Below are 56,152 nucleotides of genomic sequence, written 5' to 3'. Positions count from 1 at the left end.
AGATTGAGAACTGAATATTTTCTTCTGAAGTTGCCATTTAATTTAATGTTCTCAGTTAAGGTAATGATGTTTTTAATGATGTTGAGTTGTGAGTGTTGTAGGCCAAATGAGAATGACACATTCAGTGAATAAGCGTGCTCAGGAGTTTTCATCATATCATTTCATGGGAAGATTCTCACAGGGACTTACACTGACTGAGGAAAGAACAGGGTACTTAATGCTGACTGTGTCATTTGGTAGTGGGATTTACGTAGCCTTTTAGCAGGTAGGTTTACTGAAGGTTTTGCAAATTTTCCCCTCCCAGTTTTTTTTTTTTTTTTTTTTTGTTTTTTTTTTTTTTTTGCAACTTAGCATAAGGTATTGGTAAACATAAAAAGACTGTGGCTGAATGTACTGCTTGGCACCATAATTTAAATGCTGCTGTAATGTAATGCACTTGGAGAGAAGCAACTTTACACTCAGTTCCCTGAGGCTAAATTTCCTCAAATCTGAAAACTAGGTAGTTGCTTTTCATTTGAATTTTTGATTGTGACAGGTCTTACTCTCCTAGAAGGCGACCAAGCCCAAGACGACGACCGTCCCCAAGGAGGAGGAGTCCTCCAAGGCGATTGCCTCCCCCACCCAGACACAGAAGAAGCAGATCGCCTGTGAGGCGGTAAGGTTCCCTTTTTTTAAGGCACTTGAAAATTTTATACTCAGATTTAGAAAGTAACAGTCATTCCTGAAAACTCAATGTTATCAAAATCACCTTGTTCATCTTAACCTAATGCTGTTTGTAATAGATAATTTGAGTGATGTAAGAGCTGCGATGTCATATATCATAAGTATGGGGGGGGCATTCTAGTTGCTGTGGCATGATTTCTTTTGAAATGAAATTATTGCTGAGAATTCCAGTTCTTTGAAAAGTAGCAACTTCAAAACTTCCTTGAAATAGCTCTTGGTAGCTCCCAGCACAGACGGACATTGCATCTACTGTAACAGTTTTTTTTCCCCACTTGAGGGAAAATGTTGAATAATTTACTATGAATTTTACTTTTAGGGATTTTTTTTTTTTATTATGAGTCACTTTTCCATCACATAAACTTAAGGTCAAAATTAAACTTTTGACTTGAAATGTATTTCTTCATATTCTTTTGCATCAGTAAATAAAAATCTTTTCAGATTGGCTCTTTGGTGTTGGAGGTTATATTTTTGATGGCGTGAGCAATTTTTCTAGTAGGAAAGCTCAGAGTTGTACTGCAGAGAATTGTATACTTAGGGTGATGTCAAAATAGATGTTTGTCTTCATAGGCAGAGAATAGATTCCTGTTTTTGTCGTAGAAAGAGAACTAGCGATGCTTCCTGTGTACAATAGTTACTTCTTTTTAAGAAGGAACAATTCTTCCTTTTTTTTTTTTGTTTATGACAAGGTGATAAGTACTTCTTTGAGTTTGTAGAGATGCTCATTTTGCACAGTTACTGTGAGAACTGTGAAAAGAATCAAATATGTATGTTTCGAGATGTACAAGAGCTCCCTTTCAGCAAATGTTTATCTCACTCAAGGTAGGGTTTCTTTTTTCCAGGTTCTCAGGAATTCTGCAGCCAAAGGTGGATTCTGCAGGTACACAATTACAACAGAACTTGCCACAAATTTTGCCGCAGAATTCTAGAGGCCCTACCTTTTTAAAATTGCAAAGTAAAGTTGAAAGACTAAAACACAAGGAGGGATATACTGATTCAGAATTGTTAAGCTGTCTGAATTTTTTTTCTTCCTGGTGTAAAAACTTTTTAGCATACTTGCCCACTAAACTCTTAAATAGATCTGTTTTGAAGATCATTAAATCACATCTGCTAACATGGAGAATTCTCTTAACCATCCAAAAGTTAGAAAGCCCAAAGAAAACTAATTGTACGAAGGTGAAAAGCTTAGTTGTAGTCTGTAGATTGACAGAAAGCAAGCAAAGGTAACACTAACATTTTTTTTTTTTTTTTGCTCACTGTAGTTTAAAGATAACTGAAAGATTGGTTGTTAGTCTGTTCTACAAGCCACGTGTTGAAGGCTGTCCACCATGTTTTGGGAGTGCTGTTGTATGTGGCTCTCTATGTGCTTGAAAACAAATGCAACTCTGTGTTCATGCTCAAACATTTCCTAAGCTGACTAGTCATTGTCTAATGTTATACTTGATTTGCAGGAGAAGACGGTCATCAGCATCTTTATCTGGTAGTAGCTCCTCTTCCTCCTCGTCACGTTCCCGATCACCACCAAAGAAACCACCTAAAAGAACTGTATCCAGTCCTCCTCGTAAAACGCGTAGGATGTCTCCTTCTGCAAGCCCTCCTAGGCGGAGGCACAGACCATCTCCACCAGCAAGTCCACCTCCAAAACCACGTAGATCTCCAACGCCTCAGCAGTCAAATCGTTCAAGAAAAAGCCGTGGCTCTGTTTCACCTGGCAGAGCATCAGGTAACAATTTTTTTTCAGCATTTTAATCTTTTTGTGCTTTCATTTTCTCACAGATGGTATTTACTGTTTGTGAGAGCAGAGAAACATGCATGGATGTTTTTTAAAAAAATAAAAATAAAAAATTACAGCACAGTAACTTGACTTTTGTCCTTTAGCACCCAAACATAAGAGTACTGAAAAAAGAGAATCTCCTTCACCAGCGCCAAAACCAAGGAAAGCTGATCTGTCTGAATCGGGTATGGTTGTCACTTTTCAACACTGGTTTTGGGTGGGATTTTTAATCAGGTGTATGACAATAAAAGGTACTAGTAAAGTGCCAAACCCTGTTGATAAACTGGCATTGAAAGAAAGATTTTTTCAGAAACATAAAAATGCTCACTCATGCTGCGTAAGGTCTTTCATCTGAGCTTTCTTGGGAAAAGCTCAGCCAAAAAATACACCAGACTCAATACAACCTTAAGATGAGGAGAGTTAATTATAAAAAAAAAAAAAAAAAAATGCTTGATCTACTGTACTTAATTACTTCTGCCTCAATAAGACAAATTTGTATTTTTAATTTAATTTTTGTCTGTATGTACCTTTTCAGAAGAAGATAAAGGAGGTAAAATGGCTGCAGCAGATTCTGTGCAACAGAGGCGTCAATACAGAAGGCAAAATCAACAATCTTCATCTGGTATGGATAATGTACATTTCCTAAAATTGGGTTGTATGTATTTACCACTCATAATCAAGTACCTTTATTCTTTGTGAAAGTAGTGTGAGCAATAATTAACTTATTTTTTTTAAGGTTATGGTACATATCATTAAAAATTTGCATCTTTAAAAGTTGCACTTCTAAACTCTTACCCTCAGATACAAATATTGTTTACTATCATAGAATCATACTATGGTTTACTTAATCTATTGATGCATTAGGTTATTTTCTAATAATTTGGACTTTTGCTTGCTTGAGGTCAGTAAGGTAACTTTTTTTTTTTAAGTTACCTGGCTAGTTAAATGTTACGTGGATGGTTAGGTTGCTGCAAAGTTTATTACCCAACTCTGATGGATTTATTTATCACATCAGCTAATGTTTGTAGTTGAATTGATTGGAAACAGAGTCTTCTTGTTTTGCAAGAGTGGAAATTAGTGTAAACAGCAGTATAACCATATCAATAACTGCGTAATGAGAATCATATTCCAGAGAATAATTCTTCTACATTTATAGATTCTGGCTCCTCATCTTCATCTGAAGAGGAAAGACCTAAAAGATCCAATGTGAAGAATGGAGAAGTTGGTAGACGCCGACGCCATTCGCATTCACGCAGTCCATCCCCATCTCCACGAAAACGACAGAAGGAATCCTCCCCTCGGTAATTTCTTCTTAAGTTGGGCATAACTGATGTCTTCTTTTAATAACTGGTTAATGTTGTGTTTATCTGCTATGTGACTGTCGGCAACTACGCAAAAGAATTGTCGTGCCCATTTAGCCCCAAATCGTGCAAGCAGATAAACCTTTTTCTCCAAAGTAACTGTCAAAAGAAAATGAGGATCTCAATGCTGGTTCTAGCAAGCTTCCTCTATAGTGACATGATCGTGTTGTGGCCTACAATGCTTTATTAAAAGCCCCTACTATGAACTAAACTTGTGGAAAAGTTCATGGAATTCTCTTAAAATTGCTAGCCTTTGGAAATCACAAAGATAAATTTATTTTTTTTTAATACGGACTGCTTTTTATTCTATTTCCTTGAAGTATCTTCAGCTGCCTGTCAAAAACGGGATGCTGGATTAGATGGACCTTTTGCTCTGCTTCAAGATTGCACTCTTGTTTTGCTCATTTGTTGAGAATTACCCTGAACTTTATTTGAACTTGCTCATTTTTGCCTCAAATATATGGCAGTTAGATGTTTTGTTTTGTTTTTCCTCCACTGCTATCAGGATGCAGATGGAAAAGAGGTGGCAATCGCCAGTGATGAAAAGGTTGGTTAGAAATTAATCTGTTAAACAGGATTTGCATATCATTTAGGCTCTCACTTATTTTGTCATGGACAAGTACTTCTGCCCTTTGGATTTGTGCACTCAGAGCAGTAAGGTGAAGGAAATTCAGTCTTATCTGTTCCTTGTTGGTTTGTATTTGGGACCATTTCATCGGCAGGGAAAAAAGATCAAACAACAAAATTAACACCTGTATTATCTCACGATAGAGAGACTACTTGATAATTCTAATGGAGCCTGTAACAGCTAATAACACTAATGTTCTCACTGATGCCTGAAAATAACTGAATACTGGCCTTTCGTATTACCATTAAAACCCTTCCCTGGACTTGCAATAGGGGATAAAGATCTTGATGTTCTGGGTCACACTTAATTTGTGTTTTCAGTACTCTCATTCTTCCCATCCATAAGGTATTTGGAGCTAGTAGTTGTGTACTAATAGCTAATACCTACTTTTTCTTATGTAGGCAGTATTGTTAACTCTTCTATTTGTGGAATTGTTTGGTATGTGTTGATCTTGGAATGTTGGAACCTCAGTGTATGATGGGTTTATTAATCCGATATAATCATCCATGTGAGCAATCTGTGATTAAGACCTAGCTAGAATACGGTTGCAGCATACATAATGATGTGAGATTGTGTGACTGTTTCTACCACTGTAGTCAATTCTAATCATGTATCGTATCTTGTTGTTTATCAAACAATTCTATGTAAAACAGATTAGAATTCAAAGATCTTAAACTTGGCATAAAACTTGCAGCATACTAAATTCACCTACTGCTTATTGTGTAAATGCTTAAACACATTTAATTAGGGCAACTATGACATTTAGAGGCTGTTTTTTTCCAGATCATAAAAGAATGTGTTTTGGAGCAAACTCTTATGTATAAAAAGTGTAATTCATTGCCTTGGAGAACAACAGCCAGGGAAGAATATTTTTTTTCTTTACAAAACGCAAGTTTTCCTCCCTTTATAACTTCAGGAAAGTACAAGCTTTATTGAAACTTCCCTGGAAGTCTGTTTTAAAGTCTGTTTTCTGTCTGATGACTGAGAGTTTTTGTTGTTGAATCAGTAAGCTGGTCTGACTCATCACATTATCACTAGATTCAGCCCAAGGAAGGTGGCAGAAATGAACTTTTAGGAGAAGAAGATGGGAGAGAATGGGACTTCCTCTTTGGTTGCAGGGTGCAAATAGATCAGGTTAAGCAGAACGTGAAATTCTTGTGACTAGTGTTGTGGGGTCTGAAAATTACAATAAAAATCTATTACCTCACTCTGTAGAAATACTTGGATGTATATATATTTTCCCATTAGTGGTTCTACTAGAATTAGAAGTACATGAACAAGATGCTCTTGTATAGTGAAAGCATAATAATTAAAAATAATAATAATCTTGTAGCTCAGTTGCAATTTTTCTGAGTAATCCCTTTATCTCCTTAGTAGGAGGAGAAGAAGTCCATCACCCCCACCAGCCAGGCGACGGCGCTCTCCTTCGCCTGCCCCTCCTCCTAGGCGGCGACGGTCACCTTCATTGCCTCGCCGAAGGTACTGCATTGCATTTTTGTTGTGAAATAATTGCTTTTTAGTTTGTTGACTTCCAACTACGGTATGTAAAAGTAAATGCCATAATACAGGAAACCCATTCCTTGATTTACAGCTTTACTAAGGGGAATGTAGTTTTGCTGCCGAGATTTTCTGTGATAGGCATGTGGTCTGGATACAGTTTGATTGCTGTTATCAGGTACTGAATAACATCTATTCAGTTGATTTTTCCAAAAAGTTTTTATTTAATAAAGTTTTTCAGAATTTCAGAGGAATGATCATGTAATCATTTGAAATTGATTCACATGGCTGTGTGGCACCTGAACATCTGTTTTCTTTCTAGGTCTCCGTCACCACCCCCACGTAGACGCTCACCTTCTCCACGGAGATACTCTCCACCAATACAGAGACGATACTCTCCTTCTCCACCTCCAAAGAGAAGAACAGCTTCTCCTCCTCCCCCTAAACGACGAGCATCACCGTCTCCACAGTCAAAACGCAGAGTCTCCCATTCACCACCGCCAAAACAAAGGAGCTCTCCAGCTGCTAAAAGGCGTTCACCTTCAATATCTTCCAAGCACAGGAAGGGTTCTCCTCCCAGTAGGTCTAATCGCGAAGCACGTTCTCCACCACAAAACAAAAGGCATTCACCTTCACCAAGGCCTAGAGCTTCTCATACATCTGCAAGCCCACCACCACTGCGAAGGGGAGCTTCAGCTTCACCGCAGAGAAGACAGTCTCCATCTCCAAGCACTAGACCCATCAGGAGGGTGTCAAGAACGCCAGAACCTAAGAAGACAAAGTAAAAAAAAAATCTTGTCTTACTCAATGGTGGTGGTTTTATTATTATTATTTGATAATACAATGAGAATAGCTAGGGGATCACATGAAAATGGTTCTCGTATCTTGAGGTCACTCAAGTATTGGGGGCTCTCTTGGCTTTCATAGAACCAACCCCTAAGTGATTTTTTTGAGGTTTATTTTAATCAGTGTTTCCAACTGTAAGTGAGGTGTGGGGAGAGGCATTACAGAGGATCTAGAGTCTGAGGAGTCTTTTTAGTAGCCTAACAAATTACTGGGAATGAGCAGATAAAAAGAATTTAAAAACTTTTTTCCTAGCTATGCTTAAAGCAAAACAAACTTTGCAGTTAGCTTTTAAATAAAACAGAATAGAACCAATACTTTTAATTCATAAATCATTTCCCACGTGGTTATGGCAGATAAATACTTAAAATTTTATCAGTTTTCTTTAATGTGATGTCGCTGTTATGAGCAGATTGGTGCACAGCAATTTTGGTGCTGGATTATTCTTTCAGCAAGAAAATGAACAAAATGGTTTGCACTCTTCCTTCATTGGATGATAAAATAACGTTGCTATTCTCTTGAATTCTAATGAGGTTATAAATTAGTCATATCAGAAAAAGAAAGGGAGCAATCATTCCTGAACAACAATAGCATTATTGTTTAACAAGCTATCAAGTTGCAATATCCTTTTGCATTACGGATACACAATGGTATGAGATCGTTTTGCCCTTTGTAACATACGCCAGCACAGTAACTAATTTTTTTTTAAGTGGCTGCTTAACCAAGTTATAAATACAAATGTTCTTTTGACTTTCTGTAATTTTTACTTCCTTGTTTCATGTTGTATTTCTAACACTAGAATTTAAGTGTGGCATTTCTGTTTTCAAGGGCTTCCACGCCAAGTCCACGATCTGCAAGACGGGTGTCTTCATCGCGGTCCGCATCAGGATCACCTGAACCAGCTCCAAAAAAACATCAAGGACCTCCATCTCCTGCTCGATCTCGTTCCCCTTCTGGAAACTGGTCACCTGCAAAAAAGGCTAAAAGTCCAACTCAGAGCCCATCACCTGCAAGGGTATTTCATTGCTAATGAAAGCAATACTGTTTGGGGGTTATATGGCAAGTTATTTTCATAAAGACTTAATGATTGAACAGCTCTAAGCTTATTCACATGGCAAAATGAAAAATAGTCTTGGAGTGATTTTTTATAGTTAAAATTCTTAGATCACAACACAAACATTTCAACCTTAACATTTCTGAGTCTGAAAAAAAGTGCTGTTATAACTTCTGAAACAAAATACGTTCTCATTTCATGAAATCACTGGGATTACTTAAGTATTGCTTTACTTGTAATTAGTTTGATGGCCTACAAAGTGAGGTGGTCTGAATTATGCTTGGCAGTGTTATTTGCAAACTATATTCATAATAGGAAAGAGCAGATAATTTGGCATTCTTATCTGTTCTGTGAATGTTTCCTAGAGACATTGCATTTCTTTGGTAGAAGAGTGTTTTAGGGAGTTAGATTCCACCTGCAGTATTCATTTCTATGAAGAGGCTTGTGTGTTGTTGCTGTGACAAGCATATCAAGTTTGTGTGGTGTTACATTCTGTATTCAGACAGCACAACCATGCATTGTGTTATCTGTCTTCTGGGATTGCTACTGTCAGTGCATTGGCACATGACTTTCCCTAAGTTCTGAAGGCAGTCTGGACTTGACTGAGTTTCAGGAGTTGCACAGTCCATCTGAATTGCCCAGTGTTTGGGTGTGGGTTTGTTCTAACTGAATTTTTAAGTCTTGGAAATGAGTTGTAATGTCTGTTGAATGGTTTGTTACAGAATTCAGATCAAGAAGGGGGTGGAAAGAAGAAGAAGAAAAAGAAGGATAAGAAGCATAAAAAGGATAAGAAGCACAAGAAACACAAAAAACATAAGAAGGAAAAGGCGGCGGCAGCTACAGCAGCTGCTGCTGTGGCTGCAGCAGATACCACCTCAGCACAGGAAGAACAGGAAGCAGAGACAGAACCTAAAAAGGTAGGAATTTGGTAGATACGACTGTTTCAGAGTAGAGTGTAAGAAAATAGGTAGAGAATGTACACAGCACTCTGATAGCAAATAGCAGTCTTACTTCAGAAATGCAACTTACTGTATCATGACTTTAATTGATGATTTACAGTAGTGGGAGGGCTGCAGCCCAGCTTGGCTTTCAGTATTTGAAGAAATATTTTATCTTTGTTTCAAGGAGACAGAAAGTGAACCAGAAGACAACCTCGATGACCTAGAGAAACACCTGAGAGAGAAAGCACTGAGGTCAATGAGGAAGGCGCAAGTGTCACCACCATCTTAGGCTGAATCCTTTGATATAATGTACATTTTATTTGGTTTGTACTCAGAATTCAATTTCAAATTGCTAAATGTGTTTGACCTTTAGAATATAACATTTGTTGTAATAATTGCTAGGTTGAGGTTCACCATGTACAAAGGGCATGGATTTACATTACAAAAGGTGTCCACAGTGTACTAGTGACATTCTTTCATTGACAGTCAACATAATTTCATTTAGCGTGAGACTTCTTAGAAGCAGTAGGAATTTGTTTTGAAGGTTTCAAACATGACCGTCAATTCCCTAGTTTCTTTGAAATTCAACAAAGCCTTTAGAATAATTTGTGAGGGTCTCATTTGACTTCTTTTATATCCACTTACATTATGCTACTAACCTTTGTGGTTTGTAAGCTTGCCCAGAAATAAAACCACTGCAGAATTACCAAGGAAGTACATATATTTTAATGCTTTCTACTGTTGCCTGTACAGTCTCCATTAAAGCAAATCAAGAATAGCAATTTAGAGTGGTACATAAATGAAAGCATGTTGTTTACCAGGACACTGTGGGTTTATATTGATGTAACATGTTGATTTGGAACACTGGAATTTCATTTGTATTTTTATGTTCTTTTTTTAAAGGGCAGTTTCCATGATCAGCAGTCCCAGAAAAATTCCTTCAGTTACATAAATTTTGTTTGTGAGATGTCGTTGCCCCATTCATAAATCTTGTCTCGTTGCGGTTCTTCTGAATGGTATAAGCAACTTTCAGAGATGTGGTCTTTGAAAGTTTGAGGAACCTGAACTTTGGATATTGTCATGTTTTCACTGTTTTTTGTTTTTGTTTTTTTAACTAAAGCTATATAAAGCTTGTGGATTAAACAAAATAAATTTCTAAATTTAAACAGATGTTGGCTATTTTTATATGAACACTTAACGTTTGCTAATCAGCTTTCTTTTGTACAGGGTTAACAAATACACAGATAAAAATTATTTGATGCAGTATGTTGGCTTTTGAAAAATCAGGACCTTTGTTTTTAACTGTCCTATAGATAGCAGAAATAGCCCTTTGTTAATTCAGTGGTGCTCCTAATGTGTCTAGATTGTTTTACTCTTGTTTTGCAAGAACATCAGTCTTACCTGGTCAGCACTCTGTTAGGATAGTAACATCTAAAAATAAGCGCACAAAAAAAAATGTTTGCCAGTGAAAACTGCTTGTCATAGGAAGTAGAATGTTTCAAAGTATTGCAAAAAAAAAAAAAAAAAAAAAAAACATGACTCTTAAATGTCCAGTTTGCATAAATTTAGTTAATTAACTTCATGTAATCACTGGTTTGAATGATCATCTAAAGAATTCTGGTTGCTTGTCTTGTATAGTCATATTTGAAACTTGGTAGTTTGCTGCTGTCAAATTTCTTTAAAAATTCAAGCTCTGATTCTGTTATCAAGCCAATCCTGGAGTCGTAAGGCTCCTCTGGAAGGAGGACTGAAACATACAAGCTTTTGAAAATTTTGTTCTATGTCTGACATAGATATGGTGTGCACAATTAAGTGTAGATATTTGATTAGTCTTCTTTCTTGACATTGTGTAGGGTTTTAAAATAAAACTGGTATTATGTAGATACCAGATGCAAGGGTTATCTTTAAAAGTTGCTTCTTTCTTCATTTCCTTATATGCTGAATCTTTTTTGTTCCTTAGCCTAGTATACATTGAATGCTGAAGTGCTTGTAAACTTAGTACATCAACACTCCAGTGTTGAGTGTCATCTGTTATGTGTATAATAAATTCCAAGAACTTTCTGGACAAACACATTTTGAAAAATACATTGGAGTCAATTTGGTGCTACGAAACTACAGAACCTAGCAATGTATTGTGCTGATGTCATTGCTTTTTTTTTTTTTTTTCCTGTGGTGTTTCTTGGCAGCACAAACGATTCTGAAATTCAGTCTTAAGGGGCTGTATGTGTGCAGTTTTCACAAGGAGTTAACATTCTGTGCTTTACAACTTCCATGTTATTTTCATACGGATTTTTGACCTCTGCACCTTTTAATCTCTGGAATAATAGAAGCTCTTTAAAAATATTCTGTACCTGAGTCTCTGACAGCTTAACTTTCCTTATTCCCATTTTTCATGTCCTGCCTCCAGGACTGTACTTTTTGATAAAGGACTTCACTATTGATTTGGACAAACCGTGAAGGAATACCAGAACTTCCTGAGACTTGGGTGTTCCTCCCTTTTCCTCTGTGGAGTTTCAATTCTTAGGTGCCCCCTTTCTCACTTTTTTTGGTGTCTATCCATAAAGAATAATTTGTTTGAAAAGAGGAATTAACGCACTTTTCAAGAAGAATTTCACTTCTAAATAGAATTCAGCATAATACTTAGATTCCTTCCTACTTAGCTGTGTATCACATTACATTCAAATACTAGACAAGTGATAGCAAGCGCCCTTGTCATCTTTTGAGTTACTACACCATCTCTTGCTGTTCTAAATACCTGTTGTATAGATACTTTGTTTTAGTACAAAATCACTCAAGGATAATAACCTTTAGTGCTTGTGTCTGTACTGTGGAATTTTGTAGTGGTGAACTGTTGACTTATCATTGAATTCCTCTCTTGATTGTCTGCAATTGAGATCACATCATCCAAAGTCAAACTTGTCTGATCTATGTGCCACTGATCTTGGTTAATCTTCTGTCTCTGTTCCTAAATCCTTTCTGTAGTCATGCTGTTGTAGTTCATAAGTAACCATGTAGGATGCCTTGCACAATGTGGCAGAATCTCTAGTGCATGAATCATACTTGTTCTTTTTATTCTGAATCTGCTAATGCTGTATGTGTACTTGTTAATCAAGGCAACCTTCCTGAAATGACAGATGAGTGGGTTTATACAACTGACTTGCTGCAAAAACTATAACTATGCCAAAAAAAAAAAAAAAAATCAAGTTTAATTGGACTTCAATAATTTAGATGAAAATGATTCCACATAAGTAAACATAAGGATGAAATGAGTCACTGGCAGTTCGATATCTATAGTTCATAGTAAAGAAAGATGTATTTGTAGTGTCAACAGATGTGACAATAGCAAGGGTGTGTGCAATAGTTTATAGAAACTCACTGTTGAACTATTAAATTTTTCCACGTACGTGACTTTGGAATTTTGCCTAGTGAGTTCTTCATGGGCCAGCTCCCTGAGCTTTACCAGAAGTTTTACACTCACACTAATTTATGAATTCCCTTAATGTTCAGGGCAGAGGCAGTTCTACTGGTTTGTGGAATGTCTATTACTCTGAAAGCTGGTGTAGTCTGAATGATAAATAACATCACTAAAGCAGAGTTCAGTGCTTAGAGTCATAACTAAAATTTTGCATGTTAAAGCTTGCTCAGCTGCATGTTGTCTGATTAATTTGTCTCCCAAGCAGAGGCTCAGAGCTGGAGAACTGCCTAGTGTAGGCTATGACATAAGGTGCACTAACTTGTAGCAGCTTAAATATCACGTGTTTTTGCACACTGCTGATCTCATTCCACAAACACTAAACAAACTAATATGTGTGTTTTCATACAGAAAATGCTATTGAAAGAGTAGCTTTCAGCAGGGCATTGAACTGCATTTCTACAGAGTTTAAGTTCAGCTGTTGAGTGTGATAACATCATTTAGTATAGGATCATTTGCTTATAAAACCTTGACTCGTATCCAGCATTGACAGCAATACTTGGTTCACTTGTCAATCTCCATCCAAAACTGTTGTACAGACTTTGGCAGGCAAAGGGGGATCTGCCACTTTTTAGTGTTACCTTGCAGCTTCTTTTGCTTTACTGGAGGGCAGCTTGGTTTTACTGCTGTACCTTTTCAGCTTGCCTGTCATTCACAGAACTTTACAGTGGAATTATTTTTTTCCCTCTTGGTCAGGTCTCAGTCATTGTAATAAATTACAGTGAAAGTAGTGATTGTTTTAATTTGAAAAAGATTCTCAAATCTGAAAACCATAGGCAATTTCCAGATTCAATCAACAGTTTGACTTTGAACTTACTGCTTTGGCTCTCCTAGAACTAGTTTGAAGAGCTCCTATCTTTGAGTCCATTTTGCTACAGAACAAAGCAAAAAGATGCTGTTCCCTGCCCGGGTGGCTGGAGTAGTCCCATAACAGTGACTTTTGTCTGAGCTCCGCCTCAGAAATCAGACAGTCAGCTGCTTGAAGTACAGCACGTGTATTGCATAGTGCTCCTGTATTACATTCCTGAATGCATAAGGTACGTAAACTGTTTAACTTATAATGTAGTCTTTGTTTCAAGGTATATTCTGGTTCAAGTAAGCAGATCAACTTGTTTTTTCTTGTTCAGGTTTGGTTCTGACGTAGTAATATTGTTTTCCAGTAAAAGTGAAGCTGAGCTACCGTTCATCATGCTTAAAAACCTTATGGTGATGTTTTATTTAATTCCATTGTTGCTTAGATTACCTCTAGTAATCAACATGTAAATACGCGGACAAAGTTCCTTGTATGCCTAGTTCTGTGCATGGAAAATGTCTGAGAAGGGTGAGATCTTATTTCATTGGCCTTAAAATAGTAGAACCACCGCTGATCTTTGTTTAGAGAGGTGGTCCTCAGTCTATTCACTGCAGACATTAATAACACATTTGTATTACAGGCCTGGCTGGGGAAAGCTAATGCAAGCGGAGAGCTCTGTAGTAACTCAGGTGCTGTGTGTGTGCTGTGTCGTGCAGCAGCTGAAGATGCAAAAATGGGGATTCAGCTCGGGGAGCTGTGCGCTTGTACCTTCAAAGGATTTGTTTTGCTTAAATGCAAGCTGCAGTTATCGCAGGGCTACGCCTCTGCTCTCCTCCTTGGATGAACGGAGGGAACTGAAGCTGCTGCCACCGGCCAGGCTTTGCCGGGACAGGATGCACTTGCGGGTGCCTCGCAGCAGGTGGGGCTGGGAGCAGGAAGGCAGGGCTGTGCCGGGGATGGGCGAGAGAGAAAGGCGCCTCTGCGACTGGTGTCTTGCACTTAAAACAAAACTAGATTTCAACATTGTTCAAGAGGAGTCACCGATTAAAATCGTATCAGTTCAAGTCTAATTTAGTTATCTATTAAATTTACTCAGTGCAGAAACTTCCAGAAAAGGACCCCAGGAGAAAGGTGTGTAGCCTTACCTGGATGATCGTTGATGTGGAACTTTGTCTGACCCAAATACACAAAGACTTGGGTGTTTTGGTGCAAGAGAAGCTTTTTAATAAAATTATAAAGTAGTCTTTAGGGTCTCTTCACAATGTGAAAAGGGCTCGCTTTGTGTTGCTGGGCTCACTTGCCCTGTTCACTAAAATGTTGTCTGTTGATGACAATGAAAAACACTGATGCATGCATACGTGCAACAAAATAGGAAACATTTTTCTGAAAAAAATATAGAAAGTATACAGAGCCTTACTAGAGCTGTTTTAAGTACTGTTAAATGTATTCAATACGAGGCAGTGAAGCAGCATGCAGACTGTGCTTGTCCACAAACCTACCAAAGGAGCATGAGAATTGTTCAGTTTTTCAGCTTTTGAAGAGGAAAATGGCTGTGAAAATCACCAGACATAGCAAAACAACTGGGAAAAAAAAAAAAAGTTCACATTTTGTTCTAATTAACTTTCATCTCTGTGCAATTTGGCAAAATACTGGGGGGGGGGGGGAGGAGGTGGGAGGTATTTAACAAATTTAAAAGTATGTATGTACATTGTATGGTAACTGCTCACAAGCATACAGGGATGCTGTATCAAACTTACAAAAAACATCATCAAGCTTAGAGTAGGGACCCACAGAGCTGTAAACTGCATGCCTAGCATTTATATCAGTTACTTTCCTTAAAGAAAAATGAAACTAAAAATGCAAAATAGGGTAAAACTGATTCCTTGAAAAGATGCTTCCTGTCTAGTAATTTAAATCAGGATTTAAATTAGTGATTTCAATTAATTCAAGCATGTTAATAGGAAACACTGATTCCACCCATCCCTTCTTAAGAGAAAATGGGGAGCTCTCAGCCTCCTGCTGGAACAGAACGCGATGTCTTCCATGCCAGGGCTTTAGGAAATGTGGTGCTGGCTGCTCCTGGAGACAGGACAGTAGATTAGATGGAGACAGCCCGATCCATTAGGGTAATTTCTGTGTTGAGGCTAGCAGTGCCACCTCTAGCCCAGCATACAGCGGGCCACTTAATTAAATTTTATATCTTCTCTTATCTGCTAGAGGGTTTGTTGAACTGGAAGCTGTTGCTTAAGGGAGGATTATAACTACTTTGCAGAACTACAGAAGTACTGTTGGAAAGTACTATTTTTTTTTAATCTTTCACTTAAAATCATGAGCTGCAGTACGCTTCCTATCCATTTTGCTGATGTCTTATACAACTGAGAAGGGGCTGTGTCCGAACAGCAAACAGTTATCGCACAGGGCCAGCTAGTGTACCAAGTAGGGGAAATACTATGGAAAATCCAAATGCTTCCTTGGCTGCGAGTGTCGTATTTTATAATGGGCTGGTTCCTGGGGCAGGTGAGTCAGTCACTGCGCTCTCATATGGCCAGGTGAAACTGGGATTAGAGGGCACAGTGACGCACAGTGACCTCCTGCTGTATGTACCCACTTGTTCAGCAATGTTTTGCTTCTGTTTTTTGCTGAGATTGTTTTGGTTAACCCAAAAATCAGCACTGCAGGAAAGAGCTTGCTGGCTCCCAAACTGGGACCGGCATCGAGTGCTGGCAACGCCCCAGCAGCTTTGGGAGATTTGCTGCAGAGGGGTGGGCAACTCTGAGCCTTTCCCACAAGGTGCTCCAGTCACAAAGTTTTATCTCTGCAGTTCGTATCATGGTAGATTCCTTGGGAATTGTGTTTTCTCTCATCTGGGATCAATCCCTGGGGGTTTGCACACTGAAAGCCTGAGGCAGGCGGTTGTGCAGGACTTAACCTCTAGGCTGTGAGTGATCCCCAGGGACCGGGGAAGCCCGCTCAGGCCAGGCGGTGCAGGGGAACAGGAATTGCTTTTAATTCCCACATCTGTTTCCCCACCCAGGGCATGCTGCAATACACGATGTAATGAGTTAAGCAGCAGAAGGGATGTGGGTCTGGCTGAGGCCTTCCTTCTATACAAACGCAGGATGTGTTTGCCCCTCGGGCAGAGCGCTGTAGGTAGCCCTTGCTTGGGAAATCAATGCTGCCTTTGTGTGCACGGCCAGCCCAAGCAGCTGTACGTTTTGGGAACAACAATTCCTGCGCGGGAGAGGCTCGGCCAGGAGGCGAGATGGGAGCGGGGCCTCACCGAGTGGCCACAAGGGCTGTGAGGCCGGCGGGATACGGGCCCGTGACGCAACCGGCTTAAAGGAGGATCTTGCCACTGCATTAAGGTAATAAATCCAGGGCATAGGAGGTGCTTACAGAGAAACGAAGAAGGAGGTTGTCTAATAGATAGCTGACTGCTCAGGTTGCTCTATCCAGTTGCGGGAGAGGAGCAGGGCTGGTCTGGAGCATGTGAGCTGCATTCACAGCCCCTGGGCGCGGGGTGGGAGCTGCGTGGGGTGATGCTTGTGGCATGCCAGCCTGGATAGCTCTGAATCCTCCCGTTTTACTTAAAAGAAAACATGGAAAACAGTGCTATCTTGGGCAAGCGACGAAGGGGAAGGAATTGTTCAGTCCCTCTGCAAAAGCTTTGTGTTAAATCCAGGGGCAGAGCTTCAGCTCACATAAATTGTTGCGGCTTCGTTGCAATAAATGGCGTTGTTGCTGATATCAGACTGGGGGAGGCCCCTGGAGTGAGGTCTCACCTTGTGCAGCCAGACTGACAGAAGCTTGTGCATCACTTATCTGCTTGGCCAGACCTTCCCTCCAGTTTTCTCCCCACCCTTGAGCTGTGCTGATGCTGCATCCCACCCCAGGCCATCCCCAGCAGCGCCCGTCTCGGCTTCCTTCGTGGCACTGCCCACACCTCGGGCTGTGCTGGGAGAGATCAGGGCATCAGTGTCCCTGGTCCCTGGTGGGACAGACCCTGCCTGGGCTTGCAGCTCTATTCGTGAAGATCATGAAAGAGTTGGCTGGGGACAGCAGCTTTTTGTGATTCCTCATCCAGGTTTTAAATATAATTGTCTGTCTGCTTCAAATGAATGACTGAAGCTAGCAGAGTTGTTATGAAAAAGTCAGACCTCCTTTGTAAATAGCCCTCGCGTGTTTCCTCTCTCCAGAAGGGGTTTTCAGCTCCCATCAAAGATTGGTCTCTCTGTCAGCTGGACTTTAGCTCAGGGAGCAGATCTGACTACCGATGTGAAAAAATTACCTTTGTCATTGCGATGATATTTTTTTAATGAGATGGAAATTGTTTGGCTCCTTTCCAGCTTATTAAAACCTCTACAAGTCCACATGCACCGACACAAGGGGACAAGAAGAGAAAATTATATTAAGTGCATGATTGGCAAAACAGAATTGAGCTCTTTCTTATTTATTTTTAATCTATTACAAACATGTGAATGAATCCTTTTATTATTTATGCTCGAGGATAAAGCGAGCTGTTCTCACAGCTTCTGGAGGGAGCAGACTCCACTTTCAGCTTCAACTCTTCTTTCCAGGCAAGGAAAACGGACACCTCACTGTTATCTGGGACAGAGATAACTGACAGCAGTTATGTGAAAATGGAGTAACTCGCACATTTTGTGGAAGACCCAGGAATTACCCAGGAGGAGACCAGCTCCACGTGCGCAAGGCACAGGACTGGTTGAGTGGCTCATGGTGGTGGTCTGTGGGTTCCCGGGGCCTCCACAGAGTAAACCTCACTGCTGAGAGTGAGCTTCATCCTCCCAAAGGCTCTCAGACTGCTCCAGCTGGAGCATCCTGTGAGCTCGGTCACGCCGGTGTCCGCTTACTGCTCCGAATGGCTGATGGGGCTGCAGCAGCACCTCAGCCGGAGCTGTGAGCACCGCTCTCCAGCTACAAAGCTTTGCTTCATCGCTTGTCCAAATCACGCTGTATGCACAAAACACCTTGTCTCAAGGTTAGCTCTGCTGCCAGTGGGGACTTGGCCTTGCTCCAGCTGCTGCTTCCTTCCTCCCTGTACTCAGTGCAGCACTCAGTGCTTTTTGCTGCCTCAATGGCAGCTTGGAGAAACTGCAGCAAAATGTTAATGTAATTTGCTGCTCAGTGTCCTTTTCTGATCATTTCTCACTGGGGAAGAAAGGAAATGATGACGGTCCTGAGCTGAGGACACTTCACTGCAGCTTGCTCCGCCAGGGCCTTCCTCCCACTGCCGCAGCAGGAGCCTGGCTCTGAATGCCACTGTTGTCATCCCTGGGGTGGTTCGGCTCTGCTGGGGAAGGGGCCCTGGCTCCCTAGCCTTTTGAGCAAGCTGTAACAGTTTTGGGTTATCAAATGTGAATAAAAGATCCGTGTAGCCCAGCGCCTTTCCACACCCACTGCGATTGCCACAGCTCTGCTTTGCCATGAGAGTGCTGCACCCACCTGCCCTCAGCCACAAACAGAGTTGGTTTTGCCAAAACACAAATTAGCTTCTGTTGCTGGGAGTTCCCAAAGGAACTAAAAATGCTCTGAAGTCCCTGTCCATGTCAACCTGGTTTGTCTGTAGTAACTTTTCCCCCTAGAGGATCCCAACGTGCTTTGCCCTTGCAGCCGATTTTCTGGTGATGCGGGTCGCAATGGGCTGTGCCGGGGGCTTGGGGACCATGGTTTGTCCTCCCAGCTCCTCGGTGCTGGACACCGGTGTCCTAGCTGGGTGAGCAGATGGCCAGATCCCGGCCTGGTGCCGTGTGGGCCTCCACAGTGTTCGGGAGGACCCAGGGCAGTTTGCATGCAACCAGCAGCACCGGTTCATCTGGGCTGATTGCAGTGGGGATTTGCCTGCAGATCCCAGGCGGCTCCAGCCCCTGCTCCAGCTCCTCCCGTGTGGCTGCTGGGCTCTGCGCTGCCCCCACACCCTGACAGCACCCGGCAGAGACCCTGGCACCACCCTCGGATGGAGACATCGAGGATACAAAACGCAAGGAGCACAGTTCCCCCACAGCAGCGGCCCCCACCTTGATGTGCCCTGTGTTGGACCTCGGGCATGGGGCTGAGGATGGGTGCGGTGCCCTGCCCTGCCTTGGGGGTGGGCTTGCTTGTGAAATAACCCCCTGGAGGGATGGGGAGTCCCAGGCTAACCAGTTCCTGTAGGTGGGAGTTACCTGGAAATGGGGGATCTGGGTGTAACCAAACCTTGTTCGGGTTTGTGCTGGAGCCTGAGCAGCGGCGTGCGTGGATTTTTCCCCCCAGGTTGCGTCCACTGATGCAAAGCGAGAAGTCTTCCAAAGTTATGACTGGATTAACAGGATAATGCCAAGGCAGATGGCGTGGCATTGCGCGAATGCAGCAGGAACCCTCCCTTCCAAAACAGGGTTTCTGCCAAAACGCCCAGGGAGCCCTAAATCTGCCCACCCCTGCGGCGAGTGCCCTGCAGGCAGTGCAGGACAAGGGGTGTGCGGAGGGTTGGACTTCTGCCAGCTGACAACAGGGGATTGGGGCTTATTGTCTCAAAATACACACCTGCGTTTTAATGAGGGTGTCATTTGAATTTAAATGACATCGCAGATGTAGCCCTGCTAATTGCTCACTTGCATACCCAGAACGTTAGATCAGTAAGAGAAAACTGAATCACAGAAACCTCTTGTGCATCTGACTGGGAAGGCTGTAGGAAAGCAGACCGTGTTTGAACCACCTCGTAGCGATGTTTGCACGCTGCCACACGTGGCTCCGGTGTGGTTCCACTGCTCACCTCGTGGCTGCGAGGGGCTGGGACATGCTGCAGGTCGCCTGGCGGTGCTGCCACTGCAGATGGGACGGATACAGAGGATTTAAAAGGGGAAAGCATGGCCAGCGTTGGTGCTCAGAGGGGTGCCGTGCAGGGCCCGGGGGGTCTCCAGCAGCTCTTGTGTCCGGTGCTGGGCTGGTGCTGTGAGATGGACGGAGGGAGGGATTGGCCCCTTGCACGGCTGCCCCAGTTTTGCATCTAATCTTCGGGCTCTACATGTCTGTTATTGTAACGTAGTAGGAGCCTTATTTCTATCACTACAAGAGTGTCCTGTAGTGATCATTGCACAGAAAAAACACTGGGTTAAAGAGGTGATGCTTAGAATTGCAAAATCAAATACCCAGTGTTCAGAAATACCAGAAATTCAGCCTGAGCAAGTAGAGTGCATGCTGCAAATAACCGGCTCTTGTAATGGGAATATTTGGGAAATCTCTGCTCTGGTTCTACCTGTAGGATTGTCGTTCTCCCCATCTCCTGGGTGAAAGAGGTTTTGCTGTGACAAGGACCGCAGCTGCTCCTGTGAGTTTTTAAGCTGTGACTCAGGAGGTTCAAGTTCAGGTCTCCATCCTCCTGTGGGCATATCAGGGCTTTGGGCAAGTCACTTTCTCGGCATTGCTGTGCCTGCAAGGTTTGAAGAAGGTGGAGGAGTTTCTGCTACTGTGTTTAGAAAGCTGCTAGCACTATAGGTGTTGCTGGAATACAAATAATTTTATCAATAAGATTATTTCCAAGTCCTCATAAGATTGTGAGACCTTGGCTTCTTGTCCAATCACATTTCCTTTTATTTTTTTCAAGTCCTTTGAAAAAAAGTCTTACTCATTCCACTGTGACTCAGGAGGAAATAAACTCCACATTCACCACGTCACTGCTTGAGTCAACTCTGCACTTACGCCATTAGTCCAGAGCTGGTTGGCTCTGTGATGGGCGTTTGCTTTTGTGTCCTATGATGATTGCAATATCCAATCTTGGATACGGGCTTTGCCCAGAGAACCACCTGGAAAGCTTGGGGGCGTTCGGATGCCTCTTTTGTGGTGCGCAGCTTTGCCCTGCCCAGGCAGCGGCTGCCGTCCTGCCGCGAGCGTGGAAATGCTCTGAGCAGTGGCTGTGGGCTGGGTTGCAGCAGGGGACATCAGCAGTATGTTTACTGATGAAAAAACACAATGGTTTGTATTTTTAAGAGTGACAGTCTTTCAAGAAATTGAGATGGATGATCAGGTGTCTACAGTGGTTGTGTGGTTTTTGTATTCAACAAGCATGAGGATAAAGAGCTTTTGGTGTTGGTTTTGGGGTTTCCTTTTTTTTTTTTTTTTTTCCTTTCCCTTCTTTTATTTTTCTTTCTGATGTTAACCTGTAACCAGAGAGAAAATAGACCGTCTTGGTGTCATGGCTTTAATTGGGCTGATGCTCTGCAGACGCTGTTTGCAGGCTGATGAAGGGACTGGTGCTTCCACCCTCAGCTCACACACAACGGAGCACGCAGCACACCAGAGGCTGTCTGTGCTGTGCACTGCTTTTCAGCACAAGATCTTCCCCTGGGGTCTTTTACAGGACTTGCAGACCATTAAAAAGCCACATCAAAGAGCATTTCTTCCATTTAAGCTTCATGACAGAAGCCAGTCCATGGTGTTGAAACCCAGCTGGGAGCCGCTTGGATATTACATAAAGAGTTCATTAGGGGAGTCCCCAGCTACTGGCAACTTTCAGGCTTTTCACTTTGCACTGAGATGGAAATCCAGGAGGAAACACAGGTGGTGGCATTTGATTGCCGCATTTCAGTATAGTGAGGTTGATTTAACCATTTAACCAACCAAAGACAGACAAACTTGGTATTTTGAGAGAAGCAGGCTGCTTAGTGTCGTTTTCTTTAACAAAATTACATTAGGCAATTCAAAGAGCTGGAATGACAAAGACCTTAAAAGAAAATAGTCAGTGCTCTTCATTTATTTACTTGCAGGCAACTTTTGTGCATAAGGGTAGGAAAATAAAAAAAATATTCAAGTAGGTGATGAAAAAGTCCTTTTTTCCAAATAGTTTTTAAAACCAGCACTGTGATAGATTTGGGATTTTCTTGCAGGAGCCCCAGGTGTGTGCAGGCTCAGTGGGGATGTGTCCTGGGAGGGTCCCAGCTTCCTTCTCATGCAGCTGAGGATCCAGCTCTCACCTTCGGTCCTTTCCAGGTCCCTCTCTGCAGCAGGTGAAGCTGAAATCTTTAAATTTGCTTCCTGATGCTAACAGGACAGGAAAACCCTTTGCAGCATGGGCCAATATCTGAATTTTAATAGCAGGGCAGTAAGAAATACATGGAAAGGTGACGAGGCACGGCACCAGCCTCCCACTGGTGCTGTATGTGTGGTCCTCAGAGCCAACCTTCCTTTTCCACCCCTTGGACTTCAGCTCCAAGGGCAGCCAGCTGCCAGCAGGATAACTTTCCCAATGTTTCAGTGACTCTAAAGGAAGCGAGGTGAAAACTCTGCCAGCGTTCCTGTAAAACTGACCCCAGCGTGCCTCAGTTTAGGGGACTCACACAAGCTGGGGAAACCTGCAGACAATGCACGCTTTGTCTACCTCTGTTCTCCTTGGGTGCCGTGAGATGCTGAGTCCGAACATTTAACCACAAAATGCATTAATTACTGTCCAGCTCCCTGGGGTAAGGACCATATGCCAGTAACCAGAAAAAAAGAATGCTATTGCATGGAAAGTACATCGATTGTTAAATGTCTCTAAGCTGCAATTACTTCCACTAAAAGTTCCCGATTAACACTTCCTAGAGGCATTTATCCTTCAGTGTTCATGCTTGGAGCAGTGTTAACTCAGACTGTGCAAAAGAGGAGTGACCCAGAAATTGTGGGATGAAGTCAGCTCCCCACATAATGATATGGGACACGTCCCTCTGCAGTTCTGCCTGCCTCTGGTGCCAGCCCACAGCAGTGAGCTCTTTTCCACTACGTTCTTCACCAGTGCCGGATGCTGACTCTGGGCACAGTGCTGCATGTCCTCAGCTGCTCGCTTCAGAGCCTTGTGGGATCAGCTCTGTGAGCGTGCAGTTAATGCTAAAATTTGGCATTCGCCCCGGATGAGAATGAGCTATCTAGGGACAGCTGGTTGTGAGCTACAGCAAACTACAAACAGTCTGACACAAACAGAAGCTCTATCTCCCCCGCAATCCCTGTAAGTCTGGCGGGCTAACACCCTCCAATGAGCTCTATAAACAAACACTGCTCAACACAGGGGTAATAAAATAAAAATGAGCAATATCAGCAAGAAAAAACAGTCCATCCTAGACAGCAGGTGATGGATGGAGCCAAAAATCCCACTTTGTGCTTGGACAGGAGGCAGAGGGCGACTGGAGCTTACGGGGTTACTCTGCGAAGGGGCACCACCGCAGCACAGCCTCTGGGATGTGCAATCCCTGGGCCCGTGCTTCTGCTCTTCCGCATTGTCAAGTCTCTGGGGAAGGGCTTTGCAGCATCCCAGCCTGCAGACAGGCCCAAATTAGCACTGGAATGAGAATACTGGTATTTTTAAACCAGGCGGAGTCATTTCTGCTTTTCTTTTAATAGGTGTCTGTGGGCAGGTTCTTCTCACAGTTTCATCCACCATGGCTTTATATTGATACAACAAATCCTTCAGTCTGGCTGGGCTCTTGTTTTCAGCTGCAGCCAACACTGGATGGTCCAGCACAGGGCTATGCGGCATTTTTGTCTTCCAACCTTTCCTCAGCACCCTTTCTTCCCTAAGCAGATTCATTGTGTTTAAAAAACAGGATGAAGACTTGGCATGTGGTCCTGCTGAGTTGCAACACGATCTGCATGCTGAGTGCCTCCAGTGCCTGAAAAATCCCACTCAGGGATAAAGAGCCACTTTTGAACCCCGGGGTCAATGCGGCAGCAAATGCCCCTGACTGAGTTTGTGCAGTGAGGGCTGGGGCAGGAGAGCGCTTGCTTTGATATGTTTAACATCTGATGCCTCCAGTTCCAAAAGCACTTGGAAAGTTTGAGATGGAAAATTGCTGCATAAAGGCCAAAGTGCTAGAGAAATGAAACAATAATACACTGTACTGCTGCTCTGACAAATGGAAATAAGCCTTCTCAATACAGCATAAAATAATATAGAGGGAGTACCTGCTGCTCTGAGCATAGGTGGGAGGCCTGAACTGCTTTGTTCTGACTCCCTGACTTGGTGCAAATTTAGCTTTGAATAAGTCACTTTTCTGACTCACTTCTCCTAGCTGTAAAAGGTGGGTAATACTCACTTCTCTATGAATCGTTAAGAGGATTGGTTATTTATTTTGTAAAGCTTGGGTAAATTAATTCTAAGTATTACTGCAAAAACCTGCCAGAATAACATAACCAGCAATTACAGAACTAAGAAACAACTGAGAGCTTTCAGCATTCAAAACTGTTCTGAACATTGTTAAAGAAAGAGGTTTCAATTGAATGGGAAGGATGAGGGCTTTGGTATGAGGCAGCTGGAAACCAGGAAAATGTCATCTAAAAGTAAAATAACTGAAAAGATGTTAAGCAGCCGACAAGGCTGGTGCAGCTGGATATAAATGAAATAAGCTATTAGCTGCTCAGCAAGATAACACCACGCAAACTCTTTTGTTAAAGAAGAAATTCAGTGGTAGTGAGGAAAAATGGCCCTGGCAACTGATTTGTCCTGCTGGTAAAATAAAAATAAAACAAAACACAACACAGAGTGCCTTACAGACCTCTGCACCTATTTGTAGTGGCTCTGTGGGGGAGCTGGTTCTTTGTACTCTACTCCTTACCTTCTCAAAAGTAGCGGGGTCTTTGCTTTAGGGAGGGGAGGCACAAAATACTTCAGCTTTTGCAAAACCCTCTGAGTTTGAAGCTTTGGGCACAAAAGGCAGGTGAGGCGCAGGGTGGTGGCGGCCCCGTGCTGCCCCGTCACGGCTCAGCTCCCGGCCTGTCGCAGCAGGCAGCGGACGAGCAGCAGAGGGTAACGGCCCTCACCTGGCAGCGAGCTGCTGTGTCCTTGCAATTAAAGCCCCCTGTCAGCAGTTCCTGAATCCACCGGGGACACGGGCCTCAACTGGGGCAAATTTCTTCTGTCATGCACAAAAAGTGACCCTGAAGGCCCCAAAGGGCCGCTCGCGGAGCTCCGTGACCACCCCGCTCAGGGGAAGTGTTCTTCCCTGCCCTTCCTGCCCCTCTCTCCCAGCCCCGTTCCAACAGAGCTACCCTTGTAGCACGGTCTAAGTCATTTAGGGTGGGTTATTCGCTGAGGTTCCTGGCCGGGGCTGGGACGCGTGGTCCTGCTCCCAGCGGGGTTGGTGGCGGTGACACACCGACTGCCCGCTCGGCCGGTCCCACCCTGTGAATCAGCGCGGCTCCCGGGCTCCGCACCACAAAGAGGCCAGCGGGGAGGGATCTCCCGGGGGAGGCGGCTGCCAAGCGCCGTGAGGAGGCCGCGGGAGCCACGAGGGCTTTGCCGTGCCGGCTGCCCGGCCCTAGCGGCGCGGCGAGAGCCCGGCAGCCGCTTCCCTGCTGTGGATGGGGACTCGCGGGGAGCGGGAATCGGCTGAGGGACGTGCGGCTCTGAGGGGCTGAGGGCAGCGGGGCCCCCGCGGCGGGACGGGGCTGGGCGCCGCGTGCCACCGTGTCCCGGCCGCAGGGTCCTCAGCTGCCTTGGGTGCAGCTCCCGGGGAGTCGCGGGCGGCCCCGGGCAGCTTCGGTGAAACGACCGGGAACGGGCACCGCCGCCCCGGGCCTGGCAGCGCCCACGGGGCCTCCGCCACGGTCCCCCCCGCGCCGCCCAGTGCCGACCCCCCAGGCCCGCGCAGGGAACCGTTGGCCCCCTCGGCCCCGCCCCCTCGCCTTGGCCCCGCCCCCCGCCTTGGCCCCGCCCCCGGGGCGCCGGCCGCGGCGGGTCCCCGTGCCGCCGGGGCGGGGCCGCAGTCGCGCGCAGGGCGGGCGAGGCGAGCGGCGGAGCGGGCGGCGGCCGTCCCGGGGGGGCAGCTGCGGGCGAGGGGCGAAGCATGGCGCTGTCCGTGCCGGTCAACGGGCTCAAGGAGGGCGACAAGGAGCCCGTCATCGAGCTCTTCGTCAAGGTACGGGGCCCGGCGCCGCTCCCCTCGTGCCGCCGGGCGCCCCCCCCCCCCCTCCCCTTTCCGTCTCCCCCCGCCGCGGGCTCCGCGTCCCCCGCAGCAGCGGGCGCGGGGCCCCCGGGCCGCACGCGGGGTCCCGGGGCCGAGGCGCGGGGCGCTCCCCTCGGGCCGGGCGGGGCGGGGCGGGGCGGCCGCGCACAAAAGGGGCCGGGGCTGGGGGGGGGGGGGGGGCGCGGGGCTGGGGCTGGGGCTGGGGCCGGGGCCGGGGCCGGGGCGGAAAACGCCCGCCCGGGGCCTGCGGGGGGCGGTGGCGGCGGCTCGGGGCAGCCCCAGCGTGGCCGAGCCCCGCGTGGCCGCGCGCTGGGCGTCGCCGTGTCGCCCCTGTCGCCCCTGTCGCCGCCTGTCGTGGGGCTGCGCGCCCCCGGGCCGCTTATCGGGGCGGCGCGGGGGGGGCGGCTCGGTTTCCCCGTTTAAACGCGGCTCGGGAACAGCCGAGGGGCCCCGGGACGCGGCTCCCGGGGGGGGGGGGGGGGGCGGTGGGAGGCCAGCCCCGGGCCCTGGGGGCTGCCGGGCGCGGGGGGCGGCGGGGGGCGTCTCCTGCACGGCACGGGGGCTTTGCCAAGAAGCCGTTCCTAAGCCGCTAGTTTATGAAGTGGTGCTCCAAAAAAGTTGCCTTTCGCTCTTTTCTGACTCGTTAGCAGTGTGGAGGTGCGGGGGGGGGGGTCCAGGCCTGGTCCTGGGCCGAGCACGGAGGCTCCCGGAGCTCGGTTCGAGCTCACCGGGACAGCAGTTGTGTTCCAGGCTGCTCTGAATTATTTATAGCAGTACTTCTTCGGTGTAACGTGCCCGCTTACCTTCATCCAACCTAAAGCTCATTCGCCAGTTTTTGTCTTTATTTTTAAACAAATTAGAGCAGTTACTGATGGCAGAAGGGTTTGGGGGCAGGGTGAATCCTTGTGGATCTCTTCAAGGAGGCTGTGTCGTGCTTGAGGAGCAGCAGGAAAGAAAGAGTAAAATTACTTGTCAGAAAAAAAATGATTCTGATTAGTATTGGACTGGCAATGACATCAATGAATATGAAAGGGAAAAAGGAGGGGACTTTTCTGTCACCCTCGGTTAAAATTTCTTTATTGGGATGGATTTAGGACAGCTGTGCTCAGGATTATCAGCGAGTACTATCTCCCTCAAGGAAGCCTTTTCCCAGTGTTATGAATGACTGCTACAAGCTCTATACTGGCAGCCTTTGCGGTAGAGTTCAGGACAAAAAGAGATTTATTTTTGTCTTGTCTTCATGATCTTTACGTAAAGGTTATTTTCCTGGAAAGTTCTGCAGAGGAGGAACACCCTCTACCCCCCTGAACACTGGAAATAGTTGTTTCATCTGGTGTTGCTACCTGCCCCATACTGGGCTGAAGCTGTTAAGTGTTACTGGAATAGTGATCCCTGTAAAGCTAACAGAAGTCTTGTTTGCTGTCTGACTGCCCAGAGCATCGCTTCATGTGAATGAGAGGAAGATATTTATATTTTTTCAATACAACTAACAGCATCTTTTTAGCAGAGCACTCGAATTTGATTTAATCTTTTTCTTTTATAAATGCAAAGCACAGTGTCTGGTTTTGTCTGTTCTGCGCAGTTCTCACCTGGCTGTGGGTGCAGACCAGAAAAAGTCTGACGCTGCTGAGTCTGAGAACAGGACTTCACACTGTGGTAACGTTCTGAGCAGCGCGTGGGGGCTCGGGTCTAACAGTGCACTGCCAGTCTGCGAAGTGCTTCAGACAGAGGCGGTGGCAGGACTTCCTGACAAAAAAAGAAATGTGTGCCAAATGCCTGCGGCTGAAGGGCGGCAACTGTATGACCTGCGTACAAAGGATTGTAGCAGCCAGACTAAGATGAAACAGAAGTATGGGTTAAAGCTTGAGAAACAAACCTGTGAAGCAGGGGAAACTGCTTGGTTTCATGCCCAAAATGTTGTGTTTGAATCCTTTTTAACTATGATCAGTAACTGGATAGGGTGGGCACAGCAAGGAGTGTGCAGATACAAATAGCTGCGTAGGGCTGTCAGACACATGCTGATTGCTTTGGCTTATTCAAGAAGACAGTGTAGTGTATCAGTCTGTTATAACCTGTATTTTCATCGGCTGTGATAAAGGTTGTGCAGAATTAGAATATTCAGGTAAGAAAATGTTTATATTGTGGTGCTGGAACTGACATGAATAATGTGTTTCTTGGTCTTTTAACAAGCAACTTCAGGAGCTTTTTTGTTACAGCTCTGGTGGGCTGCCTGCAGGCTCTTTTAAACTAAGTGAAAATATTTCTCAAGTCTTCTGAGAGCTGGTTAGGAGAAACGAGTGATGTATCTGATTTCATTCAGTTCCTCGTATGTTCATGTGTATTATTAATAAGGGAGGCCCACTTCCATTGTCTAATGAATATTTTTATATACCCTGGTGGCATTTCAGAAAAGTGAAGACTACACTGTGATGAACGTGCACACAGAAACTCAAGCATTGGGATCTGAATACAGCTCATATCGGCCCTTTAATAACTGCAATTTAGTTGGTCGTGTGTGGATTTTTACTGTAAATAAAAAGTATGTCTGACTGCTTTGGTCAAACAGAGCCACTCTCCTGCAGAAACCGCAGGACAGAGCCTGTGCAGAGTAAGATGTGTACAAAGGAGGTGGGGATGGAAGTTGCCTATAGCTCAGCCTTTGGTGTTCCAGAGGGCAGCCAGCAATCGCATTCTTCTTGCAATAGCAAGGTGAAGACATGGATGATCAGTGAGTTCAGCGTTAAGGAAAAAAAACAAACTCAACAAACAAGAAATTCCTAGTCGTATATCTGTTGGCAGGAGACATTGGTTTATAGTAGATATAGGTAATCATTAAGGAATATATGGTCGTATTCAGCTGTGTGACGTGTGTATACATGTAAATTAATTAGGCTGTGGATATCCAGCAGCTTTCAGATAAGATGTCTTTGTGAAACTGGGCACTTGTTTTGAAAATCAGATGTGAGTTGTGCTGTCTGTAGAGAAAAAGCTGTGAATTCATATTTGATAAATATCCTCCTCTAAAACTCCCAGTGATTGCGTCAGAAGTTTATCTACATTTCTCTATGGCTGAATTAAAGAGAAATTTGGCAGGTGAACTTTGTCTTCTGGGACCTAGATGCAGTTTGTTCAGTTAGATGTGGAAGCTTCTGAGAGGGAAGGGATGTGTGCCCGCATCACTAGCAGCGGACTCGATGCTAGCTCCGTGCTGGGTGAAGGAGCGCGATCTGTCTGTCCTGCTGGCTTGTGGGTCTGCCTTTGTTCTACGGCTGCTCTTTGCCTGAGTGTCTTTATGTAAGGTCTGATCTGTCGTGCTGCTGTATGTTGGTTTATAACACATCATTCCATAAACTTATTCATTGTCATTTTTTTGTCAACTGCAATACAGCTGTAAAACTAAAAAAAAAAAAAAAAAAAAAAAGGGGGGGGGGAGGGGAAGAAATAACAAAACTAGAGACACATAACATTGCTTCTCAGAGATGGTGTTGTCAGGGGCAGGCTTGTCACTTGGTAATCTTATTGGATAAATCTCTTCCTTATGTACAAGATCATCCTTTGGAGGTTTTAGTGTAATAACCTCAGCACCTGAGAACTTTCTCAGTATGCATTTGGTATGGATAGCAGCATTTCATGTGTGGCTTATTTATTGTGAAGGATCCCATCGTACACTGAAGCATAACCATCGTGGTATACCTGTGCTTAATTGTGGCGAATCAGGCCTTTTTCTTTGGCCAACAAACTACATTGTTTGAATTTCTTCTTGGGAGACTTCTTATATCCAGAAACCTCTTTGTCTTTTTTGATCTGGTTGCTGATGCAGAAACCAGTGCGCTTTGCAACATATTCTTCACAGATAGAGAGATGGCCCCAAGTCTAGACATAATTTTTTTCCAAAACATTGGAAAATAAGCTTAAAAGCTTCTAGCAATAATTTCCAAAGGGGTTACGGAGAGGAATTACTTTATCTTAATTGTGAAATTGCTTCTGAATGTCTTTCCACAGCAATAAGGGTTTTCACTGGCATCTGCCCTCCCCTCGCCAGCGATTAGCACCTTGGCAGCTCAGGTGGTCAGGAGAACTTGAGGCTTGCTTCGCAGTAGCAGGATGCTTGTTGCTCGCCTGCTTTTCCTCTGCCCGCAGCGAGCGGCCTGGCGGAGTCCCTGAGCCTCAGCTCGCCGTCTGTGCAGCCTGCTCCTCTGCCTGCCGTCTGCAGCGGGGCTTCTGAGTCACCGGCTCTGTGGTGTTCGCAGGGGCTGTGTGCCACAAAGGCGTTCTTTGAGCATAAATCCAAAGGGAAGCGTCTCGGGCTGCGCAGTGGAGGCTCAAAAGGAAAGAGGTGCCTGTGGGTTAGGCCAGGTATTGCTGGAGAAGCTTTGGGACCTGGGTTCTAATGAGAGTTGGGGGCAATGCACGCCGAGGGCTGAGCAGTGCGAGCCTTGTGCTTCTGTGTTTCGGTCCAGCCATCTACGTGTGTAGTAAGGAATGCACAGAAGCAGGGAAGAGTACACTTGCCACTAGAGATCATACAAAAATATTTGAGGAGAATGAGAATCCTCTGGAGGGAGTTGCCTCGATGGCTGAGAAGTAGTGGGTGGGTGTGAGGGCTGGTTGTGAGCTTGGTTCCACCGCTGGGGGGGCCAACGGGACTCTGGGCCCCAGCGTGGCGAGCGGCCGGTTGTGGTTCCTCGCGGCGTCCCTGCCTGGCCCCGCGCAGGCTGTCCTGGCCGAAGCTCATGGAAAGAACCAGGGAGGGAAGAAAGAGCTCTTTGAGAAGTAATTCTGCCCGTCTTCTAAGGGGAAGAGGGTGGGCAGAGAAGCAGCTGGCTCTGCGGCCATCTTTTGTCACTGAACTTGTGGATTTTGAGGGCTGTGTTATCCCGTGAAAGTCTGGTATTAGGCGCCTAGCCAGGGAATCTGTTGGACTTTTGGCTAAACAGTAATCTGTCTGCTGCGGAAAGTGACTTTTGTACGCTGAGGTTGCAAAGTGTGCATTTAAGTGTACCTTAGTTAGAAGGGACCAGAAGAGCCGTGCACTCTTATTTCCTCACTGCTGCGAGTGCGTTCAGGTTGGCTGTGGAGGGGGCATTCGCTGTGAGGCGACTAACGCAAGGCACTGCGCCTGCAGCAGCTCCAGAGCCTGCTGGGCTATGCAGAATTCCCCAGAAGCTACGTTTAAGGCTGAATAAATGTACTTGTCGGTATTTTATTTTTCTTTTGAAGATGTCCTCTGCTGATTAGGCCTTGCAACTGATAACCAGCTGAGCAGGGCGATTCCATAAAGCCTTAACTGGACTGTGGGAGAAGGTGAGGTGGCTTCTCCTTTAGGATAGAGGCACTTGGGACTGCAAGAACTTCTAGAAGTGAGGCCCTGAAGTTTGTCTAAAATAACAAACTTCAATGAAGCCGGTGGTTGGTTGCAAGTTGACCGTCTATGGAAAAATAGTTTACATCTGAACTTGTTAATCCATGTAATCAATTTTTATATTCAAAGTTCTTCTGTAAATGACCCTTAAGAAACAACTGCTTTTTGTCCTAATCGACTTTTTATTTCTTGCATTTTCTTGAATATTCTTCGATTCAGTATACTCCTAAAATAGGTGTCAGGTACTCATTCTGCTCTTCCTTTGTATTAAGAGTTTCTGAACATTTCAACAGTTAAGACATCCCAAAACAATTATTTTGCCTTGATATGAGTTTAAATAGAGCTTTGACATCAGGGGCTTTATGTTCTTTGCTTGAAATATTTTTTTCTTTAAAAGAGAACAGTGTCTTTTCTTAAACTTTTTTGATTTTTTTTTTCTCAATTCAGGTCAAACATGCATTTGTGGCATAATCTGATTTTCAGGGCTCTGAATGCTGTTTGTTTATGCTGAAGTTAAAAGTATAAGGTAAACTGCTATTAATTACAGATGTCTTTGTGTGCGAGTTCTCTAGGAGTTCAAACTTATTCCTTGTATTGTTGGCTAGACAAAGGACAAAGAACTTTGCACGAGGAAAGGAAATGACTGAGTTCTGCAATGAATATCCATATTAGGTATAAACTAAATATAGGAGCGTAATCCAGGAGTGAAGTCACATCTGTATATTTTCATGAGAAGAGCCGATGAGATCAGTCAGTGCTACTGGATCAGCTTCAGAGTGTTTTGGCTCTGTTAAAGAATTACTCTTTTGGCGAGACTTTGGTCTGTACTTTGGAGAGCTGCTATTTTTAAATAAAGGAAATAGTTTTTTACGTGGTTTTGTCTAAAAATAAAATGAAAGAAAGCATAAGTACATTTCTGTACTCTTTTAAAGTGATGTTTTAGCTCCCCTCATGAGACATGCTGTCCTGGATCTTAATGAGATAAGGCAACGTGTCCTGAAGGAGGAAGTTCTGCTCTGCGAATGAAGACCTTGGATACCGCTTCCCGAGGGGTGTGGAATACGTTCACAGAGGTGCCTCTTAGTAAGTGAATTGCTCAGCACTTGCACTGGAACAAGAAGCAGCAGAGGGCAAGCCTCCCGCGGAACCTTCGTGTGCTAGTAGCTACAAAATAAAAATTCCAGCGCCGATTTTGGTCTAAGTGAATGGTTTTCCTTGCTAGAGCATTGAATGTGCTGTTAGCGGGGGATGCAGGTTCAAAATGGCAGCTCTTCTTCAGCAAATTTTGAGAATTCAAGCAATTTTTTCCATTTACAGGCAATTCTTCCATGGACACTGCTGTTGATTTCATATTTGGAGGCAGTTGTGCTTAGCTGTGTTATTTTTTTTCCAGAATTTTGAAACTCCTGGGTGAGCGCTTGTGTATCGATGTGGGACTCCTTTGGGCATCCAGCACTGGCTCTGCTGGGGGCATCCTGCCCAGCTGGCAGCACCTCCTCGCTCTGAGAACCCGGCTGTACACTACCATAAACGGGGCGCTTTGTTTTGCCCCACGGAAGTGATGTGTGTTCGAAGGGTTATTTGAAGAATTCTTAAAATTTAAGATTGTGCTCAGTCTTCTGAACCCCAGTGATGCAGGTTTGCTGTTCCTTCCTCTGATTTCTATAGATGCTTCGGTGTTTGGTGGGAGATCTTGGAAATGGGCCTCTTGGGGTGTAGCCGAAGCACACACTTCATTAACAAATTAATAAGCTGAGAGAGGAAAGAAACGTTGTGCTGAATGGTTAACAGCATACTTGCCTTTCCTACTGTGGAATTGCAAGAATGTGTCAAGCTGTCACTTACCAGATTTCAGTGTGTTTGGCATTATTTATTTTATTTAGGTCTGTTACAGCTGAATCACTTTGTTAAAGGTATTGTCATTGGAATAAGAAGGGTAGAAGAGATGAGCTGTGAGGCTTCTGCTATTAATAACATCAATTTTCCTTACATCAGGCTAGGAGAAAGCCGTGCGTCTGGCTATCCACAGTAATACCAAGTTCGTACCATTATATTTGTAACATTAAGCCAATTGCTCCACTGAAGAAAATGGTGGTTAGTATTTAATGCAGGTTTTGATCTGACTCTCCATCCAATTCTCCCAAAGGATGAATGTGGGATAATGTCTTTTCTCCAAAGAACTAGAAGAGCTTAATTAATTTCTACTGAATTATGAAGTTATTTTAATACATCATGAAAATCCCATAGCTTTTCCCAAAAGTTTTATGCTGAAAATAAGCAAGAGCTGCGTGAAACTGTACAAGACAAATCTCCTAAGTATTTTGATAGGAACAGCATCACAAGGTTAAATACAGCATCATCCTAAAATGGTCAGTTGCTGCTACAGCCAAATGTCTGACACAGCAGCAGCTAATGGGAAAGGTGATGACTTAAGAGGCTGCTTGAATGGGCTGATAAACATTCCTTTCCCTGGTTTAATAGATCTCAAGTACTTACTGGGAGTCCAATTCATTCATTTATTTTTTTAAAAGCTTTCTTAGTTTCCAGGAATATCAGCTGAAGTGGAAGTTGGATCAATTACAAATGAGGTGAAGATGCGGCTTGTCCAGAGGCAGCAGTAGCTAAGGTTGCTTTTTCCCCAGGTTGGGGTAGGTGTCAATCACCACACAGAAAATACAGGTTAATCATCTTAGGCTTCTTGTATTTACAGCTAATTCCAGGTATGGGCACTGGACTTGTGTTTTGTTTTTTGTTTTTTTTTTCCCCTATGCTTTTCTTAGTACTCCAGCTATTTAAGGTAACAATGATTATCTAAATTGTTCTTTAGCACTAAATAATTACTTTTCTGGTGATCTAAGAGTTTAAACCTAAGTTGATGTAGTACTACCAAGCTCTAAGTTTCCTTCTAAAGGTCAAACAAGGGCTTGCACAAATCAATATAGTTCATGTAGGAATAAGGCTGTGATATAGGCACTGGAAGCTTAATTTGATGCTTTCTGAGATCATCTGGCCGGTTTGTAAATGGATGTACATTCTTTTCCTAGCAGATACTTTCCTATTTGTAGGTGTTGAAGGCAGAGGCAAGTTAAGCACACACCTCTTTATAAAAATAGTTACCTTCTGAGTTCAAAAGCAATTGACATAGGATGAAGGTTAGTTAATGATGGATTTGGAGAACAAGATTATGTAGAAAAAGGCATGCTGTAGTGCCTGTTAATGCAGTAGGCTCATGATGAACAGAGGTGAATTTGAACTAATGGCTATATAACTTGTCAAACTGCTGACCTTTGAGGTAATGAGAATGATGCTGGATGTTTTATTTAGAATGTTCTGAGCATCATAAAAGAATTGTAGGAGTCAGCGTGCTTGTCAGAGACATTCAATCATATAAATAAATAAACAACAATTACAATTTTTTTTTGTAAAAAAAGGCAAGAGGATATTCTTGCAATGTTTGTGAAGTGTTTGTTGCTTGAGCACTCTTTGATATGTCTGGTGTGAGAAGGGACCATGCTGCAAGGACTTGTCCAAGGCTGCCCCTTGGTTTGTGCTGCCGTAGCAGGTGCTGGTTGGTTGATTGAATAATAGACCCTGAGATTTTGTTTTCATCTGCTAGCATGTCTATCCTTATAGTACCATTCTTCAACTTTTCCATGTTAAGGTCTTTTTTCAGCACTCTGTTTTATGCTTCCCAGGACAGCTGCATTTGAAAGAAAGGACTCCTATAGTGGCAGGCTGTGTACCTAGAAACAATCTTTCAGTGCTGAAGTTAGAGTAAGGTTTAGTTGATCACTTCCAGTGCTGCTAAGAAGATGAAAATGAGTGTTTGGATTTGTTGTGCATCACAAGCAATGACCCGCTGCTGCCACTAGTTATATATTTCCAGCAGCTGCAATCCAACACTGGATGTATATTGCAACATGGCAAGAAAGTCCTTCTAGTATTCTGAATCCTTTGCAGGTTGCAGTTGGTTTTACAGCTGTGTGGTTTTTTTTCCTAGATCTGACCTTCAGTCTGACTTGCTCATTGTGGCAGGGAGCTCCTTTGGGCTGTCAGACATCTGGGCCTCCTCTATCACAGTGTGCCAGTCCAGCAGGGCAGCGTCCCAGTACGTCCCAGCCTGACCCACTGCCACCAGGAGCTGGACTGGATGCGAGCTATCTGCTAGCCCGGGGGCAAGGCGAAGGGGGAGCTGGGGACAGAGGTGTCCCTTTGTCTTGTCATACCTCAGATTAAATGTGGCAGAACCAGATTTAGTTAGCAGCAGAGTTTGGGGCTGGATTCTAACTTGCTGCCTGACCTGTTCTTCCCATGAAAACAACTGCCCCCACAAGCTAATAAGTCTGGAAGCTCGAGAATCTATCTAACATCACATGTTACAGACAGTGCATCATTTTCTCTGTCCTGTGCATCCTACCACCTCATCACCTATATTCTCCTCATAATGGTGCCTCATTAATATTTCAGGCATTGTGATCCTTTAAGGTGTGTTTTGGCAGGCGAAACCAGCACGTACCTGCGACACCCTCAAGCCTGTCCGGCTGCTGAGGGTGTTGCGGCAGAGCCTCGCGGTCCTCGCGCAGACCCGGTTCCTTACGTCTTATCTGAGAGCCCTACCCAGTCAACAGCATGGAATTCTGTTTATCCAGCTCGGCAAGATAAAGGCGCAAGCTGCAAGGGTTTAGACTGATACTGCCAGACTTTTCCGTATTCCTGTGTGGAACATTAAACCACTCCTGTCTATATTCTTTCATCTCCGGGGTTTTGAACTGCTGCTTGTTTTTCACTTGAATCACTTTGTTGGTTTACTTTAAACTGTTTCCTCTCAAAACACTAATCCATGTAGGATTATTAATTTGCTCATTTTTTGAATGAGCTTACTGTGCGAGAGTGATTTTTATCTGCTGTTTTGAGGTAATGGGTATATATCATGCTGTTTTCTCTTGTAGATTTCCCAGCAGATTTTTTTATTAGTTAGAACTGAAATAGAGATTGTTTTTCATTTTACTTTTTTTTTTTTCTAGTCTGTTTACTTGATTTTGAACTTTAATCCTCTAGGCTGAAGTTCAATTTTCTTGTTCAGATCAGTGGAGACTTTATTGGGGGTGTAACTAGCTTTGACACCTGTGTTTTTTGCTTTTCTTTTCCCCTCAGGAAGTATTCTGTGATGTGTTTCTTAATTGGATTTTTCCTTCTTCAACAAAACTTTTCCCTCCTCTTCCTGGTATATCAAATCTGGGAAAGATTGCTTTGATGGTTCTTCATTCCTGAGGGGGGGTGGTCTACTGCCCTGCCCTTTCTTGCCTTTATTTCTATAGGCAGAGCCTGAGCTGTACTGCGTTTCCCATCACTTTGACTTTACTTATTTCTGCAGTCATTTGATGCAGTTTGGGAAAATCATAATATGCTCCTTTGAACTGATTGCTGTTGGAAACAATTTTGCAAGCCTTCAGGACCAAAGATTTCTAGAATTCTGTTTTACTCTCAAGTCCTTTAGATGTATACTATATAATGAGGGCTATGGCTCTTTTTGAGTGTTTCATTTCTTGTCAATTTCTGTTAGTCTTCAGTAAGCCTCAGTGCTACCTCGGTAAAGTAAATGCATGCAGGTCATTGTGGTGGGAGTCAAGTTAATTTTTATGCTCTTGTAAACACAAATATTTCACAATTTTAATTGATTTTTTTTCTGTTAGCTTATTTAGCTGTTAGAAAAATGTATGATTACTTAGACTCTCAATTTTTTGGGGAAAGACGATCTAATTTGAATGAAATCACTGCTTTGGGGAAAGAGAAAGGCGGTGGCTTCTGCACCACCTGGATCAGCTGAGCCGAGCCTCCTGGGCAGAGGGATAAGCAGATCATTTTCTTCAGGTAGCTGGCATGATCTGAGGTACTTGCCATTAGAAGTTGCTAGTCGTTTTAAGTTTGTGGGCTATGATAAATCAGATTGTCTTCTCAGGGAGCACACTGGTTTGTTTTACTGCCTTGTGACTCTTCTTTTCTTAAAAGCAGCCCGGTTTGTCATGCAGTCCTGCCCGCTGTGTGCTGCAGGGGCTGCCCAGCCCTTTCTCTGCCCTGCACCTGACAAGTAACGTGAGGTCCATTTTGTCATCTTCTCAGGTATTTCTTAGTTGAGGTCAGTTTGGAGGGTAACACAACTTCATTCAAGTCAACTGGATGTCCTTAGCTTTTCTGTATAGAATGAGTATAATCTTGTTGAAGTAACAAATAATCTAGACTGATGTTCATATAGAGAAGTCAACGTTTAATATTCAGTCTGATGGTGCTGAGGATTAGAGGCTGAGCACTAGAGACTGAAGATACCTTGGTATGTTGTGGCCTGAATTAAAAGACCAGGTACTGCCAAATTTCTAGCTTCTAGCAGTGAGCTTGAGAAATGACTGTTATATGATAATCCCCTGCAGGACTAGTCATGTGGAACATCAGAATATTCTTGCAATATTTAAAGGTACTTTACTGCCGACACAGATACGTATTCCAGGGGGAAGATCAGCCTGCACCGACTCTGACAGAGACTCAGCAGCTACCAAACTCATCTCCCTCCAGGGAAGTTCCTTGTGCAGAACCGTGTGCTGCCCTGCCAGTGCTGTGCTGCTCGTGGTGGCGGTTGTAACAGATCTGGGCTGCAGCTCTCAGTGCATCACATACAGGAAGATAAAAAACGGGCCTCTCAGGCAAACAGTTACATAGCAGAATTCCTTGGCGCAAGAGCATCGAAGCCAGAAGTTTCTTGGCGTTCTGACCGCATTCCTTTTCCAGTATGTGCTCAGAATAACTCGGGACTTTTTGGAGCAGAAGTGGGACAAACTTTTGAATGTAGATATAAAAGTCTATGCTCAGTTCAGCTGTTTGGTTGCAGCTTTGAAAATGCATTAGGTTTTGATAAAATTACTATTTGGTAGGGGGCTGTAATCCTTTTTCTCTGATTTAAAGTAATTAAAAATTCTGTAATGCTTAAACAAAAGTAGGTGATATTGATCATGTTGTTTGTTCATTTTGAATGTTATGCTTATATTGAGAGAGAGGAAAAGTTTCTGTACAAGTTGGTGGGACAGCATAAATGCATTTCACCTTTTTTGGTCCTCATAAGAATTGCTTTGGGTTTGTTACCGGGCTTCAATGAAAGCCACAGTTCTGTGCTATGCCTTAAAATTTGATTTATTTTTGTTCAGTTCTGTGACTTCAAAGCAGTTTTGTTTCGGGTTTCAGATGGACTAAGATTGCATTGGTAGTACAAGCAAAAATGCTTCCTGAATTTGAGATTGGTTTATTCCAGTCACAATTCTTTAATCTTCCACTGGAAATGATAAAACTCGGTGGTGGAATTGTATTACATGAAAGAAGACATGGGATGTATAAGACAAGACCTCTGGCCATGTGGTATTGCACCAGCTCTGGTCTCGAGGTCAGAAGTGCTGAAGGAAAGGAGAGCGAGGGGAGCTGCTGCGGGTGGCCCCACGGAGCCCCTTGAGGACGGCAACGTGAGCAGCTGCTGCAAGGCGCCGAGGGGACGGCCGCACGGTCTTGGTGCTGCACCCCGGTAGATGCCCATGTTCTCTTCTACGATAAACGTGTGGTGGCTTTATGGTAAACGTGTGGTGGCTTTTCCGCCTGAGGGAGTGGGGGACAGCGTAACAGAATGGGACGTGCCCACCTGTGCCATTCCTGCCTGTGCCTTGTGTTACGTAGTGTTGGTGAAGTTGGTGTAAAACTTGAAGATGGGGCTCGATTCTGAATCAAAGAATCGTTTCTGCTTGAGAGTATGAATTAGACTGGGTGGGAAAATATACATGTATGTACTTACTCAGATGGGATGAGGTGGTGTCTTTTTCAATGTTTTTCAAAAGAGGTGATTTTACATGCGTTGAAGGTGTTTTTTGGGGGGAGTAAACAAGTGCAAATCTACGTTGGCATAATTCAACTGCAGAACGTGTCTGTTCCAGTGTAAACACAGTAACCACTTCAGTGGAAAATTCTGAAATATACACTGTGATCTGGAGGGATGGGCATTGTGGTTAAATATTAACACCCGTAAAAACATACATCTGTTGGAAATACACCGCAGAGAGAGCTCTTCCTTCACATTAGCAGGTTGTGAGGTAGGAACACGCTCATCCACAATGCTACAATCCTTTCCATGGTTATGTGCTCAATAGAAAATTGTGTGTTGAGCAGTATAAAGCAAAACGGCCTGAGTAACCAGACTGCCTTTTTTTGCATTTCAGTCGGTGCTTTTAGAATTTAGGCTCCCAGACACTGAGAAGTCATGTGCCAGCTTTGAAGGCAATCTAATACTGCTAATTAGCTACCAGTTTTATTTCCTTTCCCAAGAAAATGGAGGCAATTTGTAACTTAGGCAAAAACCAACCAAACAAAAACAACCCACCAACTTTTCTTCTTTCTAACCTTCATTAGTGGAACTAGTAAATGTTTGAAAAAAAATGGCTCTATATAATGTCCACAACTAAGCATAAACTTGAGGTATTGTAAGCCATGAATCCCCATGTCCTGATATGTCTAGATGGCTTATCTGTGGAAAGGCAGTTGATTTTTTTTATAAAATAGCTTTTTGAATTTAAGACACTTTCTCTGAAAAGCTTTTACCCAATCTTTGAAAATCCTGCTGTTAGTCTTTTTAACTTGCTCAGTCTTTCTTCCTTCTCCCCGCTGGGGCCCCTGCTCAGTGCATGGCTGGGAACTGGCAGAGAATTGAAGAAAAAGCAATTCCTTTGCATGAGTGCCTAAACTATTTTTTTTCTTTTTTTTTAAGATGGATCTCTACCAGTCAATGCCCAGGCCTCGTATTTAGCCCTTCCAATTGTGACTATGCGGTGTTTAGTAAACATAATTGTCCTGGGTACTTTCTCAGAGGAGTACAGCCAGCATATTTTACGATGTGTTTTAAAGCTGTCTAGGGAACAGGTAATAGTAACAATGAAAGGATTAGCTAGGTCTTGAGAATTTCATTGATGAAAATTATTCTTGGAAATATTCTAATAATAATAAGCAAGATTCTATAATTTTTTGACATAAAGTACATGTCAAGATAATCTGACATACTCAGTCTTAAGAACTGAATCGATTTTTCTATTCAAAAGCTCATTTTTTTAACAGGATTTGAGGATTCCAATGTCTAATTCTAGCCTACTTTAATACTAAAATCTTCCAACTCAGCAGTACGTACTTCATTGTCAGAGCAATCATGAGATGCATGCCATCGCTGGGTGCCCTGGAGTGGCCTACTGTTATTATGCAATAGAACTTTGTTGTGGAAGGACAAAGGCTTGTTGATAAATTGCCTATAAAAGCTGTCTTTGGAATATTACTGTTTTGGCAGCTCAGTCCCTATGTACTTAGTTACGTCCGTCCTTACAGCACCTGCAGCACAATGAAGTTCTGTAGCTCCTGGTTGCAGTTGTCTCAGCAGGACTACACAGTGTGATGAGCAGTAAATTGGAAGATGACTGTAGTTAATTATCTGTGCCTTGTAGAAGAAGGTATAAAGAATAAAGCCAAAGAACAATGTTGACTTTAGAAAACTGATGTCAAAAGCGTGGCTTTTGTAAATTTGACTGTAATGAAATCCTAGTTATGTCTGCTACAAAAAAAAAGAAATCACTGGAAGGTCCAGGTATAAAAAAACACGGAAACAAAATGACGTGGAAGTCCAGGCATACCTTCCTGGTATAGGAAATGAGTTGATATGTTCTGAGGTTGCTTATCTTTATGCAGTATATGGAGGTGCCATCAAGATATCTGTTCCAGGTACATTGGCTGGACTTTGAGAAGAAAGGAGTGTTCCTGCAAGATGACCCTAGGTTTGACTGTAAGCTTGTTGGGTCTTTAGAAGAGCTAGTGATGTGAAGACAGCACGGGCAATAGAGTTTGTTTTGTTACTGTCTCTAAAGATCTTTTAGTAGTTGTGATCACCTGTAGATGGCACAGTTCTGTCTTCTAATAGTCGTGCTCTGTTCTCTTCTGCAGGCTGGCAGCGATGGTGAAAGCATAGGAAACTGTCCTTTTTCTCAGAGGCTGTTCATGATACTTTGGCTGAAGGGAGTGGTGTTTAGTGTCACAACAGTTGACCTGAAGAGGTAAGAAATATTTGGTTTATCTGAAAAGCAACAGTACAGCTGGTAGAACAAATATTTGTCAGCAACTTCTAAATCTCACGTCTTATTTTCCAAAATTTAAAAAAGTCCTCAGATACTAAGCAACAGCCTTAATTTAAATGTTACAAGCAGTTGTAATCAAAAAGAATTGGTCCAATAAATTCTGTTGAATTTGATAAACGATGCTCTTCTGTAAAACTAAAAGCTGACATGAAGATTCTTATAACTGAATACTGAATCTTACTAACTTCACATTGAGACCCCACAAGTAGAAACTGCCAGGTGAGTATTTTGGATCAACAAATCTTAGATCAAATCTGCAACGAATATTGGATAACTGTCACAAATAATGTGCAGCCTATTCTTCTCTTTAAAGATTTTAAGGTAGTGTTGCTTCTTATGCATAAGAATAAACGTCACAATGCTGCATGTCACCTAAACTATAACTTCGCTATCTTTGAAGTAGTGGATGAGAAGGATGAGGTATGAATCCAGGAATCTTGATTTCCTAAGATTTTAGAAGCGGTACGGCTATATTCAGCAGAGGCCTTGTATTTGTTTTTGATGTGAAGTAATGCTTTCAGAGCACTAACGTGATGTTAGTGACTGAACTCTCTGGAGAGGAGAGGCTGCTAGTGCTTGCAAATCTTATTTTCAGAAATAAAGCCAATAGCAATACACAGCATTCTCCAACAAATCAAGTGTAAAATCTGTAAACTTTCCTAGGATTAACCTCTCCAGTTCTAACTTTTTTTTTCAAGGAGGTGACTTGTTTTGCTTTTTCTTCAAGAAATAACACATCCTCTGGTGGCCCCCTCCATTTTGATTGACAATACTGTTTTTTAGTATACCAGTGTTACCTAAGTCTCAGTTGCCAGCATTGAAGTGGCAGCGAGTGTTAAATATTTCTATGTGCAGTAAGAGTGAGGCAGACCCCTCAAACAGGGGTAAAAAGCAGCTTTTGTCAATTGTTTGCATTTGTAGCAGCTTTAAGATTTTCTCTGGCTGATGTGGGGTATTACTGCAAACACTGTTGCCAGCACACACAAACCAAATATATCATACCTTCCATGTAGCACTGCATGTGGTTTGTGGAAACCTCAGGAGCAGAGCTTGTGCTTGTGTGTTGTTTATAGGTTTTGGACCTGCTTTACTTTTAATGATGGCGTTACTTAACCTTTTGCAGTCATCTGGGGAAAAATTAGAAAAAGGTTAAAAGAACCGTTTTGTACTTTGGAGCATTAGTACTGCTGAACTAGTCTGAGAAATATCATTAAAATGCCAAAGATCCCTATTGAATTGGCTTTATTTGGGTTTGTTTGGCATCTTTGAGTTGATTGGATGGGGGCATGATGGGATGTAAAACTAATGTTTAGAATTAAAATTGCTTGCAGATGTTTAAAATTGTCCTTTACAATTCTCTCTTACACGAGAGAACTTTCTTTCAGGTTTTCTTTTTTATGTTGGGAAGGGGAAAACACAAAATGAGTCCAAAATTCAAAAAAAAAAGAATGCATAAGAATAGGTCAAATGAACTCTATTTTTCCTTGCATACTGGTAAAGGAAAACAAGGACCGTTGAAGCTAATTCAGATTTGAATAGATGATGATGCAAACTTGATTCCTTGTAGGCTTTGAATAAAGCTTCAGGAGAAAAACAAACAAAACAATGTTCTGAATTGTCTAATATCTTGTTGTAGTCTAGTGTAGGTTGCAGAACGTGAAGTTCAGCAAACTGCTCAAGTGGAAATGTTTTATGATGGTATTTTTACCCCGTTAGCATTACCAGAACGACTATAGGTGCTAGTTTTTGCCCTTGTAGCTATTCTGTAGCTGAGCTCTGATGTTAAAGAGTTTGCCCATTTAATTAGCTAGTGATAGGCAGATACTTAAGTATGTGGTCCTACCTCCAAATACCTCAGCATGCTTTGGGGCAGGTACTAACTATCCTGGAATTGCTTTAAACTGCCCAATTTCATATCTGAAATAACCTTCACTATATATCTTAATGGTGTTCTTTAAGGGAAGTTGTGCTCACAGCCTTTTAAGGATATTCCCGTGTACTTACGGTGCTCGAGAAGCTGTGGCTTGTATGTGGTTAGCCAGGGTTTGTTTAATGTCTACTGCCAAGAGCAGCAAACTGGAAGTTGAAGCCAGTATTAATGTCTAGGCTTTGGCTGCGGTATGTTAATCTCTGCTGTCTTTGAAAGATGCAGATGGTGCGACTGGAGTGGCAGGAGGGGTCAATGAGATGTTCTGGTATCCTTGAGATGCACTCTGATTCTCCGGAAAACTTCTTTGTTTAGTTCATTAGACTAGTTTGCTTCTGAAATTCAGTCTTTCCTTTGATAGCATTAGTACAAATCTGGAGGTCTTGCCTGTGTCAGTTTTTAAAGTTACATTCCTTTTGAGGAATGTTATTTAGGCAAGATGCAAAATTGGAAGTGAGCCACAATGACTTCCTGTAATTGTTGTGGGTTACAAAGCTGTATTTAAATGAAGTGTTAAGCTAAGGTTGGAGCATTAGCCTATGACAGACTTTAAGCCCTAACAGTGAGAGGGCAATGACAACTCATAGTGAGAAGGAACTTCTTGGAAGCTTAACAATTGATTGAAAATGGTTAAATTCTTGTATTAACATCTGACTTTTGTCACCTGGCTAAAAGCAGGGAAGTTAATTTTCTTAAGTATGAAAATCCATTGTCTCATGCAGGTTTTACATGTTCAGCCAAGTGCTGATAGCCGTCCCAAGTGCCGTTTGGCACTATGTGCTACTGCCGTTTCCCTTGCTTCAAAGGTTCGGCAGTGGGCAGGATACGAAGTCCTGGCAGGGAATCCAAATCTTGTAAGAACGTGGAAGGTAGGTTTCCACAGGACAGGCTCGTACCTGTGTGTGTGGACAGTTTGAGTGCTGTCCCTGGAAGCTTTCCCATGCCGACCAGGCTGGCCGTGGCTGTGGTGGGCTGGTTTCCCTGCCCTGTGTGGTCTGGAGGCTTTCCAGTACGCAGCAGGTCCGGCTCCAGAGTCACGGCCGCGCTGTGCGAAGTACAGACCAGGTCAAGGGTGATGCTCCAGCTTGGATTTGTTCAAACAGTAACGAAGGGGTAACTTTTTCTTAGCAAACTTTCTGCTCGATTTGGGTATCGTTTGTTGTTCCTCGTCCAGCGCATTAGCAAGAGGTGGTAGTCATCATCTAGTGGGTGCTCTGGTTAACTTGCCAGAAAGGTAGGTGCACCCTTGTGCCTCCACTGTCAGATATTAGTACACAGGGGTGGTCTGAGGAGCTAGGAATTGCATGCTGCCCTTTACAATGTGAAAAGGTTCTTCGAGCATTCAGTATTTGTTCTTCTGATAGTCTTCTGGGCTGCAGTCAGTAGCTTCATCAGAGGGAGGTGCTGCCGCTGTCGTGCCGAGCGGTACTGTAACTGTATTTCTGCCTACACTGAGATTGCTGCAGTTATCATGGGACTAACCAACAATATAATGGTTTACTGGGAGAAAAAGTGCAGCTTTTTAGTCTGTTTTGGATTCTACAGCTTCTAATGAATCCACATCACATTGCTGAATTGACTCCAGCTTTGCATGTAGACCTGCTGCTAAGGCCTATGTGAGAGCTTTACATTACAGAGTGAGTTAGGCATTTAGGGGTGAACGAGTAGTTAGGTGTGTATGTGCAGCTGCCATCCAGACCCCTGAAGTAATGCCTGTCACTCATCACTACAACATCAAGGCCCATTAGAGGAGAGAAGAGCAAATTGCATTTGACTGGCTTAGCTTGGTAAGAATTGGTATAAAAGGAGCTGGAGTCAGTCTTCCAATAGCAAGAGGTATCACCAAAACTGACTTGCATGGAAATGTCTTAAGTATTTTAAGCGTGATTCTGCTTTTCTCTTGGGTTTTGTTATGGTAACGTCATGGATTCTCCTCCCCTTGTCTAAGTGTGCTGATATTATTTGTATTTTTTTTTCCACTGGAGGAAGCTGCAGGTGTCATTTTTAAACATGGTTCTTAAGCACCTCACCTTGTCTAGAGTTGGAGAGTGGGTGCAAGTAGATGGCTTATATGTAGTGCTCTTCCTGCATTGCTTATTTCCAGAGAAGCCACGTGTAATGAGGGAGGATTATCGCTGATAGCAGATTACACTCTGTATAAACTCTGTACTGCATACGCTGGGAAGGAGCGTGTAAGTATTGGGGGGTGGTAATAGCACATAAGACCTAATCCCAGCCACACTATTCAACATTATACAATTGACTTGAGGAAAAGTAGGTAACCAGAAGGTAGGAGAAAGCAGTAGTTTTTAAGCACTTTAAATTAATTGTTAAAGAAAATATTAACTAAGTTTTAAACTTTTTTTTTTTTTTTTTTTTTTTTTTTTTTTTTTTTTTTTTTTTTTTTTTTTTTTTTTTTTAAGAAAACTGGTGATATATTTTCTGAAATGCCAAGGACTGGAAAACCTCACACACTGCTTTTGAGACCCTATCATTGAAAGATAGGGTAATGTGTGTCCCAAGCTTACCTTTGTATTTGTTTGTATTTCACCCTAGAAAACCAGCAGACCTTCAAAATTTGGCTCCAGGCACTCATCCACCCTTCATAACTTATAATGGTGAGGTGAAAACAGATGTGAATAAGATTGAAGAGTTCCTGGAAGACGTTTTGGCTCCACCAAAGTAAGTTTTAAAATGATTTCTCACCTTAGATTAGATGGAGTGTTCTCAGGGGTTTTCTGCACTGAAACAATAAGTTCTTCAGCATCAGTAAACTGCAGCTTAGATTTCAATAATAGCTTGGAGCTCTTGTTTGTCATACCTTTCGTCCCTCCAGCTCTTCCATCTTTTATATTGAAAGACATTTACTTATTTTAAAATTGTCCTTTCTTAGTCCTGTCACCCTTCCTGTCACCTGCAGTTTTTCAGACTAAATGACTTTTCCTTTTGATGACTATGGCAGGCCATTCTGATGGTGTGTCCAAATAATGTAAATTAAGATGAGCCTGTTATACAAAACGTAGCCCTGACTCAGTAATGAACCATGGTAGAAATTGATTTTTAAGATGTCACCTCCTTTTGGAGGCTTGTAAGGGCAGTCGTTCTTCTAGAAGTAAGGTGTTATGTAAGCTTCTAAAAACTTGTAATTTTCTTGTTCTCACCAGGAGTATCAGTGAACTTTGTATTTAATACTATTTTTTTCATTATTCTGTCCAGCTTTTTATAAGCAGATTGACAGTTGGTAATTGTACAGAAATGATTACTAAAAGCAAATTGGAAATATTTTTGTAAAAATTCCTTCATGTGGGGCATGATGATGAAACCTGGAGATAGAGTATTTACTATTTGGGAAGTGTAGTTGAAAATACTGAACGCTTCTTGAGATAATTAAATAAAACAGCACAAACATGGGAAATGTGTTTGAGGTTTCTCTTAACTGTTTGCTTTCTTCTACCTCAACTGGGAGACAGTGGCAAAATGCAGACACCGTCTTTAGCAGAATGAACTGTTCTGTCTTTAAAGCTTGGCAAGACTTTACTTTTTTGTTGAAAGGTTTGGGGTCCATGATTTTCTGGGACAACTGATAATAACTTGGAAAAAAAAAATCTCCTGCAAACAGAAAATGGGCAAGAGTATATTTCATTTTCTACCTGTTTGATCTGTCCTGTTGGCAACACAGCTATGCTAGAATAAAGGAGCTTGTTCTTGTTGCTATTGTCTGTTTCAAACACTGTTTAAAGCAAATGTTTGAATCAGAAGGCAGAAATGTGCTTTGTTTTTCCTCTGGTAAGTTGGAGTTAAAAATCTTGAACTTAAATAGAAGTGTGTGATAATGCACATAAGAAGCAAGTTCTCCACATAAATCTGAAAATGGATAAATTGGTAAATGTATGTGATATAGAATATTAAAAAAAAAAAGTCATTTTGTGCTAGTTAATGTATGATGATCGTCATTCTGCTGAATGTGCTGTAGATCTACTTATTTTTACTTCTTAGGTACCTAAAACTTTCTCCAAAGCACCCAGAATCAAACACTGCTGGAATGGATATATTTGCCAAATTTTCTGCATTTATAAAAAACTCTAGACCAGAGGCTAACGAAGGTATGTCACTGGAGGGCTGATAGCCGTACTTGCATTATTATATTCTTGTGTTGTTCAGAGCTATGTGAAAGGTCTCACTCTTCAAGATAAAATGGTTTATTTCCCAGTAAGACTGGGAAAGGATGGAAACATGAAGAACTTTAAAGCTCATTACATGCTTCTGTGTCTCCTCTTAGACCCTTATACTAAGCATGTCCTTCTATGTATGGCAGAGGAGAATGGGTGGGAGAAGGACTTCACTCCATTCTTGCACCCCTTCAAGTCTCTTAAAGCTTGTTTTAAAAAGAACCGTTCCGTCCACTTTTCTTACAAGCAGGATATTTTAATAGGGTGTGCATGTGTTGTACAAGTCCCTAACACTGAAATTTCTCTCTGCAACAGCCATTCAAAAGTCTTGAACTAAGCAGTAATGATTTTAACATCCAGAACCAAATTCCATGCAGTGACCGAGTTCCAGTCCAGATGATGAGGCCTTACTGCACGCTTGATATTTGACCTTTCTGTGACTGAGTGCTCCTATTCACACTGATGAATTGAGCTTAGTTTATGTCAGTTTATGTGAAGAATTAAGACACTTCAATGTGGAGAGAACATAAGAGATGGAAGGTGCGAGGTTAATAAGAGTTAAAGAATGTGCAGTTAGGACTTAAAGTCATTCAGTACAAATCTTTTATGGTCAATGTAGTTTGAGGGGAAAACTTCATTCAGGGAATCAGAATGCCTTTCTGCTCTATTTCAGTCAGAGAGCTCCAAAATATTTGCAAATATTCTTAATGAGAAATATTTTTTGTTTTTATGGGTTATGCTGCCCTCTGCTGCTGTGTTTCAAAAACCTGGGTAGTCTGCATGCTTAGTTGTGCCTCTTAGCTGAGCATGTGACATTAAACAGATTATGTAGCTTAACTTAATTCTAACTACAATTTAAGCCAGTTAGGAAGGGTCTTAAGAAACTGACATAAGCCACTTTTTAATCCAAAAATAAACATTTGTGAATAGTCTTACAGTGCTACAAATTAGTGCAAGCTCGTATATAAACTAACTTTGAGATAACCTGTATCAGTGTGATATTTAAGAGACTCTAGTTCTGTTTCATTGTTACTAGTGTTTCAAGTGACTGCAATTGCAGTTCCAGCAGAGGTGTTGTCACCAAAATTGTGCAAGGATTAGAAATCCTTCATTGTATAATCTCTTCTGGGTACCACAGTGATGTGGATTTTGTATTTCAGGTCTGGTACCAGTATCAATATCTCAAATGTTAATTTGCTTTGAAATTTGCTTGCTGTGGTTTGGCTTTCTTTTTGTTCTTAAAGCTATTCCTTCTTCAATAGCCTTAGAACGTGGCCTCTTGAAAACCCTCCAGAAACTGGATGAGTATCTGAACTCTCCTCTTCCTGATGAAATAGATGAGAATAGCATGGAAGATATTACAATTTCTACTCGCAAGTTTTTGGATGGCAATGAGATGACACTAGCAGACTGCAACCTGCTACCCAAACTACACATTGTCAAGGTAAATGACTTGTATGTAGTTACATGACAATTAAGGAAAAAAATGCTTATAGTCTTATGACATTCTGGAGTCCAATTCATTTCAACCATGCTCCCATGTAAATTTAACTGCAATATTAACAGTATGTGAAGGTACTGTTCACAAAAGCTTTAGGAGTAGAGCAGCTGAATTCTATGAAGGTGTAAACCAATAGACAAGTCAGGTAGTAGATGATACAATGGGACAAGCTAAATCCTGTTTTACTGTGCTGACCAATATGGTCACAGGAGGAAGTTGCAATATGTAAACGAATGAGGTAGAAGAAGGAAATTGAACGTCGTGTGACCAGGTAATGTTGAAGTGCATGTCCTCTTCTTATACAGGTAGGGAAAACTGCTCTAACAGTAATAGTGTAAATACCTCGATGCAGGAAGTAAAAGGAAAAAAAAAAAAAGCCAGTTCAGAGGTGTAGAAAGGAGGAAGTAGCACAGGAAAACTGTGGGAGTGAAGATGTGCCTATGTAGTCATGGGTTGGCTTCTTTTCACTCACTCCAATGATCTTTGTCAGTTTTGTACTGCAGATGGAGCCACAGATTAAGCTTTTGCCTGGATGCGGAAGTATTTACTTTGGAGAGGACAAATTAAAGACTATGTGAGGCAGTATGCTGCCAGGTCCAGGCATATCCCAGAGGGATTAGGTTCTACAGAATTGAGAAGTGACTCTGAGCATGTTGGAAGGGTTACCTAGCAAGAGAGTGATGAGGGATGGAAAAGTTGTTTATGCTGAAATGTATACATTTATCTTTTTTTGTTGTTGTTCTAGGTGGTGGCCAAAAAATACCGCAACTTTGAGATTCCCAAGGAAATGACAGGGATTTGGAGATACCTGACAAATGCTTATAGCAGGGATGAATTCACCAATACCTGTCCTGGAGACAAAGAAATTGAAATAGCTTACAGTGATGTAGCCAAGAGACTCACTAAGTAAACAACACTTGCAAAAGAGATGACTTCTTACATATTCCATAACAATGCTTCTAACAGACTGCTCTTTCCATATAAGATAGCATTTTTTTTGCATGAACTTGCAGTTATTCAAAGTTAATGGTGGATAGACCAGGTACAGTAATTACCTAAAGTTTGCAGACTTAATTATAGCCTTGTTTTTCCTTACCTCTTTTCATAGCAAGTCTGAATATCATTAACTCAGTTATGTTAATGTTGCACTGGGATAACTCTGGATTCTTTAGCAAGAAGAGTTACCTTGCCCCTGCTACTTTTCCTTGCAAACATTTGATCCCTGTCTATGAAATGGTCTAGGATACTGTCTTGCTATATGGTACCAGGAATATTTATGTATTTTGGAATTTATTGCTTTTCCAGAAGATTTATACACAGTTGTTGTATCTACAACACATTGACCTGTACCTGTTCGTCTATCCTCTTTGCATATAGAAGGGAACTTACCCAGAAAAGCCATGTGTGGAATATTTGGCTTTTTAAAAACAAAACACACACACACATTTCTCTTGGATTTGCAATCACAGTGATGGCTGAGAATGGACTCAGATGTGAAACTTGGATTTGAATGACCTCGAACATCAGGAAGTTTGAATCTAGGCTTATGCACTATAGCCAGAAGCTCACAGTTCAGAGCTAGCATTTAGCTATGTCTTCAAGAGTTTGAGATTTAAAAAAAAAAAAACAAAAAACACAAAACACATCAGCTTACACTTGCCCCAAGTTCTGAGTTGCAGCGAATAACTGTCAGGATGCCCTTTAACATCATGAAACCAAAAGAATTGGATGCTTGCCATCTGTTCACCTTAAAAATTGCAAGTGGCTTTCTTTTTGGTAGTTAAGAGCCTTTATTTTGTATAGGTCTTTCTGGTGATATTTACTTAAATCTTTGTCGTAAACAAAACATGTAAACATTAGTGTCATAGTTGATAGGTAGCTACTGTATATGGTGAATAGCAGTGCAATGATTAGTGATATAAAACTGAACACTGACAGCCGTTAAAGTTGGAACTTTCTGGGAACTTTCTTAAGCTATTTTTTTTTTTTACTGAAGAAAGCTAAAGTGACCTTTAAAGATAACATTTGCCTTAAATTATAGTATTCCTTTTTCTTTTTTGAAAGGAAACTTATTAATTTCTCTTGTAAAGAAATGGTGCGTGGAAATGAGTCCGTACATTGAATTTATCCTGATTGCTTGTCTGTGTACCTGGATTGCAACTTTGCATAATCGTAATCATTGCACTACTATACATAATCTTTTTACAGCAACACTGAGGAATAGCACTGCATTTTTTTAAAATCAATTTTCAAATATTTCTAAACCAGGTGAATAGTTTTCTTGTTTAAGGAATTTTGATGCATGAAATAAATTGCTAGGTTATTTTTTAAAAGGCCATCATAAACAACTCCAAAGAAAGCTAGACTTATACCTATTTTTTTTGTAAAGATACTTTTATATATTTAACTGATTTTAGAAGCTGGAAAGTGCTATTCCTGTTAGGTTGTTCTTGGAATATTTAACATTATGCAATAACATAAAAATGCTCACATAAACACTTTTATACACTATTTTTTTTTGGTAAGCACTGGTTTTATGAAAACCAGCCTGACTTTTCTAAGCATCCTGCTTTTGCTACTTTATATACCCATGATGTTAGCTTGACATAGAAAAATTAGAGTAAAAGATCTGTATTTGTATACATGGCTTGTGGTGCCTTGTCTTGCCTTCCTAGAAGTAGAATTGCAATATAAAGGCAATTAACAATCCTGTTACATGTCTTTCTAAGACAACCGTAGATACATCTAGACCCTATTATAACTTACTACAGGAGTGTTGAGGCACAGAAAGTAAGTTCTGCAGGGTGACCTGGTTAGGAAGAATTAATTGTAGCCTTTTAATAATTACTGTATTCTAACATCACATTCTCATCCTGAATAAAGTTTCTCAGCCATACTAATCCTTTGTAGGGGTTCAGTCTTTGATACGTGGCATCTAGAAAAAGGAATGACATGTTCTTTTGTTAGAGAAAAGTTTTTTTTTAATGATATATAGAGGTTTCAAACAAACAAACAAACAAAATAAACAAGAAAAAAAAGCCTTCATTATTTTGGTGCTCCTTGCCATCCTGTAGTTAACCTTTAAAAACAGTATAGGAAGCAATGTAATTGTGGGCATAGTTTTGTTAAATTTTTAACCCTGCTTTAAAACCTATATCATGATGGCCCTTAGAAGCTGTCTGAGGTTGTAGTAATCAGGCCTTGCTCTTTATGAAAGCAAATTAGCCGTCGTGTGCACACTTCAATACACCAGACAACTCTGTGCATATGAACATGAAAATGCTTTCATGCAGTTCTCTAGTGTGTGTGCTGCCTGCATATCAATGCACACAAATACTTAACTTGTTGAAACACCAGACATGTTGTCTTGTGTAGGTAATATATTCTCTCTACTTTTTAGGCAATCTTCAAACACTTGTAATACATTATATTCAGCATTAAATATTTTAATGATTGTGTCTGAAAGCTTGTAAACAAAGTTGAAGCTCTTGCTGTAAGTAATGTATTTTTTATCTCAGTACAATGTAGTGTTGAGTGTTAGAGCCTTTCCCTTATAGGTGTAATTCAAATGAGGGCCAGGTTAGTAATTTCTAAGGCAATTACCATATGATAGCTGTTAACTGTCCAACGTGAAAGGAATTGGTTACTTTCTGGCTTCCTATTGCACAGCTTTATTGTGTTGTGGCAGAAGCTGGCCAGCCTCTTGCTGGCTTCAGCAGAGTCCAGGAATCTAATGGAGGGTGAGCTGCTTTCACCTTTGTAGGTGATCTTTTCGGAGCAGCACAGTATAGCTAGGGTGGTGTGTAAAAGCCTTAGCGTCTGGTGTGGGTAGAGCACTTTCATCTGGCCCCAATCACCAGCCCCACATTAATTAAAAAAGCCCTTTCATAACTATGTAAATTCTTGACTTCTGTCAACTTGTTTACAATCTGATCTTTAAATGCATTTTTAATTTCATCAAACAGCAATTAATCTACCCCCTGTTTAAATTTAAAATGATGCTTCTAGCCCCTTCTACAATTTAAAAACAGCAGTTACCCTTTCAAGTAGGCATTCCAGTTTGCAAGTTGGTTGCATGTATTAGCATGCTGAATAACTTGCTCTATTCTCAAGCTGAAATATTCTTAATTTTCCATTAAAACAGGTGACTTCTGTTTCCTGAACATAAAGGGAAAATCCATCATCTTCACCCCGGTTTTGTGTGGGAGACCAGACTATAGAATGTGCATAATTTTTTTTCTTAACAAAGCTTTATTGCTTGAAGAGATTTCTTATGTGTACCCAGCTGCCTGTTGAACAAGAGGCATGCGAACTTCTGAAACAGTTTCATGCACTCCAGAACTTCCCTATCCATTTACTGTTCACTGCTGGTCTCTGTAAATGTCCCTCATTGACAGTCACAGCCATGTAGCTTGTACGTTTGCATTTTCCCATAAAATTGGTGTTTTTTCTGCAATGGGCATGTCTAAACTGATTGAGAGTTGCGTGCAGTTCCATGATAAGAAGAGAGATGTAATCAAGTTTTTATGCTAAAGTAGCAAATTAGCATTTCATATCAAAGGAACACAGACATGAATAAATTGAAGATGCCTGAGCCAAACCCACTGATGCCTATCTTAATGTAGAACAAAAAGTGGCTAAGTACAGTCAACTTTTTTTTTACTCTTTGCCACTCAGAATACTATCTGAACACATCCAATTAATATCTTCAGAAGAAAGCTTTATTCCAAGTGAAAAATATGTAATCTGCCTCAGAACCTGTGCCACTATTACATTTTGTTTCTGGAGGGAGGAGGTGTGAGGATGGGAGAAGAGTGGAGCAGAATAGGATATAGAGACTCCCAAGACAAGATATCAAGAATTGGAGCATTGTTTGCAGAAATACTTGAAGAGTTGATACAATTTATTGTAGTTTGCTTATGTCTTTCACTCTCTTGAACGTCTTTTACAGATATACCAGTATACTGCTGGCAGCTATTGTTAAAAATAAAATTATATTTTCACTACCAAGCAGATTTTCTATTGTTTTTGAAGACTAAGTTCCTGTATGTGTAAGCTACGACATGAATGTGGTGTGCTAAACTTCAGGATAAGTTTATAGTTAATTATACTCTCAATTTTTGGCCTTCTGTTTTTACTTAAGGCAGAATACATGCTGCTTTTTATGTTATTACTAGCTGTAATGCCCCGTAACAAAGGAACAGAACAAGTTGAAAAACATTAAATTCTCCTACAGAAACTTTGGAAGGGTTTGTTTTCCCCTCTGATCCCCCTTTCAGGTTTCCACATTCTTAAGTATAAACACTTAAGAATATACATTTTGATAGCTTGTTTTTCTCCAGAACACTAGATACTCAAAATTAAACTGGAAAATTTGATTAAAAATACATCCAAAAATATATATATTTTTAAACTTGTTTACACCCAAATAATCCACTAAAACTAGGCATTTCAAGAGTCGAGACTGAATTCACGTCTCTACAGAAATCTTGGATTGTGGATTTTGGTGCTCTTATTCTGAGTTTCAGCCCTGGTTCCTCACTGTCTTTAGCTTGTAAGTATGTCTAAACTAGTTGTGGTAAACACCATACACCCCTGCTTTTAATCTGAGTGTAAGTAGGTATTAGGTCTCCAGGGCAGAGACCACCAGCTGCTAGTGGAAGTTTTGAAGAAAACTTCCTAAGCGTTATCATGTCAATCTCTTGTCTGTCTTGTGAGTGTTTGAGGTGTATCTTGGGTCTCATTTTGTTTTTGAAAGGAAATGTGTGGAATCCAGAAGACGTTCCTGGAGCCTGTAATCTGGGATGCTATCATCTGGGTTCGAGCGTGTGCAGGAAAGCAATGGCTGTGCTCGAAGGAGTAGGAAATCCAGCAATTAAACCCTGGGTAGGATTACATGCTTATATCCCTGTATTATTTTACTGACCAGGAGGTCTGTGATCAGAGCTGGGTTTTGCAATGAGATTTCCAGTTACCTTGTTTCGGTTTGGTCACATAGTTCCACGAAATGCAATCGTGTGGACTGTAAAGCAAGGTAACATGCTCTTTGTGTGAAGAGCGTACAGAAAGGGAATGGTGTTCAGCTACGAAGATGGTGTTTGTCCTGAAGAGCACAAACAATCGTCCTAGGATGTACAATAAATATTTTATATAATTAAAATTTGCTGCAAGTGCTGCTTTCATCCAGCTGATAACCTTTCTATTTTTTGCTAGATGTTTTAAGGCATTTCAGGTACCCAGTCTGGTGCGGAAGGTTCTTACTGGATGTCCTAGCAAGAAATGAATGGATTTTGGCTTCAGTGAAAGCTATGGAGCCCATTCCCAAACAGTTCTGTGTAGCTGCTGTCTGTGAGCAATGGGGAGAACTTGAGGGGAGCTAGGTGAGGCTGAACGTTTCATGTCTATCTCTGACCACTGCATTCTCCCTGTTCTCAAGGACGGCTCTCATCCAAGTAATTATGAACTTGATGTGAATCTAGGTTTCGTAGTTCTGGCTTATCTCTCCAAAAGTATTGGTGTGTTCCCTAGGAGAATTATTCTGGAAATCTCTTGTGATGAACTCCAGTGGTTTAGGATTTGAACCACCTAAATTATGATATGTAGTAATTGTGAAAGCAGTCAGTACCTGTTGGGCTCAGTTGCAAAGACTGAGACAAGTGGAATCTGTACTGCAGTGACTATTGTGCTTTGTCACTCCTCTTCTTCCTCTCCTGTGCCGCCTCTTCCAACGTCAACAGGCTTTAGCTAGACGCCAGTTATATTTGAGTAATGTTTTTCTTCTTGTTTGTACTCTGGCCTATTTTGACTGAGCTTAATCACAAAATGGCTTGTGTTGGAAGGGACCTCAAAGATCATCTAGTTCTAACCCCCTGGCTTAGGCAGGGACGCCACCCGCTAGATCAGGTTGGCCAAAGCCCCATCCAACCTGGCCTTGAACACCTCCAGGGATGGGGTATCCACAATTGATTGCACAATTGGCAGCCAAGCC

General features: G+C 42.4%; 2 protein-coding genes across 10 annotated transcripts in view; both read left to right on the top strand.

Annotated features, from left to right (window-relative positions):
* Window positions 1–10,891, top strand: part of SRRM1 (serine and arginine repetitive matrix 1) — an 18,773-nt gene extending 7,882 nt beyond the window's left edge. For 6 of the 9 annotated variants that reach the window (XM_084300787.1, XM_084300795.1, XM_084300793.1 and 3 more), the window contains exons 8-17: window positions 536–655; window positions 2,172–2,443; window positions 2,599–2,679; window positions 3,030–3,116; window positions 3,651–3,795; window positions 5,858–5,962; window positions 6,303–6,761; window positions 7,652–7,838; window positions 8,600–8,794; window positions 9,003–10,891. In XM_084300787.1, the coding sequence (XP_084156913.1) occupies window positions 536–655; window positions 2,172–2,443; window positions 2,599–2,679; window positions 3,030–3,116; window positions 3,651–3,795; window positions 5,858–5,962; window positions 6,303–6,761; window positions 7,652–7,838; window positions 8,600–8,794; window positions 9,003–9,107 (1,756 nt within the window). In that variant the 3' untranslated portion in view covers window positions 9,108–10,891. The remainder of the gene's footprint in view (window positions 1–535; window positions 656–2,171; window positions 2,444–2,598; window positions 2,680–3,029; window positions 3,117–3,650; window positions 3,796–5,857; window positions 5,963–6,302; window positions 6,762–7,651; window positions 7,839–8,599; window positions 8,795–9,002) is intronic. The other 3 variants (XM_084300789.1, XM_084300788.1, XM_084300790.1) reach the window with 3 other exon arrangements.
* Window positions 10,892–25,774: 14,883 nt separating this feature from the next.
* CLIC4 (chloride intracellular channel 4) lies at window positions 25,775–54,168 on the top strand. The gene is made up of 6 exons (XM_084300565.1): window positions 25,775–25,961; window positions 41,377–41,486; window positions 46,051–46,176; window positions 47,491–47,597; window positions 48,926–49,107; window positions 49,910–54,168. Exons 1-6 carry the CDS (start codon window positions 25,890–25,892, stop codon window positions 50,072–50,074), a joined length of 762 nt encoding a protein of 253 aa, XP_084156691.1. The 5' UTR covers window positions 25,775–25,889; the 3' UTR covers window positions 50,075–54,168.
* Window positions 54,169–56,152: the final 1,984 nt, after the last annotated feature.

Source organism: Netta rufina (genome assembly GCF_964035555.1).
Source record: "Netta rufina genome assembly, chromosome: 23".
NCBI classification, from domain to species: Eukaryota; Metazoa; Chordata; class Aves; order Anseriformes; family Anatidae; genus Netta; species Netta rufina.
The sequence above is the reverse complement of the archived record's forward strand: the minus strand, read 5'-3'. Positions and strand labels throughout refer to the sequence as shown.

Bases quoted from the DNA above. Each gene is read 5' to 3' on its own strand.
- CLIC4 (XM_084300565.1), top strand. From the start codon at position 25,890: ATGGCGCTGTCCGTGCCGGTCAACGGGCTCAAGGAGGGCGACAAGGAG. The intron at 25,962-41,376 runs GTACGGGGCCCG...TCTCTTCTGCAG, and splicing joins TCATCGAGCTCTTCGTCAAG to GCTGGCAGCGATGGTGAAAG. The intron at 46,177-47,490 runs GTAAGTTTTAAA...TTTACTTCTTAG, and splicing joins GACGTTTTGGCTCCACCAAA to GTACCTAAAACTTTCTCCAA.